This window comes from Streptopelia decaocto (assembly GCF_964273445.1).
Source record: "Streptopelia decaocto genome assembly, chromosome: 1".
NCBI lineage: Eukaryota > Metazoa > Chordata > Aves > Columbiformes > Columbidae > Streptopelia > Streptopelia decaocto.
Window position 1 is genome coordinate 15,603,021 of NC_138663.1, and position 72,089 is coordinate 15,675,109.

Consider the following 72,089-nt stretch of genomic DNA (forward strand, 5'->3'; position numbering starts at 1 on the left):
AGGGAAAATCATGAGCTCTTGGGAAAGACAAACGGGGAATAGGTATGCACTGCCTCTTGTAATACGAGACCTAGAAGGCATAAAATCAAGTTCTCAGGTAGCAAACCAAAGATACTTTTCTACACAGTGCATAATTACGCTGTAGAATTAATTGCAAGATGCCATGGCTTTCAAAAGCTTACATGATTCAAAGAATAATTAGACAAATTCAAAGAACAATTAGACAAATTAATAGCTGAAAATAATCTGCCAAGAACTATTAAATGGAATCATACCACAGGATCAGGCCCTGGTCTGGACGTCCAAGTGAGAGGCTTGGTTGCATGCCCAGGATTAACCCCAGACAATATCCTGGAGATGCTGATCCTCCTCCAGGTAGATAAGTGGCAGTTGCTGTACTGATGATGATGTAAATAATAATTAACATTACAGGGCTAGATAAAATTATAGTTCTGAAGGACACCACAACAGGGTGGACCTAAGTTGAAGGTGGGAAGCACGGCAGAGACAGAGGCCCAGGGTCCCTGTCTAGTATGTGAAAACTAAACCCTACAAGGAAACTTGTGATTTTTGTTTACAAATTTTGCACTTATTAATTTTAAAAGGAATAAATATTGCTAAAAGACATCTGTCATGAATGTGGTAACCCATAAGGACGCATCAAAGACTATAATTAGAAAGGGAAAAAAATAATGAAATTAGATTCTTAACCAGTTTTAACTGGTAATATGTTAAATACAAGGTGGTACCTGTTGAACAACATAATTTAACAAGACAGATAAAAATATCCAACTTGTCCTAATGCAGCAAGTGAAGGGTGTCATCACTCTAAGTTAGATGCTGAAATGCCCATGGAAATGTGTAATTCTTCAATTAAAGAAAAAAATGTGGTCTTCTAGTTTCAGATGCTCTGAATTTGTGTTTAAAATAGGCTAAGGTGGGTGGTGTGTGTGCTCAGGATGGCATTCTTGTATTTTTTCAGGTGCTCATGTACGATGTACATCTTCTAAGCATTAGCTGTAATGAGGTGATACGAGGGAATTCTTCTGGATTCACTACAAGTAGGAGAAGCATTAAAGGCCAACAACGAGACAGTCGTCACACTTCATCCAAGGCAAATGTACATCAGGATGAGCACAAAGCAATGGGAGAACCAGAGAGACACCACCCTGAAGAGACACTTTCCTGAAGACTTTTTGACAGAAAGGGGGCCAACAGGGCAGGTGTTACACAGCTAGTTGCTCTGGTTACCTATGGGAAGCACTGGAAAATCCTGGAATTGGGCATCCTGTGCTCTGGGACAGACAGATGTGTCCTGGGCCACCCAACAGTGCACAGTAGATCTCCCTACACTCAGCATTGCTCTGAAACTAAGGCCACCCTTAGGATACTGTGCTTCAGTTAATGCCAAACAGCTGCAACCCAGTTTTTAGTTCAGTATACACATCTGTAGCTAGCTGTTCCCAGCTGGCTAGCTGTCTGACTGCAAAGATTCCAAATAATACCAAGGTTATTTAATTAACACTGAATTTTTTAAAGAATGGATTTGGTTATGTGACACGTGGCTGTATGAGCACTTGCAAAAAAATGCAAGGCTTTGGATCCAAACCATAAAATAGCAACCTATCTTAAAGTATCATAAGACAAATGTCAGACAAGCAGTAATAAGACAACTGACTGAAAAGGAATGGGAATACACCATACTTCATTGCATAGCACTGTATTCCTCCACTTCAGTCTGAAATGTGCTCATCTGAGTTCTTGCAATTCAACGCCACAAGGCTGTGAGCACAAGACATTCCCTGTTTGTGTTACCATCCCTGTCCAGCCCATATGAGTCATTTACCTCCTAGCTGCCTGTTGTACATCACTGACGCCTTAACCTCACCTCTGTGCATTAACTTCTTCCTTCTCCTGAGAGGTACTTTGGAGGTCACTGCATGCAGCAGCAGTACAGATGGCATTGGCTTCACTAGTGTTGTGGTCAGAACCATCCTGCCTTTGGCCCAGCCACACGCTCTCCCGTCACTGCAGAGTGGCCGAGCATGGTCAGGCCTGTTCCCCCACGCAGGATGGCTCTCCTGTGTCTGGCAAGAACAAACTGAAGGCAGATGCGTGTCCATGGGGAAAGTCCCTCACTGAACACGTCAGCAAGCTACACCCACTCCAACCAACCCAAGGCAAAGGGCGGATATTTTCTCTTCTAGAGGAAAACAACAAGCATCTCTGCTTTCCCCTCTTTCTTTTATCTGGGAGAAAACAAACTTTACAGCAGGCTTTTATTCAGCTTAAGGCCAGCCAGTGAGTGTTCAAGAGCCACATCTCCCAGCAGTCCTTTGCACTGAGGCTCCCAATGAGTTCCAGCTCTCTTTGTTGGAAGTAGGTTGTTGTACCCTCACTTGAGCTGGCATTTGAGCTTTCTTCCTAACCAGTGAAGGGCCAAGACCAAATGCAAATATAGTCCCTCCCCCATGGCCAGTGACTGAGGCAGCGCCAACTCCAGATCCAAAGGGTCCATCCATGCTTCTACCCCCATGCAGAACTTCTGGAAAACATTTTAATCCAAGGAGGCTTTTTTGAGTTTTTTTTGTATTATTCTAAAAGTATTTAAAACTTATTATTGGAGGTCTAACTTTTTTTAATTTGTGATCTTTCAAGTTAAACTAGAGGTTTCTTAAAATGTTCAACTGGCTCCAGAAAAGCCAAGTGTGGAAGCTAACTAACACTGCTGACCGAATACTCTTCAACTTCATATTGTTCTCCAGAAACCATGACTTCTCCTTTTTAAAATATAATTTCCCATAAGTCAGAATGCAGTTCTACTGGTATGCTTTTCTTTCTCCATTTTTTTTTTTTTAATTCAATATAACTTGATCCCCATCTCATGTTACTGGAAAAGTATTTATGTTTCATAACCATTTGGCTCCTTTTACTGAACTTGATAATTTTTGCTGTATGCCTTTTGCTAATATCTTGACTAGGATCTTTACATCTGAATTTAATAATAACTTTGTCCTGTACTTCGCTTTCCCATGTTAGGGATAACTAATAGCTTATGAGCTTGAATAGCAGCTGGCTCATCGGCTCCCCATCAGATCTGCTGGTGCTGTGAGGGTGCGGAGTTTTACCACCCTCCAGGGCGATATTCTGGCAGATAATACCCTGTCATAGGTATCCCATTGTGTCTAATAATTAGAGTGTCAGTAGCTTTCACTTAAGAGTTTTTCAATATTTTTGTTCTGAGAAGCTGTGGAGAGAAGGTGGCTGCACACAGGAAGAGGGTTTGAGGAAAAAGGCTGGCTTGGGGGCCTGTGGGTGGATTTTAACACTTTCAGGTTGACGTCCAGCATCACACATGGCAGGCTTGTATCACTCACAGTATCACAGTATCACAGTATGTTTGGGATTGGAAGGGACCTCAAAAGATCATCTAGTCCAATCCCCCCGCTGGAGCAGGAACACCTAGGTGAGGTCGCACAGGAACATGTCCAGGCGGGTTTTGAATGTCTCCAGAGAAGGAGACTCCACCACTTCCCTGGGCAGCCTGTTCCAGTGCTCTGTCACCCTTACTGAGAAGAAGTTTCTTCTCAAATTTAAGTGGAACCTCTTGTGTTCCAGCTTGATCCCATTACCCCTTGTCCTATCATCGTTTGCCACCGAGAAGAGCCTGGCTCCATCCCCATGGCACTCACCCTTTATATATTTATAAACATTAATAAGGTCCCCCCTTAGTCTCCTCTTCTCCAAACTAAGGAGACCCAGCTCCCTCAGCCTTTCTTCATAAGGGAGGTGCTCCACTCCCTTAATCATCTTCGCTGCCCTGCACTGGACTCTCTCCAGCAGTTCCCTGTCCTTCTGGAACTGAGGGGCCCAGAACTGGACACAATATTCCAGATGTGGTCTCACCAGGGCGGAGTAGAGGGGAAGGAGGACCTCTCTCGATCTACTAACCACCCCCCTTCTAATACACCCCAGGATGCCATTGGCCTTCCTGGCCACAAGGGCACAGTGCTGGCTCATGGTCATCCTGTTGTCCACCAGGACCCCCAGGTCCCTTTCCCCTACACTGCTCTCTAATATGTAATCTCCCAACCTATACTGGAACCTGGGGTTGTTCCTGCCCAGGTGCAGGACTCTACACTTGCCCTTGTTAAATTTCATTAGGTTATTCCCCGCCCAACTCTCCAGCCTGTCCAGGTCCCGCTGGATGGCAGCACAGCCCTCCGGCGTGTCAGCCACTCCTCCCAGCTTGGTGTCATCAGCAAACTTGCTGATAGTACACTCAATTCCCTCGTCCAAATCGTTAATGAATATATTGAATAATATTGGCCCCAGCACTGACCCCTGAGGCACTCCACTAGATACTGGCCTCCAACTAGACTCCGCACCATTGACTACCACTCTCTGGCTTCTCTCCCTAAGCCAGTTTGCAACCCACCTCACTACTCTATTGTCTAGACCACACCTCCTCAACTTAGCTGTGAGGATGCTGTGGGAGACTGTATCAAAGGCTTTACTGAAGTCAAGGTAGACCACATCCACCGCTCTGCCATCATCCATCCACCTTGTTACATTCTCATAAAAGGCTATGAGGTTGGTCAAGCATGACCTACCCTTGGTAAAGCCATGCTGACTGCCCCTAATAACCCTCTTATCCTTGATATGCCTTGAGATGGCACCAAGGACAAGCTGTTCCATTACTTTCCCAGGGACAGAGGTGAGGCTGACCGGTCTATAATTACCCGGGTCCTCCTTCTTGCCCTTTTTGAAGACTGGAGTGACATTTGCTTTCCTCCAATCCTCGCAGAGCCCTTTGTGCTTTGTGTGGTTATCTGATTCAGATAGCGGGAGAAATAAAGTATGTAAGTCCCTCAAATCTAGCCAATGTACAGCTGAGAGAAGGGAGAGTGCAGGGCTGAAAGACAAGTTCAACAAACGCACGGGCAGTGCTTGTGCTTGTGCTCTTGAGTGCACGTATCTTGTAGGGAAACATTTTACGGAAAATGGAGTTGGGAAGGTGAAAAAAATGGAAATTAAAATGGATTCAGGATGATTCATATTTCTGGTAGATTACAGCAGCTAGAAGGCCTGAACCTGCCCCAGCATCAGCAGCCACCCTGTCAAGCAACGCATGTTCCTCAATGCTGATTTCAGACCAACCTCGCACGTGAGAGGGACCTGTATGGTTGCAGCCTTAAGATGTCAGCAGCCTCACTGGTCTGTGCAGCACCTCTGGATAAGTGGGTTTTGCCAAACATCCCCACCTGTAACCCCTGGCAGAGGCAAGCTGGAAAGTTGTTGGAGACTTGCCGGTCCACGTCTGAGATCCTTAACCAGAGCTGTCTGCTCAACTCTGGCACTGCCTTGGCTCAAGAGCTGGTGGGTGGCTGATTGGCAGCTGATTGGCAGCTCTGGCCCAGGCACCTCTGACAGACCAAACTCTGGCACAAAGCCTGTCCTCAGCAAGAGAAGTCACTTTCTTTCCTTTCTGCTCTTGTCTGTCATGTGCAGAACTGGACTTAGGTGCTTACGTGACACAGTTTACATTGTGACTTGGTGGGACAGTGTCAGGAGGATGGAGCCAGGCTCTCCTCTGTGACAACCAACGATAAGACAAGGGGCAATGGGTATAAACTGGAACACAGGAGGTTCCATTTAAATTTGAGAAGAAACTTCTTCACAGCGAAGGTGACAGACACTGGAACAGGCTGCCCAGGGAGGCAGTGGAGTCTCCTTCTCTGCAGACATTCAAACCCGCCTGGACACATTCCTGTGTAACCTCATCTGGGTGTTCCTGCTCCAGCGGGGGAATTGGACTGGATGATCTTTCAAGTTCCCTTCCAATCCCTGACATTCTGTGATTCTGTGGTTCTGTGACATGAAAGCTCTGCTAGTGCTCATTTTGAATGACACATGTAGTTGTAGCACAGATGTGCTGAAATTATGTCACCAACTCTCTTCCATAAACACACAAATACTTTGCATTTCCTTACCCTAAGGATCTTAAATTACCTCAGATATTAGTGAATGAAAACGTGCAAGATCCCTGTGGGTAACTTTGCAGAGTAACGTTGCTGTCCACATCCCCTGAATGTACGAGGGACAGGGAGGGGTAAGAAAGCCAAAAACCTTCCTTGTAACGACACTGGAAATGTGAGGAAGACCCAGATCCATCGGCTCCAAAGTCTCCTCATAACAATTCTCTGTCTTCCTGTTTTATTCATAGGGGACATGAAAATAAGAAGGAAGAGGAAACACTCTTTTAAACCCCCGGATAGGAGGCACAGCTTTCCCTTGAGACTATTTCCCTCACTCCCATCACCACAGCCGCTCCGGCTCGTTGAGGCGGCGACCCCAGTTGTGTCAGCAGCGCTGCGCTGTCACCCCCTCCTGCTGTCACCCACCAGCGAGGCCCTGTCCCGCCCGCTCGGTCCCTGCAGCGGGAGAAGAGCAGAGCCCCGCCCGTTCGGTCCCTGCAGCGGGACAAGGACAGAGCCCCGTCCGCCCGGGCGCGGACCTGGGGCCCCAGAGCGCCCCGTCCCCCGGCCTGGAGCTGGCGCGGAGCCGCCGCCGCGGAGATGTTCCCGCGGCCCAGCAGGTGTCACCACAGCACCAGGGTCGCCTCTGTCCCGGCGCCATGACGCAATACCGGCGCGGGACGGGCGGGTGGTGACGTCACCGCGGTGGCCGGTGACGCAACTGCAAAGGGCGCCTCCGGAGAACAAGAGTTCGTAGGCGCGGCTTTGTTTCGGCCGGGCCGCTGTTGCCACTGCTCATGGCGCGGCAGCCGGGCACTGGTGCCTGGGGAAGGGTGACGGGGGAACACAAGGCACGTGCCCAGGAAACATTACCTGCTACATGGCCCAGGCAGAGAACTGGGGCTGGGATGGCAGGTCAGAGAGGTTCGGTACCAAAGTCAAACCCGGTCAAGTCACAGAGGGTGTCTGTGGTCAGCAGCTCAACTGAGTGGCCGAGGTTCATGCCAGCCAATGCAATCATCACAGACAGACATACATGCACCTCCAAAGGCTGATTTAAATCCTTCTCCATGGGCCGAATCCATGGAGAATCCTTGTGTTCAATTTCCTGGCAAGTTACAGTGCCAGAAATTGCACGTGTATCTCCCCAAGCACATCAAACACGAGACCTTCCCTTCTCCCTGACTGCAAGACCTGTGACAGATTTGCTTATCTCGAAAATCCACAGTGTTTCAATATACATAATTTGTTCAAATGGGATTATCAGACTGACTCAAACAGCCGCTTTTCCCCCCAGTCACTAGCGAAGAGAATCCTTACTTTTTGTACTCCTCCTTTCATGGAATTCAGGCTGGATAACAGGGTAATGCCAAGTCCCTTTGAAACGCCTGCCAACGCAAGCACTGCCACCATTGCACATGCACCCTGTGTGCACAAAATCAGATCCTTTCTGCACCTCCAGGATTCTTGGCTCTGTGGTTTTCATCCCTTAACTACATGGAACCCTATATTTTTTTTTTTTCCCCATGCATTGACCAGGAATTACCTCAATCATGTTTTTGTTAATTAAGAATGGCTTGTATAGCCCATTGGCCTCCATACAACTTATCTGCCATAAGTTTCAGTGAGGTTAGTTCACGGTACTATCTGGTTCCAGCTTTTCTTAGCTTTTAATTTCTAGGAAGCAAGTACACAAAGATTCAGGTCTGAATCTGGCTTTTTACTCATTGTGGTTGTGCTGGTTGGTGTTCAAGGCTTTGATTTGTGGGTAGAGACAGACACTTTACATTTCAGTCTGAGGACAGGTGTTTATTTAGCAGAGCTACAACTATTATGAGGTGCTGTTTTCTGTGTGTGAAGGGCCGTCACAGGTGCAACCCTGTCACCCAAATGGGATCCTCAGCCTCCTCCCGAAAGGAAGACACCTGCCCACAGGCTCTTCATACAAGAGATCCATCACTTTGGAAAAAAAAATCTTCTTACTCAGCCCAAAAAGCCCCAAATATGGTGATCTTCTGGGCACTCTGCTAAGGCTACCTGTTAAAGGCCAACCTGTTAAAGCTATTGGAGAAGGTTAAGGTTATGTTTCCAGAAAAGATCAGGCTAGGAAAGAGCTTTCTTTGTAGTTGATTTTGTATTCAACTAAATTCTGTAGAGCAAATATATTCCTACTCAAATGTCTTTGTAGCACTACAAGTATTATGACAGCGTATCAATTAGCCTGCAGGGTGCCTGGAACTCTGGTAAGAAACACTTGTGTTTATAAAGAATATGTTACTTCAATATACAAAGAGGAAAGCATTTTACATTACTCATTTACAACAACAAAAATACAGAAATCCTCTGATAAAAGTCTACCCTTACATAACTCCTGTGCAACGCAAATATATAATAGTTACCTCCTCACAGACAGGAGGATGCACCAACAAATAAGCATACAGCTGAGAAAATTTTCAAAGATTAATAGATGTCAGGACAGGAAGATAACACAGCAACACAGTTCAGAGAGCTTGTCTAGAGAAACCTCATAACGTAGTCTCTGGGTGGCAAATTAGACTCACTACTTTTGGTGTCAGAAACTTTTAGAGACTGAGGAAATCCTTCCTGTATCTTATATTTAGGAGTACTTAATATAATGCTATTAGACTAGGGGCCTTGTAGGAAATGTGAACCCCTTTTCTTCACATTTCTATTTCTGACCTCTTTCTTTCCTTCTCTCCAGTCGCAGCACCACAAGATGATGAAATATTGCATCACCACCTAATCCTGAGACCTCTGACAGCAGCCACAAAAACTCACGAGTTTCCCCACCCCTTAAGAATAGCCAATGGTCTTAAAGATCTGCTCACACACACTCTGCTACCACAAGGAGTATGCCTCTGAAAAACTCAAACACATGTGAACAGACAAAAATAGGTATTCAAGCCAGTAAGAGGTATTACGTGAGTTTTACATCTCAGCTGATGTGTGTACGTACGTGGTATGGAGGAAACAGCTTGCACTCCCACCCCTGTGCTTTAAATACCTATTCTGAAGTTTAAGAGCCTAAATCAGTAAAATGGGAGAAAAAGCCTTCAGCAGATGTATCTCAGAAGCCTTCTGAACACCTGCTGTTTCCTGTTTTGAAAGCTTGAGATGTTTCAAGTGAGGGATTTTCTGTAAAATCTTGATCACCAGGAGCACCAACCTAGCAGGATACAAGGAAAGAGTGGGTATTTCTTGGAGAAGTGACTAGAGACAGGGAAGACTCCTCTTTTCCTTGTTTGAGCTTTCCTGACTCTGCTTTGCCTACAGAGGTTCACAGAGAACATTTTGGATCAGGCCACAAAACTACTTTCATGCCCAGCAGATCTTAAAAGATTCCACTGGATGTGTCTCCCTGGGAACCCAAGTTCACGTAGGAGACATCTGACAGAGGATCCATCTGCCCGCTGGTGTCCCTTCCGAGGGATAAAGCAAGAGCCCAGCTTTTATTTGCTCTTCTTCTGGATTCCCCTCAATCCCCCAGGGCCTCCTACTGCTTCCCCAAGCAATAATCCAGAACTGACCTAAAAAGAGACAGGCTGCCTTTCTCATGAAAAAAAAGCTGCGAACGGAGGACAGACCTGCAGGCAATGCTTAGTGAGCAGCTATATCCATTACACGAGCAGCCACCATACCTAGAACACGATGCAAAAGCTGAAATCCATTCAGCTCACTCCTCCTCTGCTTGTTACCAAGTTATAGCAAGAAGAAAAACTTACTTTTGATACCAAAGTTACCATATGATCGTGCATATGGACAAAGCAACTGCAATGACGTTAACACAACTGATCCCATATTTACACTATCAGTTTTCAGAGCAGAGCTGTAAAATACAGAGAATCTGTCAATTTAATTTAAATCCTGCACTGGATGCATCATAAAGTGCTTACAACTCAATAAGAAAATTCCAACTTATAAATTCTGCAAGAAAAGAGAAAGCTACCTACCACTCCATCAGGAAGCAAAATGTATCCCACACTGTTTTTTTCTTTTTAATTTTCATTACATAAGAAAGCAATTACAAAACTGAATGCAGCTATTGCTGAGATTAGGCAAGCAGGCTCTGGCTTTTTTGGCACAGGACCTACAAAGGTTCTCCATTTAACTTTTTTTCTCTGCTGGCAATACAGAAAATAAATAGATAGATAGATAGATAGATAGATAGATAGATAGATAGATAGATAGATAGATAGATAGATAACCCCCCAAACTACTAGATATTATTTCCTAAATTGCAATGAGCTCAGTCTGTCAATGACAACAGAACATTTACATCCAGTTCCAACATATGTCGGTATATAAAGTTGTTGCTGAGCATTTAATGTGGCTGTTACTCTTTATCTCTGTGCTCCATGAAACCAACATAAAAACTGATGTTTGACTGTGCAGAGGACACAAAAGATACCATCTTACATTCTTCCAACCTCCAGAACTCCCATTTAAGACCATGACAGCAATTCCTTGTCATATTTTTTTACAGCTGAAAGATAAAGGAAATAATTGCATTTTGACTGCACCCCACAAGATTATATTAGCAAAATGATTGCTTCTTTGCATGACTAATTTTGATTAAATCAGCTTCATTTAAATACCAAATTGTGTTCTTCACCTTCCTTCATTAAGCTATGGTATTCCTGACTCTTTTAAAGTTCCATTTTTATATGGTAAAATGTGCATTTCAATTTATTGTACAGGCTGTTCTTGACTGGAAAAAAAATAGACCAGCAGATAATTTGTGGGAACAGGTTTAAGTCATATTTGGAAAACAACAGGAATAAAATAATGCTAAAATGTGTATTTCCAAAGAATATATGACCTATAAAGAGTGTCTTTGGTGACAGGAAAGTTTACATTACTTGATTTGCCACAAAAGGCAATAAAGAAAGTTGTGCTGTTTATAGAGGAGCTGAAGATTGACTACAAAAAAATTAATATTTTATTAACTTACTACATCCTGAAAAGACACAGGTTTTCAGTTTACCTCCTCTTCTTAAATATAATACATGAAACAATTTATTCTTTCATTGAAAATAACATTATACTGATCTCTAGCTATTTTGAAAGTATTTTATACAGTTCTGGCTGAAGTCAACATGAAACGTGTCATTTGCTCCAGCTGTAAATTATTCCCTTTATAATTGTCTTTTGACAAATGACAGTCATTTTTATTCAGCTGTTCAAATCTCCATATGTTTGTGCATCCCCAAATAAAGTCCCTGGATTGTAACAGGATTAGTCGCCAAACTGGATACATTTGTGCTCCTGGAGTGATCCATCTGGGGATCCAGCCAACAACAACAAAAAGGCTTCTTATTTTGATAAGGTTTTTAATCTCTTTTAAAGCGTTCAGTGATACACGTGCTGTGCAAAGCTGTACTTCTTTGACTGATATTACTCATTATGTGAGGCAAAATCAAGCACAAAATGAGTCTTCACTGTGTTTCCCCTATGCTGCACACACATCAAGTGAAGGTTGTTAAAGGTTTTTACTCTGCTTTCACCTTTGTAAAAAGAGGAACTTGAGGCCAGCACAGGGTTACAATTTCTTACAGCCACAGCTCAGAGTAACGTATACTAATTATGAAACTCCCTGTTTACACAGTAGTTTCTCAGTTACTTTCTGCTTCAGGCTGGTATTATGATTCTTAATGTTGTTATGCAAACGATTTTTTAAGTCAAAGGAAATCCACTGCTATAATGACAATTATCTAACTTCTTATAATAGCATCTAGATGAGTAACATACTAGTTACTTCCTTCTGATATTTTCTTTTTATGGAAGTTAATACATGTACCTAGAAAAATGAAATTAATTTTTATAGTCGTTGTTGCAACTTATGGTCTTGTAAAGCACTGCCTGAAGATGTAAACTTTATGTCAGCATGGCTTTCAGGGCAAGTGTGCAGGCTCTGTGCCATACAGGGTTCACCTGTGAATCTCATTGTAAGATCAGGGTCAAAAAAGGTCTCAGCACTCACACGGGAAGAGTTTTGCTGTTAATTCCAAACAAAAGCTGTGGAGATACAAACCCTCAGCTCCGTTCAGAGCCAAAGAGCCAGCAGCCAGGGTGGGGAAAGCAGTGAGGGGAAATTGTTTGTTTATCTGAATTGGAAGTGAATGGTTATGCCTGAGCTGCATTTGAAGTCCTGGCACTGTAAGGCTGATGAGTTAATCCTCCTGCTGTGGGCAGCCTTGGCATGGCCTTAGCTGGAGTACGACTATGTCCAGTTTTGAGCAGTGCCTTCCAAACACAATGTGGCCCATTTGGCAGGAGCCCAGAGGCAAGCTACAGGAATCACAGGAGGTCCAAGGAACATGACCTTAAAGGAGAGAGCCAGGACGGCCCAGCCTGGAGATGGAAAAAGAGTGGGAAAACAAGATACAGCACCTTTGAACAAGTGGTTGCAAAAACAAAAACAAACAAACAAAAAAAAGCACAACAACAAACCAAACAAAAAACGGAATGAAGACAAGTAAGAAGCTAAACCTGTAGGTGCAGACATCTAATAAGACATAATGAAAATCCTTCCAAAGGAGAAGACCACTGTGTGGTAGAGCAGACTGCTGACTCCAGGAGTTTCTGAGGACAGCTTAGACAAAATAACTGTGTCCTGGCCTCAGCGTGAGGGGCCGCATGGGCCCCCGGCAGCGCCCGGCCCCGCAGCCCCGGCCCCGCAGCGGGCACCGCGGGGCAGTGTTTTGCTCCAAGCTGCCCGCCCGGGACCCCGGCCATGAGCGACTCTTCAAGCTGCGGCCAGAGAGGTTTTGCTGCCCGTACTGCTACCAGGACAGGTCCTGCGTGCCTTGTGCTGGAGATTAAACCACACCAGGCCTGTAGTGCTTCACCTCAGTGGCGGATGTATCCCCGCTCCGGCTGATGTGGCCGGACCGGGCCAGCGCGTCCCGGCCCACGGCAGGGCTGCCCGCTGCCTCCAGGCGGCAAGGCCGGGCAGCGCGCTCAAGAGACTCGCCAAAAACCCGCCGAGTGTCCCGGCCCAGCGCCGGCCCCTTCCCCGGGCCCCCGCCTCGCTCGGGGGAAGGGGCCGCGCCCCGGGCTCGTCGGGCCGCGGCAGGGGCCGAGCGCCCCGGGGCCGGGCGGCGGCGGCCGAGCGGGGCGGGGAGGCCCACAGCCGGTTCCCTCTTTGCCCGGCGTGTGATTGGCGGCGGCTCCGGAGCTGCCTACCGCCGGCCATGGAGCCTCCCCTCCGGCCGCCGGCCCGCTCCGCTTCCTGCTGAGGAAAACACCTGTGCGGAGCGGGAGCCGGGGCTGCGGCCGCGCCGCTGCGGTGAGTAGCGCCGTCCCGGGGGCCGGCGGGTTCGCCGGCCGCCTTGCCCGGGACCCGGTCTCGCAGGTGGCAGCGGGGGCGCAGGGCCGGGGCGGCGCGGCCCGGCTCCCCGCGGCGGCGGCGGGCAGAGCGCCCGGCGGGCGCGCCCCTGGCTGGGTGGCCGCGGTCCCCGGCTGCCCCGCCAGGCTAGGCAGGCGAGGTTTGCCCTCCTGCGGCGACGACTGGGCTGCGGCTCCCGCGGGCGCTGCGGCGAGGCCCCGGCCGCCATCTCGGGGCGGCGGGAAGCGGGGCGGCCGCGGCCCCGGGGCCCGGCCGGTGGGCAGGCTGGGGGAGGCAGCCCCGGCCCGCTGCTCCCGGGCCTTCCAGCGGGGCGTGTGTGCGGGACGGCAGGCAGCGCTGCGGGCGCCAGGCGAGGCTGAGCCCCGTTAGCTCCCCGGCCCTTCGCCCCTTGCACCCCTGGTACCGACTAACATCCCAACCCAAGCAAGGGTTACAGGTTTGATGCAAAACCTGCTGAGGACACTATTAGTATGTTGACTAAAACAGCGCAAAGTCAAGGATCACACTAGACAGGGGTAGCTGTTCCCTCTGGTCTTAAGATCTATGAGTCAGCTCTGCTACAACATAGCATTTAAGCAATAAACAACTGTATTTCCTCATCTAACAAATAATCACCTCCTGTGTCGGTCTGGTACATGTAGACCATAAAACCTTCACCTGCCACAAATTGTCTGAAATAATAGCTGAGGGCATTCAGGGGCTGGTTGTCTGTGGATCACGCTGCCAAAGAGCCGTGTTTGAAGAGTTGGCCACAAGTTGAATGATGGGCCGAATAGAAACTGTGTCCCTGCAGGAGCCACAGCTGCCATGTCCGTGTTTTTACACTCTGTGAAGTGTTGGTTTAAAGGCAGATCACTATCACTCTCATAACTACAGTTAAGTAGAACTTTGCCAAAATTGTTACCTACATTTTTTGAACCAGCTAGAAGTTATTGTTTGTTCCAGAAGCACCCCCAAATAGATACCTCATGTAGAAACCAAAATATGTAAAGGTCTGTTGTGAAAGGAGGGTAGTCCTAGAAATATTCCAGCCTTGAGAGCAGTCACATTCACTGTGCAACCTCCTGGCGGAGATGTTCAGCTGTACCTGCTGATCAGTACACTTTTTGATGGAGAATGTGACTATATTATCTCTGAAATTTGCTTGCTAATGGGAAGCTGCACTGATTTAATTCCCGTGAGAGCTTGTAGTTGCTGGAGGATTTGACAAGAGAACTTAGCAGTTTTTGTTGTGTTCATTCTTAACATGTTAGTGCTGTATCTTACCTGCATAGTTCAGCACTGGATCATTGTAGATGTAGCGAAGATATGTTGTACTTCTATCCAGCAAATGCAGAGTGGCCTTCTGATACAGGACAATGCAGCAGATGGAGTATGCTGCTTGGGAGACTTTGGTTCGTGTCATAGGTGGGTTTTTTTCATTTACCTTAAAGTGCGAATGTAAATAATTATATTTGCACAATGTGGGCACAAGGTGATTCTTACTCTGATAGAGAGTCCCTGTTTTCTTGCAGGTTACGTTGTCTGGGAAGGAGCTGACACAAAAGTGAAAAGAATAATTTAAAAATAAGTTTTTCACATGATGGATTAAGCCAGAAGCAGAAACTATTGTAAAATAAGCATGAGAATAACTGGTGGAGAATAAGTAACTGGTAAAACTCTAACAAAGCACTGACATTTGACAGCTATCTTCAGATTTTTTGTAGCAGACTATATGAAGTAATTCATGATCATATGACCTCTCAAACAGTGTTCGCAAAACCTTGAACAAGTTTACTGATTAATTGATCTTCTCATCCTGCTGTGAATTATGTTTCAGTTATCCTAAACAGTGCTGGCTTCATTCCCTTGTGTTCTCTTCCCTTCCTTACTATTCCTGCAAGTGATGAGTCAGATTAAGGAACTGATCCAGCTGAAAACTAACCAATTTTTGTTGTTGTTATGATCAGTTTGCTGACCTGCGTGATGAGGTAGTAACATGACTAGAAACAAAGGCAAGCCTGTTTGCTTTTCTCAGTTACCCTTTACAGGCCCGTCTCCTCCTGTTCCGTTGAACCTCATCAGGATTTGTGGACTAGTGGTAGGACATTTCTCCTAATACAGAGAAATTTGGGTTTAGAATTGAGTTAAATTACAATTAATAATAAAAAAGAGGTGTTTTTTTTTTTTTTTGTGATGGTGTTGCAGTAGGTGTATAGAAATGTCAGTACTGTAAGTAATGCTTAAACTTGACACAAGAGGTTTTAGGAAGTTATTTTAAATTATTTTCATTTATAAACATTCAAGTGTTCTGATGCATATGCATGAAGAAATATGGTTTTGCTATGCCTACACATGGGTTAGCAGGAAATAGATACAATTTGGTGTCATCCTAATAACAGGGACACTATTGTGTCTCTTTGCAGAGACAGATTAGAGACAGTCGTCATTCCAAGAATTGGCTTCTGAAGCTTATGAAGAGGGGTCAGAGCTGAAACAGAGATGGAGATTTCACTGGGCTAGACATGGCAGGTCACAGCCCAAATGAACATGGATCAGAGTGTCAAACAATTATATTCTCTGAGCAGTGTACAGAGTTGCTCGCTGCTGTATGAGTTAGAGATGCTGCTTTAGATTTTCTTGATGGCCTTGATCAATGGAGTAGAACTAGAATAGCTTAGAGGAGATGGAATACTTGTGTGTATATGTGTTTGAAAAATTAATCCTTAAGTGCATCTCACGTGGCAGCAAGATGAGGACATTTTAAATGGGCAAGCTTTCTTAGGACTGGAAAAACCCAATGAAACGGTGATGAGTTCAGGCTTACTTAATAGGGTCAGCACCACTTTTAGAACAAGGGATATTTGCACAAAACATTTGGAGCCTGTTGGCGTGAAAAAAGCCCCCACTGCTAGTTGCTTATGTTTAAATGAAGAAAAATATGTGACTGTATGACACGTTTTAGAAATTGTACTTCAAAATACAGGCTCTGCAAAAGCATTGTAAAGTCAAGCTCTCCAAAGTCAGGGAATTTCAAAGCATAGGTTTTGCAAAATCCATTTTCGCCTTCAGCATTGTTCTTTTTTCTTCCTTACAACTCCAGCTCCTTTTCCTTTTTAGGTGAAAGCGGCTGCTTCTTACTTCTCCGTCATCCTGGGCGCTACTGTTGAGGTTACAGGTGCTCAAGTTTTCCGAGTGCTTTTTTTGGCTGAGAGGAGCACCAGAGAGGAAAGCAGCGTGTAGTGCTGAGATGCCAGAGAGTGTAGCTGATGAATACTGACAGACTGCACATGGGCGAAGGATGAATGTTGGAGATGTGTTGGCCAAGAGGGGTAGATTTCATGGCAGGAACAAAATGTTTAGGGCAACTTCACCACTTCATTGAGAAATTTCCATTACTGGCTGTAAAAGGCAGAGGGAACTAGGACAGATGTGTTTTCCCCAAATTCACTTCCTGAGTAAAATAACCTCTAAAAAGAAATCAGTCTTTGCTGCCAAGCAAAATGATGCTCTGCAAAAGAAGAGCTATGTCAAGGGTATTTTTTTAACCATTAATTTCAGAGGTTGTGAGATCATTGGAGGCAGGTAAGAGACTTTCAGATTTTTTTTTTCCCAATACAGAAGGAGCTTTTTTTTCCCCCTTTTTAACAAGGAAGGTGTCTTACAAGATAGAAAGTGTGCATATGTTAAAAAACAACCAACACCACAACTTTGCTGTTGCTAAAAGACCTTCCAGTTGTTTCATAATTATTGTAGGATATATGCTGCTGTAGGATATGTACTGCTTATTGCTCTTCAAAATTGTCAGTATTTCACTGGAAAAGTCTTAAGGCAAAAGGATAAGACTAGAGGTTTTTCTGTATTTTCTTTCTGATTTGTACATGTTTTCCAAATATTTTCCTGTGGGGATTTTTTTTTTTTTTTTTTTAAAGGAGCAGCTCCTGAGGTTGTAGTTAACTACCAGAATTAGGCTTGAAAAGCCCATGGTTTAAACTCTTCCAGAATCATAAATCATCATAATTTTTAGTGGATTTCACTGTATGTTTGTAATTGTAAGTGGATGAGTTAAAAATACTAGGAGAAAGATTGCCTGGCAGTTCTGTTCCTGAGGTTAGCACACAATACCCTGGGCAGATACCATCTCCCTGTGCCACCTGTACGGAGACGGGCTCAAACAACGCTGACGAATTTAAGTTGGAAGTCCTCAAATGGCTATCACCATGAACACAAAAATAAGCAAACACTGCAGATTTATTTGTCTTTTATTTAGTATTTTTCTTTATCTCTTTTATAAAGTAGTTAGGCTCTCTAAAATACATTGGTTTAAAAATGTTTTATTAGGAGTCATTAGATTTATTTCCTGGCTTGCTCTTAGCTATTTTTAAAAGGCTTTAAGCATGTCTTCTATGCATGTGTGTTAAAATGACATTGGTGTACTGAAGGTGTATTTTTACTGTTGTAACAGGAAAAGCATTCTGACTTCTTTTAAAATGAGCAATCATATGTATAATCAACTTGGTTAAAACTTCCTTCCTGGTAAGTGCAGCACTTCCTTTGCATCTGGATATGAGGGTGAGCAAGAAAAGCAGAACAGCTTAAACAAAGATTTTTTTGTGTGTGAATGATCTTCCTTTAGAAAAATAGGAACTTCAGAAATTAAACAAATGAGTCGTCTTCAGCAATTCAGCCTTTACTTTATAAGCAGGTAATATTTCCTTGTATTTTGTCAATTTTAGAAGTGGGGTATCCGCAGTCGTCGCTTTCCGGAACTTGAAAAGAGAATTTTAGTTAGCGTGTTGTTTCAGTTTAACCTTTTGTATTCTGATTTTCTTGTTTTGTTATCTGCTAAGGCATCGTTACATTTGTTTTATTTTTTACAGCAGTTAAGAGGAAGATTTTATGTGTAAAAAGCATTGTCTGGAAAAGTTGTTCAGTACGTTGCTGTAGCTTAAACTGAGTATAAGAAAGCTCAAGGGGCAGCTTGTGTGAGCGCGCCCAGTCAGTGCTGCCTCTTCCAAGCTCTCGCTGAATCATTTCCACTTTAATATTGTTCAATGGAAATTAACTGTGAGCAACAATATTTTTTGTTTACTGAAAGCTGATAAGGTAGGCTGCTTGTGCTCAAAGTTGTTTTACAGGTGTTTGAGGAGAGAATTGATGTACAGGGTAATAAGTTGACATCAGCTTGGGAGTTTATTCTTCTGTAATAAACTAATACTTTGTGCTGGAAGTGCTTACTTTTAAAATGGATGGATGTTATCAGTCTGGTGAATTGATTTATTTCAAAGAAGCACATCTAAGGATACTAGGCTGGAATTTAGATGCATGCTAAATATATGTCTTCTGAAGTAGTCCATGACTTTTGAATCATAATGGCTTTTTTTGGTGTAAGTCCTCATTCATCACTAAAAAGGGACACAGAGGAAAATGGGAATAGGCTCAGCTTTGTCCAGTCTGAAAATAAATGGATTGGTTTGTTACTTTCTGTCATTCCTAGAGCTTGGTGGGATCACATTCTGCTCATACACAGTAGCGTGTCTTTTGATTTCTATGAAAATCCACTTATGTTAATATCAGCAGCATCAAAACAGATGAGGCAGCAGAAGGATCAGTGCTTGATCAAATAGAAGCAAGAACAAATCAGTATGGAGGAAATACAAATGCAGACTGCTTATCCTCAGTGAAATCTGGGAAGGCTGTTTAAAAGCTCTATTTTAATTATTTAATCATTGAGGGTTTATGTGTTTGTATTTGTTGTTGTTGTGGGTTTGGGTTTTTTGGTTGTGTTTATTTGTTTGGGGTTTTTCTTAATATTTGTTATTGAATATATTACATCTAAGTTGGCTTATATAAATCAAGCATTTATGACCAGAACTTAAAGGGAAATATAAAAGGCGTATACCTAGCAGGATTCTGACTGGACTGTGATTTTAATTGAGAGGAGTTATAAAGTAAGAGTAAAGAAAAATGTAAATGAGAAGGTAATCAAGTATTTTGTATGTTTTGCTAGATTTCTTCTGGCATGGAGTTGGGGGATTATGAACAGCCCGTTGTTATGAGAGAGGAAAACAAGCGAAGGAGAAGAAGGATGAAACCTCATTGTACATCGAGTAATTTGTCGTCAATGGAACTGATATCCATTGAGTTCATTTTACCTACAAGCAACAAACATACTAAAGTACCGGAAATGATGTTACTCGAAATAGCTGGCAACTGTACGGTTGAGCAAATGAAAGCACAGATTTGGATGCGTGCAATAGAGATGAGTCAAACCGCAGACTTCTACCATGCATTCACCCCAGATCAATTTATTCTGCAGTATCAGAAGAAAGGGCAGTGGTATGAGATTTATGATAAACATCAAGTATTACAGACATTAGACTGCATATTGTACTGGAAAGTATTACAGAAGAAGGTGGGCAAAATCTATGTTGTCCAGAAACAAAAACCATCAGAAGAAGTTCAGGAATTTCAGCGGCAGCTTAACGACTTAATTGGTTACGATGTCACTGATGTAAGCAACGTGCATGATGATGAGCTAGAATTTACCCGTCGCAGGTTAGTCACTCCACGAATGATAGAGGTAGCCTGTAGAGATCCCAAATTGTATGCAATGCACCCATGGACTACGTCTAAACCACTCCCAGAATATTTATTTAAAAAGATCACTAATAATAACATTTTCATAATCATACATAGAGGAACAACTAGCCAAAAAATTAAAGTGTCAATAGATGACACACCAGATATGATTCTCCATAGCTTTTTCACAAAAATGGCAAAGAAAAAGTCTTTGATGGACATTCCTGAAGATCATAGTGAACTGGATTTTGTTCTCAGGATTTGCGGCAGAGACGAGTACATTACTGGAGAGACACCAATCAAAGATTTTCACTGGATAAGACAATGCCTTAAGAATGGGGAAGAAATCCACCTTGTCTTAGACAATCCCCCTGACCCAAATGAGGATGAGGTTCAGAAGGAAGAGTGGCCCTTGGTGGATGACTGTACAGGAGTTACAGGGTATCATGAACAATTGACGATAGATGGAAAAGATCATGAGAGAGTTTTCACTATCTCATTGTGGGATTGTAATAGGAAATTTAGGGTGAAAATAATTGGCATTGATATCCCAGTTTTACCAAGAAATACTGATCTCACTGTGTTTGTGGAGGCTAACATTCAACATGGGCAGCAGCTCCTTTCACAGAGGAGGACTTCATCGAAGCCTTTTACTGAGGAGGTTCTGTGGAATATTTGGTTGGAGTTTGATATCAAAATCAAAGACTTGCCTAAAGGAGCACTCCTGAATCTTCAGATATACTGCGGCAAAGCACAGGGACTGTCCACAAAGACGAACCTTCAGTCACATGAGTCCCCCAACTCTGATTCAAAGTGCAAAACTCAGCTTCTCTATTACGTAAATCTTTTGTTGATAGATCACCGTTTCCTGCTACGCAGTGGGGAGTATGTGCTCCACATGTGGAAAATTCCAGGCAAGGGGGAAGAACAAGGGAGTATCAATGCAGACAAGCTCACATCAGCAACTAACCCAGATAAAGAGAACTCAATGGCCATCTCTATTGTGCTGGACAAATATTGTCACCCAATTGCCTTGCCCAAGCACAGGATAACGTCAGACCCCCAAGGGGACAGGACACGAGCCGAAATGCCCAACCAGCTTCGCAAGCAACTTGAAGAAATCATAGCAACTGACCCACTTAATCCACTTTCTCCTGAGGACAAAGAACTGTTGTGGCACTTTAGATATGAAAGCATAAAGCACCCCAAGGCGTATCCTAAGCTGCTTAGCTCCGTGAAATGGGGACAACAAGAAATAGTGGCCAAAACTTACCAGTTGCTAGCTAAGAAGGAGGCTTGGGATCAAAGCACTTTAGATGTTGGACTCACAATGCAGCTTCTGGACTGTAACTTTTCGGATGAAAATGTTCGAGCAATGGCAGTTCAAAAACTGGAAAGTTTAGAAGATGATGATGTTCTTCATTATCTTTTACAACTTGTGCAGGTGAGGTATATTTGCATTCTTGAAATCTGCCTGCCTGGAATATTGGCATTGCCCCATCATCATTCCAGTCTTGGTGGATCTAGTTAGTAAACCCTTTTTTTGAAGTCTTTTAGTCAAAGCAGTGGTAGTAACCAAATTAACCCAAAACACGCTTTCTACATTCTGCCTTTTGCCTATGTTGTTATTTTTCCATTACCACGGCCTAGCGTCTTACAATTTGTGTCTTGTGTTTACAGTAGTTTGTTTTTTCTAGAGATTGTCAACACTAGCACAGCTATGATGGAGCAAATCCAAACTGTGCTGTCTCTAATCCTGTCTGTCTCAGGTCTGAATCACATAGCACTGAAGAACTGTTGACCAGCTTCACCAACAGTTTAGAAAGAATGTAGACAGAAAGGAAGTGAAGGCAGATGTTGACCTGGGCAAGGCCTGAAGAAAAATCTGGGGTTGGCTTTTAGGTCCAGAATAACAGTGTAGTTACATAGCATACGGCAATGACTTCAGTCTTGTACTGTTAAGCGGGGACCAAATTTATCTAGAAAAATTTTTAAAAGTAAATGAAGAGTTTCTAGGACTCCATAAGATTAATTCGTTCTGGGTAGCTGGGTGAGAAATTGTGCTTTTAATGGCAATGAATCACCGCTGTATCAATTTGAAGCGCTTTGTATGTGAATCTTCCAGATGAAATGTTGAGGTTTATATCAGTTATACAAGAAAATTGGTTTGTTTGCTTTCTCACAACACGGTGCCAGAGCTGGGCCGGCTGCTGTCAGCGGCAGAGTGGTGTCTGCAGGCTGATGAAAAGGTGTAACCCTGCGGTTCTTCCTGGTAAATGCGTCCCCTGAAGCAAGGCAGCTCCGCAGGCTCCCCAGACCTGACAGGGCCCTGGTTTGTGCAGAAAGGCTGTCTCCCTGCAGAGCAGGAAGCACTTTTTTTGAAGAATCAGAGGACAGAATTGACGTTAATTTTTTTTTTCTTTTTTTAATAAAAGAACTGCTGCAGCCTGGGAACCTGCAGGATGGGGCTTTTAATTTCTGTGGGTTCTGATAGAGCCCAGGTTCCCAGGAAAATGATGTTAGTATTTCAGATTTTGCTGCACATCAGTAGTGCTTTAAACAAGGCGTTTTGAGCCTTGTCTTTGCTTGTCTGAAGATTAAGCTCCTCAGGCAGAATTTATGCACTTCTGCATTAACCAAAGGAGCTGCTACAGTTACCTCATTGGGCCTCCCACGTAGCTGCTGCTATATATGTGTTTGGTGTGTGAGCTTTTGCTGTCTACAGGTGGCTCAGCAATTTTATTCACTTTTGTATCCAAATTAGGGGCTTGGGGTGGCGATAGGTTGATATCAAAGTACCTGAGAGAACGAGGGAATTTTTTAAAATTTGTTTCTGAAATTATTTGGTTTTGAAATTATTTCTTTTCAGGAAGTACAAATCTGGAGTGTTTTAAAAATAATAAATCTAACAGTAAATTAAATTACTGTAGCATAAAATCAGAGTAACTTAACTTCATTGTCTCATTTTTAGTAAGAAACATAGTTAGAAATTAAAAGATTGCCATCCCCAAAAAGGAAAAACCTACTAAATCCCAGCATTTACCTCTCTGCTGCATCCTTGTCTTTCTTTCCTTGGCTAACAACGGAGTGTGAGCCATCAGCTCCCTGCAGCAGAGTATTGGTACCACAGAGCATTTGAAAATCCACGTTTTTCAGAGAATGGTGTCTGCCATTCCTTTGCTCTAACAGGCACAGCTGCGATGTCTCTATTGCAAACGGTCATCACTTTTCACATGCACGCCTTCATGTAAGCTTGATGCCTTATGTCACTCTGCACGGGATATTCACATTTTACCTCCCAGTAGAGTTAGAAGCCAAACAAACATTTTATTTTCCCCCAGGTTTATCCCAAATAGAAGCAGCTGTGCCATAAATAAACCTATTGAACTTCCTATAAAGGTCTGTTGTTCTCTGTGCACTTGATAAAACATGGATAGGATAGTTAAAATACAACAATATCCATTGTAAAGCAAACACTAGTTACTGTGGTCCTTGTATGTGACAGTGAGTAAAGCTCTCCTGGTGAACTGACAAGGCAAAGGTACGTGCAGGGACCTGCTGAAGTGCCAGCAGATGCTTTTTAATGGCTAGCTATTAAAATATTCATATTTGACTTTATGAAGAAAAAAGAAAACGGGGATTGAGTTTTAAAATATTAATTTCTAAAACTTAAGCATGTTCATGATACATTTTTCTAATATTCTTTTATGTTAACCTGTATTTGCAATCCTAATATAAGGAGGTTTCGTTTTGAAGTGATGGCCATTTGTTTGGCTGTATTTAATTCTTAAATTGTTTTTTAGGGCTATGTAAGCAAATCAGTTTTAATTTATGTGGTAATTATTGCTTTGGGGTGCCTTATTGCAGTGAAAATAAATTTTTATTAAAAACCCCTCATACCTTCATCATCTCTCACACAGAGTAAGAGGATCTATATATTTTAAAATCAATTTATGTTTGTGAATTCTCATTATCTTCTTAAATAAGATGGTGTTGCTTGAGGAAATAAAATAGTATTGCAGAGATGGTCAGGACTGTTCTTGCAGAATTATGATAGTGTACAAGGGCAAGTCTGGTGCTTGGCTTTCTCGTCTGTCTCTTAGACGGCAGCTGGAAAGAACAAGTAGCATTTTATAAGTTGGTTCATTCCAGAAGGTTGACTGAAAAAGCTGGATTTTTTTTTTTTTTTTCTGTTGAATAAACCCACAGGAAGTTTTACTTTTCACAAACAGTGTTGATATTTTAATAGTAAAAAATACAACTGTGTGCCACAGTACTTTTAAGAGTTTATAAAATAGAACATATGATTTGTTTGAGGAATTTAGTAGACCTCTGCTGATGGATTGGTTGCTTCTTTGCGAGGTGCAAACCACAGTGGTCTTGAAAGAGCCATTCTGTTCTGTTGAATAACTGTGGCTGAAGGTTTGCATACTTCATTGCTTCCGAAAGCTGAGCGTACGACATGCACCCAGCTCTCTGCACATCCCTTTGTTTTCCCTTCGTCTCCCTCCGTGCCGCTTCCTGGCACTCTGCTTCCAGAACCTGAAGCTGTTCACCAGCCCACTCAGTCCTCGACAGGGATTATGTGATCCTATTCCAGGGATTGTATGCTTATTTCTCTTTTCTTGCCATGGGGTATACATGCATACTTTTTTTCTTACACTAATCTTAATACAAACCTCCTATAAACTTGAGTCCCTCAAGCAACAGGAAAGAAGCTGCTGGAAAAAACACCCGAAGTGGACAAGTTCCCTGGCGTACCCTGGTACCTGGAAGTGGAAGGGTTTTCTGGTAGATCTATTCACTTGATTATTGGGATGGGGGAGAGAATAACAGCAAAAAAAATCCAATCCTGACACTTCAAAAAGAGTTGTTGACTTTTTGTTTCCACCTTTTTTTGGCAGTAGCTTGGAAATATCTGTGGGCTTGGGTGGAGCCAAGTGGCTCTTGGAGGAGAAAAAATACATCTGTGCTCATAGAGTCATTAAAAAAAAAAAAAGCCTGGTGAATTCTTCCTCTTAATTGTACTCCATTACTATAGGATGTGTATCAGAGCCTCCATTTGATTTTGTCATTCATGTAGGGGTTAAAAGCCAGATCAGGAGCTCCAGAAAGCTGCTCCTGTATCCCATGCTTGCTGGGAAACCTGGCAGTGAACCTGGTGCCCAAGTCCTGAATGGCAGATGTTGTCAAAAAACACTGCTTTATTATTGACAATTTTTATTAAAGAATGATGACAAATATGTCATTTCATTTGTCAGTAATCTTTCCAAGCCTTCCCAGTGTCAGTCAGACTGCAGAACGTTTTCTGACCTTGCTGGGTTTTGCTATGGCCTGAGAATTATGTTGCTTCATTCACCTATCTTCCTGTGCTTAGGTTGGCCTCACTGGTTAACTACTCCCTACATTGCTTTATTCGTAGCATTAATAGTACACCTGGAAAGAACCTGTTGCAAAGAAAAAGTGCTTCTTGAGTCAAACACAGAAAAGCCCTGCTTTGTTTTTTTCAACTTTGTTTCCTTGAAAGACCTTCTGTCTTGCTGTACATTTTCTACTCCTGCAGCCATGTGTTCACTACACGTCATTGGCAAAGTAAAAGTTCAATGCGATCTTAAGTAGGTTAATAACCTTTCTTCTGTGTTTGTGTTACTCAGGCTGTGAAATTTGAGCCATATCATGACAGCGCATTAGCCAGATTTCTGCTGAAACGTGGTTTGAGAGTAAGTACTTCAAAATACAGCCAATTTGTGCTAAAGGTACTGGCATTGTTAAAAGCTTTCATCAAGAAGTGCGTGCTGATTGTAGTGTTTCTCTTTACCTCTAGAACAAAAGAATTGGTCACTTCTTGTTTTGGTTCTTAAGAAGCGAGATTGCCCAGTCCATGCATTACCAGCAGAGGTTTGCGGTCATCCTGGAAGCCTATCTTAGGGGCTGTGGAAAAGCAATGCTACACGATTTCATGAAGCAGGTTCAAGTAATTGAATTGCTGCATAAAGTCACGATGGAGATAAAATCAGTTTCTGCAGAAAAGTATGATGTCACTTCTCAAGGTATTTGCTGACAGGCATTTCTTTCTTTGTAATAATACTGTTTTCTCTCTTTGGGTGTGAAAATCTAGGCATAAAATTGTGATGTTTATTTAGAAAATTCATGGATAATTTACTGTCAAAGGGCATCTTTATTACTTCTTTTAAAATGCCAGTGTAAATTAATATTGATTGAACCAATAATACATTTGTTTGCTCATTCCACCCCAAAAGGGGAAGAATATCAATGTTCTAGACACGCAGTACTTTCCCATGCTTTGGCTTATCTTCTTGAACCTCACGCCATGCAGCTGGGAGACAGCTAAGTTTGTGTATATAACCCTTAGCTGAATGCCAGCACTGAAGAAAGAAGCAATCCAGGACACAAATATTAACTGGAAATAAAGAGGAAAAGTGGGACTTGCCAAGAAACACAGCCTTACCCTAGGCAGTCACTGAAAGACTCTTGGCAGGAGGACTGGGGAGGAGCCCAGTACAGCCCCCGCTGTGCCACAAAAGTAGCTGATGGACCAGCGGTATCTATACAAACTATACATCTCTGGGGTTTTGCAATGTGCTGAACAGGGGTCCTGTGAGACACAGATGTGGTATTGCTGTTTCTAGTTCTTGTCAGCACTGCTTTGGAAGCCACAGTAGGGTTATGCAATGCCTGTTTACCTCTGGGTTTTGTCTGCATTTATTTATTTTTCTTTTTCCCAGCTTCCTTAAAAGCTTGTTTGTCATGATTCCTATTAGTTGCTTGGTGTTGGGAATAAGTGCAAGGATATATATGACAATATTCAGATTCAAAAAGCTGTGGAGCGACAAGCTCTTCCTGCATGTTCAGCCTGGTATATTCCAGGCCGGAAGCCCTTGGTTCGGAAAGCCTTTGCACTCTGGTTCTGCAGAAGTGGCTGCTGTGGTGGCGTTTCAAAAGGAAGTTGAAGGAAAAATGCATTTATGCTTCAACATATAATTTAATATGTTACCACATAGTGTGAGTTAGGGGGCTTACTGCACCCCTTTATAAAATCTTATTTCTAAACAACTTTCTAAAATTTATGTTAAAATGCTCTATAATTAAATATATTTGGTCATAACTCCATGGTTTGGGAAGAAACTTTACAGCCTTGCAGATGCACATGTCTGTAACAGCACTGGTTTCCATAATACATTATCTTTGAAGGATATGTGGGCAAAGAAGAAAAGTTTCAAGAAAAAGCAATCACATTAACACCCACCAGGTTTTGAAGTTAAAGAATCTCTGTATGTAATGTGCAGCAGAACATTGAAAGATGACTTATATAATTGACATTTTCACTGAATAAGGCTTCCTGAAACTAAGGAGTGTCCTAATAATGCTATATCTAATTTAATTTATTCTCAGATTATTGAGGATATGGTTTTTCCCACAGGCACTCTCTACTTCTTACATTTCTAAAAATGTATATCCTAACATTTCTTCTTAAGTTTATTGCTTCTTTTTTGCTCCATCATTTCTAATGTTCATAGCCGTTTATATTTTCAGTCTGAATGTTTCCGACTGTTTCCTTTTGTCATGCAGCCTCATCTAATTCCTGTATTTATTTTTCTTCTTCCAGTATTTGTGGATTTTTTTTAAAGAATAAATTCCTTCCTTTTAGATCCATATTAGTCCAGTAGCAGTCATGCTGTCATACTGTTTCTTTCACTTTTCATGTAGTCTCTGTGCTTATATTTGAACAGAACAAGTAATAATAAATAATTTCTGCAGATCATAGTGTTACAGCTTGCATAGGATTATCTGCTTTCATCACCATTCTGTGCTAGATGATTTGTCTCCCAAGAATGCGTCTATGCAGCTGTTTCTTCTCTCAAAATACATAGCACTTTGTTCTTAAGCCAGAACAACTTGAAAATTGTTTTAGCAAATGCCTTCACTTGCAATTTAAACTCAACTAATTCCTGATCTTTACTATCTTCAATTGGTCAGCATACAGTATTCAAATTACATTACAATGAGGAGACTTAATGAAATCAAGCTATATTTGTCTAGGAAATACATAGTTACATTTTAGAAAGCTGTTTCATGACCCAAATTATGACAGCCTGAGGGGTTTCGGGTTGGGTCTGGTTTTGGATTTGGTTTTGGTCTGTTTTTGAAAGATATCTAATTATAAAGCCCACTTATTAGCTCTGCTATATTGCTGTCAGATTTTTTTTTTCTACCAGAAGAGATACCACATTAGTCACCTGGCACTGCTAGGTAGTTCTTCTCTAAAAGCCTTTAGGATAGGTGTAGCAGTTGTGTTCTGTGAGTTCTCAGGTAATTCTTCTGGCTTGAATTACTTAATTTGATAGCAGCTTTAGAAACGTCTTCATTTTCTGGACGTGACCCAGCAATGTGCGCTTGCAGCCCAAAAAAACAACCATACCCTGGGCTGCATCAACAGGAGCATGGCCAGCAGGTCAGGAAGGTGATTCTGCCCCTCTGCTCTGCTCTGGTGAGACCCCAGCTGCAGTGCTGAGTCCAGCTCTGGATTCCTCAGTACAGGACAGACATGGACCTGTTGGAGAGGGGCCAGAGGAGGGACATCAAGATGATCAGAGGGCTGGAACAGCTCTGCTGTGAGGACAGGCTGAGAGAGTTGGGGTTGTTCTGCCTGGAGAAGAGAAGGCTCCAGGGAGACCTAATCGTGGCCTTTGAATACTTAAAAGGGGCCTATAAGAGAGATAGGGACAGACTTTTTAGCAGAGACTGTTGTGACAGGACAAGGGGTAATGGTCTTAAACTAAAAGAGGGGAGATTCGGGCTAGACATGAGGAAGAACTTTTTTTCAATGAAGGTGGTGAAACACAGGCCCAGGTTGCCCAGAGAGGTGGTAGTTGCCCCGTCTCTGGAAACATCCCAGGCCAGGCTGGACGGGGCTCTGAGCAACCTGATCTAGTTGAAGATGTTCCTGCTCATTGCAGGTAGGTTGGACTAGATGACCTTTGGTGATGGCTTCCAGCCCAAACCATTCTATGATTGCATGATGTTATGATTTTGTATATAAAGTATCCAGGCCTGTGTCTAGCTTTCTCATTACAATTTTTTGCTCTTTAATTTTTATCTCCAAAATTACTTGAACATGTATACACAGCCTCTGCTGTGATGCTGCAGTTTTTTATCTGACAGAGTTCAGGTCTTTGTCTTAACGTAGGGTAATACCCGGTATATTTCTTGTGCTGCTAACACCTGCTAGCTGAGATGAACAGAGTGCATCATATGTAGTATAATGCGTACCGTTCTAAGCTGAAGATTCAGAAGCTTGAGGTTTTATGAATGAAAAAAATCGGTTTATACGTGACTATTAAAATTCTTGTTCATATAAATATACAACAAATTTTCTTCTCACTGGAATGTGAGATTAACAAGGCCGCACTGTGAAACCAGTTTTAGAAGGACTGGAAACTCAGTATCTTTATACTTAGAGTTCTTATGTTTACAGTATAATTGACTCCAAGAATTCAAGAGCCATGAGTTTGCAAGAGCAATGCTTTTAAATGCCCCCATGGCATAAGGAAAAAATATTTTTAGGTGTGTTGTGCTGTGTTTTGGTTTTAAATGAAAGATGAGAATCTTCAGAAGAACGCCAAGCACTATGCAGTACTTCAAACACTGTAGCAGGAACATGACTTGTGAGGTTCTTAAAGACTTTAAGTATCTGAAACAGCCCTGACCATTAATAGTGCAAGTGAAAGAGTCTTCCTCTGTTCCTCAAATCAGGAGATCCTTGAGGAAAGCAACTTTAAAAGTAGCTAAATGGAGGAGGTTTTTGGCTAAATCATGATGCTTAACAAGTTTGATTACCTATAATATTTTTACCTTTCAACTTTAGATTTCATTGTGTTTTCTTACTTGTAATTGCAGTTATTGCACAGCTGAGACAAAAGCTTGAAAAACTACAGAGCAGCAAACTTCCAGAAAGTTTTAGAGTTCCATATGATCCTGGGCTCAGAGCAGGAGCCCTGGTTGTAAGTATATTCTGAGTTTCTACAAATTCTTTTTGAAAATAACCCCTTATATTTGCAAGTATGTGTCACTTGGTAAAAATTTTACTGTTTTCTCAAAAGTTCTTATTTCACTGTGAATATGATGACATTTTCATGGACTCAGTAAGTTTTTATTTCCGAAGCTATTAGCATTTTTCTAAATGTAATGACATGCCACCCTGCACTAAAAAAGTGCAACAACCCATAAAACCCTAATCATTAAATGGCAATTGCAATTATTCCATTACTTTAATCCAAGATTTAAGCAGGTAACTGACTTTTTTTTTACATTAAATACCTGTATAAAACTGTTTTATCTGACTTCAGGGGCTCTGGGATATTCAGTTCCTGTTCCTTCATTTACTTTCTCTGTCTTACCCAGACTCATATCTGTCATTAAGGTTTAGGTCCAGACCTTCATCTTACTGACAGAAATGTCTACCATAGCTATTTCTGTTTTTTTCAATGTGTCTATGTTTCTTTTGTTGCTTTTATTAGAAAATACATTAATATTTTGTTAGAAATACATTAGAAAAAACTTGGGTTTTTCTGTTTTGCTGCCTCCAGTTTTGTGGTGAGCTTGCAGTGGTTTATGTCGACTCAAAACCAAGATTAAGAAATCGGCAGATGTGTAGTGAAAGGGAATTGGCTCATGCATCTACTGTGCAATGTGAATTTTGGGTAAAGAAGCATTTTGAAGGTCTGTGGATTCACTTGATGAGCAGCAAGGAGCCTACAAGAAAAGAATCCCTTGATTTTTCTTTTAGCTAAGGACAGACAAACCATCCAACCTAAGGAATTGCCTAGTAGCAGGATACTCATTCGGGTAACTGATATTAGTTGTCTAAATGTGGCCATGTTTCTGTTGAATAAACCTGTGCCTTGGTAGACAGGTGATAACTCAGCTGTCTTCAAGCTGAGAGAGTGAAGCACCTCCTGGTTGGGCATGACTGAGGCACTGTCAGTACAGAAGTCAATTGAAACATGGTTTGCTCAGAAATACAGAATTTGTGGCTTCTTAAATATTATTTTCTCGATTGTATTTCTCTCTCTTTTGTGTACAAAAATCACCAACCGCTTGACAAAAAGTTTATTTCAAAATAAAAGAAAACGTCTTTCTGCATTTTTTAGTTTTTCTTCACATGGGAAGTATTCAGCCCTACCAGGACCTTCCTAGATGAAGAAAGCAATAGATTTAAAAAGGACAGTAGCTACGTCTAAAAATAGATGGGTTAGAGCCTTTTTTTTTCCCCCACAAACTATGTGAACAAAAATATTTGATAAACTGTATTGGTAAGCTTTCATTTCATCTTTTTTTTTTTTTTTCCTGATTTATAAGGTAAATCCAGTTTCAGAGATCAAGGAATATTTTTTCCTTTATCATGGACAGTGTTGGGCAAGTTCAGTGAGGCTTTATGTGGCAATTGAATACCATTCCTTACGTGTGCTTTCAGTGTGTTTCTTGTGGTACAACTGTTTGCAAGTTGGTAAAATACTCTGTAGCTGGTGTGTGAAAGGGTTGGTTGTGTTAATGTTTGAATACCTTGGCTAGCAAGCAATAACTGATGTGTATTTCACAGATAGAAAAATGTAAAGTAATGGCATCTAAGAAGAAACCCCTCTGGCTTGAGTTTAAATGTGCAGATCCAACAGCTCTATCAAATGAAACCATAGGCATAATCTTCAAACATGGAGATGACCTCCGTCAGGACATGCTTATTTTACAGGTATGATAGCTAAAACGTATAAAATTAGTAACATGAATGTTTTAAAATGGTTTGTCCTTTCAGAAGTGTGTATACCTTGTCTTTACTGTCCATATGAAATATGATATTGTCATTTCTTCTTTAAATAGTGTATGGTAAGGCTGCCATCAAAACTAGATCTTCTTTCTTGTCCTACAGTTTTTTATGTTAGTGCGTTGTTGGTTAACTCCAGTGGGATGGGGAAAGAGGAGAGGAAGAGTAAAAACAAAAAAACTTGTGGGCTGAGACAAAAATTGTTCAATAAGCAAAGGAGAAGTGGAAGAAGGGAGAAAACCAAGTGACATAAACTCCACACTCGCCACATCCCATGGGTAGACCAATGCTAAGCTAGTTCCTGCACAGGAAGGTGGCTAAGCTACCTAACCCCCTTCCTCTCTGTTTTATTGCTGAGCATGACATTATTTAGCATGGAATATTTATTTGATTGGTTTGGCTCACCTGCCTGCTTGTGTCCCCTCCCAGCCTCTTGTGCCCCCAATCTAGTCACAGCAGTGCAGAGTGAGAAACAGAGGCAGCCTTGGTGCTCTGCAAACACTGTATTGTATTATGTTGTATTGTGTTGGTCACACAGTGTTGTGTTGTTCACCAGCCCCAACCCCAGCACCATATGAGCTGCTCTGAAGAAAATTAACTTCATCCCAGCCAGAGCCAGTACACACTGTTACCCTGTTTTCTCCTGCTGTGTGCCATGCACACTTCACATTTTGGTATTCTAGAGAAGGAATCTTCCTTAGTGCAAGATGACCAGTTTTTCTAATGAAGCATTTTTAGCATTTATTTACGAAATAGGTGATGAATGAATGAATGAATGAATGAAAACCAAATCAGTAGGTAGCCTTGTTCTAGTAATATTTCAGTGCTTGTTCTGACAGAGTGCTTTGTTAAAACTTTTGGGGATATTTATGGGAAAAAAATGAACATACTTGCTAATGTATTCAATCTGAACTAAGGTAGAAATCATACAATATGTTTTTCAGCAAAACATATTGTATTATTTAATTAATAATATATTAATTAATACACTTTCTGAATACTTAAAATACTTTCTAAAACAGAAAAGATTGCCTGGGCACAAGATGGATGAGGAAATATAAACTCTGGTTCCATAACTGATAATCTCGAGTGGCTGCACACTTTCTGTATTTAGCACTTAGTCTGTAAAATAGACAAGTAAGTTTAGCCCCATCTCAGAAGTCTGAGTGGTGTTATTTGTGTGAGTAAAACGTGATGTCCAAATATTTTCAAATAGCTCAGCCTGTGCGTTTGTTTTTACTAGATTCTTCGAATTATGGAATCCATTTGGGAAGCAGAATCCTTGGACCTCTGTTTGTTACCGTATGGTTGTATTTCTACAGGAAACAAAATAGGTAAGTGGTCACACTTCCTGTGGTTAGAAATTCAAAATACCTTAGTTACAGAAGTTGTGTGCAGGAGAACTATTCTGGTGTGCACTGTGGTCCTGAGGTAAATAGCAGTTGATTAGACTTTCTCTGCACAACCTTCAGTTACTCTTAGCGATGGTTCCTGCCCTTCTGGCGGGTGTCCTTCAGCTGCTGCCCTGGCTGAACCCACTGTGGTTCCTGTGCAAGTCCAACGTTTGGCTCCTGCTGCGAGTTCTCTTTAATAACAGTATTTGGCATAAAAAAGCAGTGAAAGTGAGTGAGTTATACAAGAGGTGTTTTAATGAGAATGAGATAAAGAGTTGAAATAGCAGAACATTTATGGGTTTTTTCCATGTCCTAAAGCTTTGTACCCTATACTACACAGAAGCAACAGCATTACTCAACAGGATGCTCCAGTGATATTTCTCAGGGGGCATTAGTTCCTGCAGCACAGATGATATATTTTCCAGAATTCCTGGTGGGAAAAATGGAGTAGTCGCTTACAAAGCTTCTGGAGAACTGTGTGATGGTGTGTAGAGCAACCTGATCAGCTCTGGAAGAGTCCAATTACATCCAGAAATGCCAAACCGATGTATAATTTATACATCCTGATGGCTCTGAACTGACTCTTTGTGTTTGGATTTGCATATATTATGTACTCTAGCGCATCTACATTGCAGAGTTCCCTGGTATCCAGCTAATACAGAATTGACTGCAGAGTCAATTCTGCTGAGCAGTTCTTGAACGATTGGATGGAGGAAAAGACGAATCAGTGTAGAAAAATTGGCCATGCCCAAAGGAAGCTGTTGCGCTGAAAAAAGTGCTTTGGCCTCTATAAACAGTGCATCAGTGAGACAGATTAGCAAGTACAGCTCTGCCATTTACTTATAAAGCTTGAGCGTGTAAAAATTAGCAAGTTTGTTAATTCCTGTCATTGGTTTGGCTGGCAATGTGATAGTAACTGCATGGATTCATAAAACAATGATAATATAAATATTGCTCTTTGTCTCCCATGATCTCCAGCTTTTTAGTTCTATCCTTTTTCAGCAATATATTTTGATTTATGGATTGAAGAATAATGAACTGAGCCCAGTAAAATTAAGAACTCTTTTTAACATATATCTGTAATGTACTTCCTCTCTAAAATACATTGCCACATAAGTTTTTTATCATCCTTTCTTTTGGCTTCAAGATATCTCAGCAATGCAAAAAACCCAAACTCACTGATAAAATACATGGTAGAGTGACATGAGAGTTTTTTTTTCTCCTGATATAAGTGTTTTAAAATAAAATAAATTGTATTAAGGGATTTCTAATAATGAATGAAATGGAACATTACATCTCAAAATACTAACTGTAAATTTATAGAGGCTCGGGTTTTTTCCTGTCCTGTAGGTATGCTATAACAAACTTATTTTTTAGAGAGATTTTTAGGATTTAATTTAATTTTGTTTAAAATCATCTTAAGACAATGTCATGTATTGAAATAATGGAGGAAGGTGGAGTAATCCTGCCAGTGATCCTAGCATTCTTGTATTCAAGTTACAGACTTAATTATTCTTTCATAAATTCTCCCCATTTTTTATCTCAAGGAAATAATTGTTTATTTTCCTATACACAATATTCATATGTGGTCTTCTTCCAAGTTGCCTCTTCCCTCCATTTTAGTATTTCCGTAGAACTTGGGGTAGTTTCTGTGTGTTCACGTGAGGACAGCGCCCCATTCTACACCAAACACAGGGAGGCAGCCAGGAGTCTCACACCTGGGATGGCCATCCCTTCTCCTGTAGAGCTTCCTCTGTCTGTTGAAGACATCTGCGTTCAGTGCAGTTTGCAATTTTGGAACATCTGTCCCCTCTGCTACTGTTGCCAAGTAGACCTCTGTAGGAGGAACTTTCTCTTCTACGTATCACTGATAAAAGATCATACCCTACTCTCTCTCTCTTTGACATGGCCATATGTCCATGGCTCAGCAAGGCAATTATCATCACTTACTATGCTGCGTCACTGCCAAATTTAAGAAGTTCAAGCTGACACTCAATAGGAGGGTCCTCTGCTTTAGTACTGCAGGTCCCCAGAAGCCCAGAGCGTGGTGCGTTTGCTGCTGCGCTTCCTCCGATGGAATACAGCCCAGCTGAGACCAGTAGAGGGAGATTTGTGAGCACAGGCAGAAAAAGCCTTTTCAACAGCTGGAATGTGACCTGGAGCTCATTCCCAGGAAGAAAACAACAGCTTGACAAGCACAGACCAAAACACAGAGCTTTTTAATTTTATGGTGTTGGTAGCGGGTTTTGAAGGTTGTATTTCCATCATAGTTTTATTACAAACAAATTCAGGCCACTGTCAAGGCAGAAGAAATACCTTCATGAGTTATTCAGCCATGAATTCAGCTGTCTGTGGAAGGCGGGGGCAGGAAGAGATTGTAACCCTGTCACTGAAAAGTTTGCACATAATTCAGTAATTGAAGAAGGGTAGGACTGTTAATAGATAGAAATTCATCCATTTCAGAGAGATAGTCAAACTGAAACCAAATCAGAAACTGCTTTTAATCACTTTGTGGAGAAAGGGATGTATTTGTTTGCTTATTTATCTTTGAGCTGGAGCTGAAGCCACGCTTTTACCTAGAAGACACTGTTGAACTTGAACCAGAGCAAGAAAATACGTTCCCAGCTACCAAATAAGTCCAACTAAAATCTGGCTTTCCCCATGCAGACATGCCCAGTACGTGGGCAGACTGCATTTGCCAGCCTTGGCTACAGTGCAGAATTGTGTTGTATCCTCTGTTTCTGCTTTTCTTTCTACTTTCCTTTTCATCACATGCCATGTTGGTATGAACAGTACAAGTCTATTTCTGCATCATATTGCTGTGATGTGCTGATTTGCCTTTGTGAGGTTCTGTTCAGTTTAGGGACAAACCTCTGAGCCCCAACAGCCAGAGCTTTCCACCAGCAATCCTACTGCTATACATCACTGTGTACTGGTATTTCTGAACCTTTCTGTGCATATGCACACATAACTTTAAATTGGATTTACTGCAGGAGGGACAGCTCTGCTCCTGTGCCACAGCTCTGGCAACACTTGTGTCCCCAGGTTGCTGCAAAGCTGCAGCTTCTCTTCAGCTCCTCAAATCTGTGAAGTTGGAGAGAAGCTGGTGGGAATGTGAATGATACCTGGGCTTACGTAGGGGATGAGGATAGGAGGTAGTTCCTTTCCTTGGGAAAACCCTTATGCAGAGGGTCACCACTCGTTTTGTGATTCTTTCCATTTTAAAAGGTTTTACATTCTCACAGAGGAGTTTAGGATGCCGGGCTAGTTACGAGTGCTGGCTGGTTTCAGCTGGGAATGAACCAGAACCAATGTTGCTTGTAAAATAAATTTCTGCTAACAACCTGTGAAAAAACCCGCAGTATTACATGTAATTTGTTATGTTTGTATTTAAATTTAATAACTATTAATGTCTTCCTTGTTTTCTGTAGGAATGATCGAAATTGTGAAAGATGCTACAACAATTGCCAAAATTCAGCAGAGTACAGTTGGAAACACTGGTGCATTTAAGGATGAAATACTAAATCAGTGGCTCAAGGAAAGATGCATGATTGAAGAGAAGGTGAGTTCTTTGAATTTTTAAGTAGGATTTTGAAATGCCCTCTACTAATTTAGGAGCGCAGAGCCCATGCGGTTGTGTTTGTGTTATTTACGTGAGTTTAAAAAATCCATTCATTTTCCTTGTACTCAGCCACAGGTGTCTGTGAAAGAGCCTTTGGAATCCAGCTGGCAATCGAGTTTCCAAGAAACAAGATGCTTTAGAAATGACTCCTTTGTCAGTGATATTTAGAAGTGATATGTGAGGAGCAGATTGAAAGGATATATAGTAACAGTGAAAGGCAATGTAGTTTTAGAGGATTTAAATACAAGTTTGGATCTTACAACTCCTTTGCTTAGGTAGGTCCAGTGACCTACTGGAGCTTTCTGGCAGTTTTTTTTCTCAGTGTGGAAAACTCTATGGTTATTTTATTTGTCCTAATGGATAGAGCCTACTCGCACAATACAGCGAGCGCAATGCAGGGCTGTGATCTTAATCTCTGCTGTGCAATGGTGTATTTTATAAGACAGTTTGCCTAACTGTTGCTAGATGCGTGTCGACAGAAAGGCATATGACTTTGAGAATGACAGAATTTAGTTTCTAGCATTGAAGCATGTAACATCTCTAAGATTTATTTTTAGTTTCAGGCAGCTGTGGAAAGATTTGTTTATTCTTGTGCTGGATACTGTGTGGCAACCTTTGTGCTTGGAATAGGAGACAGGCACAATGACAACATTATGATTACAGAAACAGGTGAGTTATTTTTTGGGAATTTCATAGAAGAGGTGGGGACTGTCTGTACTTCACTACATTTAATTGTTGTTTCAATAAATAATGCATTTAACAATGAATGAAGAGACAATCCAGTTCTGTCGGCAGTGCTTAGAAGTTCAGGTCCTCCTGTGATGTTGAAATGTATTGTCAACCCTTTCGGCCTTCATATAGGCTCTAGATATTTATCATTAATAATGTCATTCTTTTTCAAGGCTGAGTTTGTTGCAAACTAAGTCATGAGGAATGTAAAACTATTTTGGGTCTAGATCTAAAAGCCAAAAAACTTTAAAAAGCGGACAGCTATTCACCTGTCTAGACAGTGGGTGTGGTTCTGACAGTGGTTAGTGGAACCATAACTGTGTCAGAATTCAGATGTTACTGGACTGTTTTCACTTCCAAGGAACATAAGTGCTTTATATACCTTTGTAGGAAATCCTAGAAAATAAGTGTACATGGATTGTATTGGTTTTGCTGCTGATGTCTGTGGGACGGTTACAATCCTCCTGAAAGAACCACATTTTTTTGGTATTACAAACTTTGGGAATTATTTCTGTAGCTGCTCATTGGTTCATCCCTAATTTCACTTGTCTGTGGAAGCCCCAGAAAGGACCCCAGAACAAACGCTACATATGGAGGGGTTTTATTTGGTCTAAGAAATTCACTTCCAGTTTCATGACTATCTTGCTTCATAATTAGTCTTTACATAATGCTAAAAGACAGAAAATACTTTTGGGCTCAATTAGAAGGCTGTATATTTAATATTAATCATATTGTAGTTAAAGTTTTACCAGTTGAAGGCTAGAGAGACAATATACCCTGAAGGCAGAAATGAGCTAATTGAAAACTACAGTAAAAAAGTTTGCCAGAGTCCTTGAGGAAAAAACAGACAAAGAAATGGTGTAGTTTCAACATTATATATCATATAACGCAATGTTAGTGCCCATAGGCAGAAAATGAGGGACAGGTCAGTAGGAAACAGGGAAAGGAAGGTTTCTCTGTTGTGGTGGGAGAAGGTTGGCCTTGGAGTCTTGAGCCAGAGCAGCCAGAAGGGTGTCAGTCCGAGAGGTCTGCAGAGGGTGTCAGGTTTGGGGTCAGTTGGGATGACTCAGAAACTGGCTGAAAGGCTGGAACATCTAAGGATGTTCCACCTAATGATCACTGTTCAGTATCATCTTGGCTCTGAGCAACCTGATCTAGTTAAAATGTCCCTGCTCATTGCAGGAGGGTTGGAGTAGATGACCTTTGAAGGTCCCTTCCAACCCAAACCATTTGTCGATTCTATGATTTTATCTTTCTGTATACATGTACATTACAAAGCTGTTTTTAAGTAACCATACTCTCTTCTCTGCTAGTGAAAGCAATAAAGTAATCTGAAGAACAGCAGCACACTCCAGTCCTGTAGGTGTAGTGATCCTTTTTCTTTGCTTTCTTGGGACTTGATACCCTATTACAATCTCGAAAGTTATGCAAAGGGTAACAATGCAAATTTCTGCACAGTACAGGGTGGTTTAAAAATCAGTAATGAAGGTCTGTGAGGAAGAAGCAGCATGGTTCTCGTGAATGACATTAGCCAAGGAGCTGGATAGCACCAGAATCCCTTGGCTGTTTGAAACACAACCCACAAGCCTTTTCCATGTAGTTCTGGGAGCTGATTGTTATAGATCTGAGGCACAAGCTTTCCTTGGTTGATTTTTGAAAAGCTGTGAGTGTATGTTTAGAAAATACAGCAGTTCTGCCTGTTTTATAACAACTGCCAAAGATAAATAAAAAGTAGCTTTGCCAAGAGGACATAACTATATATTTCAAAAAAGAAGAGTGAAAATAGACTCTTCTGATGAACTAAAAAGTGATCTTATATACTCTAAAAGAGAGGGCTTGTAATTATTGTGAAAACAAGTAAGTGTCCGTGACAGTTTCTTATATTTGAGCCTAACCGTGACTACTTCTCTTTATGAAGGTAACCTTTTCCATATTGATTTTGGCCATATTCTTGGGAATTATAAAAGCTTCCTTGGAATTAATAAGGAAAGAGTTCCTTTTGTGCTGACTCCAGATTTCCTGTTTGTCATGGGGACTTCCGGAAAGAAGACAAGTCTCCATTTCCATAAATTTCAGGTAAGGGTGAATATCTAGCTGCAAATCAAAGCAGTGGTTTTTACCCTCTGAAATGAATATCAGTGCTTTAGTTTTCAAAGATCTAGGCTCTTGGGTATTATGTTAATTAGATTTACTGAATCATAATGCAATTCTGGGATATTTTAGGCCCAACTAAGAGCAAAAATTATCTGTAGGATTATGGGAACTAGAATTCAAATGTCTACAAAGCCACATTGAAAAGCTTCAGTTAGCAGCAGACTGCGTAAGCAGTACTTTCTTTGTTTCTTGTCTTGATCGAAAATACCTTGTGGAGGGCTTCAGTGTTTGTGCCGTTAGAGGAGCCTGGGAGCACTAAGCAGAGCCTTGTGTGCAGTACGAGCAGGTGGGTGGCATTTCTTCGCGGGTTCTGCTGGTCTTATTCTCTCCTGATTCTGCCCTCGTGGGCTGGGGATTGGACTGCTGCATGGGAATGGAAATCTGCAGTGACCCTGAGCTGTGTCAGGTTCTGGTCTTGTGAAGTGAATGGGCTTAACGCTCTGAAAGAGAAGGAAATCTGTTCTATTGTAGCTTCTATTTGAAACTGAGCCCCTCTGAAGCAGTTGTGATTTTTCAAGCTTGTTTAGGAGCAACACAAAATGCTGTTTAGCATGTTTAATGAAATGGCTGAGCAGAAGTAAATGAATGTCTGGGGTGTTATTCCTTGGCTCATCTTTAGGGACTGCAGATAAGTGCTTGATTTAGAAAGCAGGTTCCCTGTCATGTGAAAAGTCTCCTCCAGAGTGTGAGTCAAAGGAAAAGCCAAACTTAGATGTTCAGGATTCCCTGTGAACGAACCAGTCTCTCTGTCCTGAGTCTAGTTTTTCAACCTGAGTACCCGATTAAGGTTCTTATTGTTGGATAGTGAGTATGTTGCTTTGAACATACACATGACTGTACAGCAAATAACGGGGCAACTGTCGCCCTTGAGCCCAGACTTCTGAAAATAACTAAAGAACCAGGTGCGATTTTTGAGTCTTTGTTTTGCACAAGGACTGTCTGTACCATGGCACGGGTGTTTTGAAGGAGGCTTGTAGCTCAGAAGGTTTCAGGGCAGGTGGGTTTTGCAGTGGGAGGGCAGTGCTGAGCCCACGCTCTCCAGGAGCCGGTGAGCGGTGCTGCGTGCGGGAAGGCTGTGTGAGCCATGAGTGTGTGTGAGGCTGGAACACCACTGGGGGTGTGTCGCTTCATAGAAGACCTCTGTTCTGGAAGTAGAAAATAGTTGAAAAAGTGAAGGTGCCTAAGTGGAGAGCTGGAAGACAAGCAACCTGTCAGTGTAATAAGGTAATGTTGTGTTTGTGTATATGGATCATCCAGCGTTTTAGAGAATACATGACCTTTCCTTCAGCAACCCAAATACCAAAAGCACTAGGAGGTGACTTCGGTCTTGGCCTCTCTTCAGTAGGCTGTGCCTTCAGTCCTGCGTTTGACTGAACATACATTCTGTCACTCTGGTATGAGTTACCAAGTACTGCTGCCATGCAGAGGGTTTAGGAGCCGTGACAGTGCCAGAGTCATTTCCGCTGGTGTCGTTAACCAGCTGAGAGGTGATTAATGTGCTTTACCTTTGTGAACTGTGACTGTGATGTGTGAGTTGGTCAGTTTAAATGGAATGATTTAGACACAGGCAACAGTAATACTGACCCAAAAATGCGCCTTAGTGTACAGTTGCTGCAGTAGTTACTGTTTATAAACTGCTATTCTGGTAGTACATTAAAATGCTTTCCTGCTTCAAAGACTAATAAAATACTTCCATAAAAGTAAAATAGTAACACAGAGCAAGATCTGCATCACATATTTTGCTGTAAAATATGGGGGTTTTTAATTACATGGTCAGAGTAAAAAAATACACAAAATTATAGCTTCACTTTTCAACTGGCTGGATTAATCATGTTTCCTAATATTGAGGGATTCATTCAGTGTGCCTGCTGACTCATTCATATATTAATGGAAAAGTCTCAGCATTTGTCCTTTATTAATTTTTGAGAGCATATCCCATTAATTTGTACTTTCAACTACATTAAAATACCTTGTAGTTGAGAGGAGTCTTTTTTTTAAATTTTATTTCTCTGTCACGTATTAGATACAGTCCATACAGATAGATGTGTTAGCCGTAGCTCATATTTCAGGTGTCAGAGGAGGTTAATTAGACAAATAATTTTGACCAAAGTTCACTGCAACAGAGTATAATTCAGTATTAGTAAACTCCTAAAGCTGTCAGTGGCCTGGCAACTTTTCTGGAACTAGCAATAAAGCGCGTTCCTATTAGCTCTTAATCTAAATTTTGCTTCCCTTTTTGTTAGCATTCCTTACGATGGTGTAATGAAAGTTAGATGCCAGATGTTATTAATGACATTACAGAAACACTGAGTAGGAAGCAGTATTTGATGGTTATTTGTCCTAATCACAAATATGTATTTAAGCATAACTTAATCTGATAAGAAGAGTATTTTTCTGTTCCATCCATGGATTTTTCAGCTGCCTTAGTACTGCCCAGATTTCTCTTGCTGCAGGTGTCAGATGTGGTGGCTTTTCCTTTCGAGCCTTTGCCTGAAACCCGTGTAACTCTCTTACTTCTGTGTGCACACAACTTTTTCCCTTCTTACTTGTAGAAACCCTTGAGGGAGCCTCATCTGGTTTTTGTAGTCTTTTGAGCTTTGTCTATCGTTTGCCTAAAATTGTCATTGCTAGTTTAGCATGTGTTTATTTCATTATATGTTTATTTTACTTAAATAACAATCTTTCATTACTTTGCTGATTTGATAATATAGAGGTCTGTCTTTTCAGTACTTATCAGCTTCTTCTGTACCATTTGTTTACAAATGCTCGTGTATCTGATTGTCAAATAAAGGTGACAGAAAGCAAGAGGGTGTACAATTCATCATGGAAAAATATTAATAGTACATTGTACAGAGAAGGGATGGCCTGTGTAACAAAACTTGGACACTTCATATTATAAAAATGCCTGATCTTTTCGATACTAAGGAGAGTTTCAAGTTCTCAAAATAATTATTCTTTATTCTGTCTATTGGACAACAGGAGGTTGGTTTCTCCTCAGCTCCTCTCTTTTTGCCTATGGCTTTAGATCAGTTAGCAGCTTTCTTTTTGATCCCATGGCAAACATCTACGTATCCTTGACACATACGTATGTGTTATTTTTGGTTCTCGCTGCCTCTCTCCGGAGTGTAAAAATTAATTTTCTTGGAAGATGTTAATTAAAAACTCCACTCAGTTTCTGTCTGAATAAATAACAGTAACAGGCAGATACAGATTTTTTTAAATCTTCTGAATTCTGGAAGGACTTTTGAGATGCAGTGATGCCAGGTTCTTGACTGCATAATTGTTGTTCTTTCTCAGATACCGGCAGTAGTGAGATGCATCATCCTTAGAGAAATGTAAATGTAAAACCTTCTTTGATATAACTATAAAGAGCTTTCATCTCTTTCAAGCAGAACAAAACACACACGCACTCTCGTGACAAGATTTCCCTGTTTGAAGTTTATAATACATAAGTAGAATTATTTTTTTTTTCTCTTATGTCATGGAGAGAAACTAATCCCTGTGATAAGATGATGGTATTTTCTGCTGTAAATTGTGCTTTGACCATTGCAACTTATCTTTTGCTTCTCTAGAGCTAAACTAACATTAGAGTCATAAGTATGATCTTACTTCAGGACAGAATTTATTTGGAAACAGAGCAAAAGATTGAAGGGCCCAGGCAATAGGGAAGAAGAAACCCTGCAGACAGATCTTCAACATATCATCTTGCTTCCTTAGCATCTTCTGACCTGTCTGGTTGGTTCTCCTGGTGTTGCTGATGTGAACAGTGATAAATGTTAAGGTTATTCATGCAATTCTAGCTGTTTCTAAGGAAGAAAAAAGCATACACCTTGTCAAAAACAAATGGTGTTCTAGAGGGCTGATGAGATTTGGTGGAACTTATAAAATACTTGGATTTCTTAAGAATTCTTTAAAAAATTCATATGCATTTGTGGAAAGGTTAATTAGCATTGCTTCAGCTTTGGTTTTAATAGCAACAATCTTCTTGGAAATATTTTTCATCTTTTTACATTACTGCATTGCAGGCCCAATTTCACTTTCTGATATATGATATCTTCATTGCGTTGTCTTCCTTAAGATGTTATTTCTAAAAGTAAATGAGTAATAAATTCAATATAAGAAATAATCATTTCAGTTTATGTATTAGTCACTTAGCATTAAATATTCTTTTCAAAAGCATTGCGTGTTTTTCCAAGCTGCCTCAATTTTCTTCTTCTAAATATTATGTTTTTAAGCACAAATTACTTCTATATGGAAGTTAAAAGGCTATTAAAAAATTTATGGAATCCAATATATATAAGCATGGAAGTCCTACAGCCAGGCAGTGTGCCTGGAAACTAGAGCTGTCAGCTGGAAACATTTCTCAGAACACCAAGCCTGAAAAATCTCCATTAAATAAGCCAGCACCTCTGCAAAGTAGATAGATAGATAGATCCATAGATAGACAGACAGATAGATATGGGTATCTATAAAATGAAGAGCAGTCCCCTGGAGGTGCTGCTTTATTCAGTATCACTTGCCATCCCATGGTTTTTAAAGGGAATGTACCAACTGGAAAGGAAGACAGTGAATTGTTTCCATGTCTTTTAACAGCCACAGAAAGACATCATATGACAGGGAAACTGGAAATTTTGGTGAAGCTAAGGTTTTATGCTTTAGTAATTGATATAATATTATTAAAGAGAGCCTTTAGTTTGTGCAACAGTGACTGTTGCCCCAAGGTGTGGGGGTGAATTGAAGTAATAGCGAGTGACGGAGGCAGAAGTTCACGTCACGTTCCTGCTCAGGTGAATGGCTCTGTTGGGTCTCCTCTGATGTCCTCGAGTCATTGAATAGTGTTGGTGATTGAGAGCCCTGTGAAAATCCTACCCTGTCCCTCTCAGTTCACCTCAATTAACTGAAAATTCTTCTCTCTTGTAGGACGTATGCGTGAAGGCTTATTTAGCTCTTCGACATCACACAAACCTGCTGATCATCCTGTTCTCCATGATGCTAATGACTGGAATGCCCCAGTTAACCAGCAAAGAGGATATTGAATATATCCGGGACGCGCTGACAGTTGGGAAAAGCGAAGACGATGCCAAAAAGCATTTTCTCGATCAGATAGAGGTTTGCAGAGATAAGGGCTGGACTGTGCAATTTAACTGGTTTTTACATCTTGTGCTTGGAATCAAACAAGGAGTAGAAAAGCATTCTGCTTAACATTTTATGTAAATGAACTGTGGGTGTAAATAGGAGGTTAGTGAATCTACATGTTATTTATGCATTCCGAATAAATGAGCAGTCAAAATTGCCTTTACTTTGCTGGCAGCTTAAATGGATCTTCTAAAAAGGCAAAGGACTTTTGCTCTGCCCCTCCAGAAGATCTTCCTGCAGTTAAGACTATGTTTTCTTCTGTAATGTCTAATGACACTTCATTTTTCTGGATTCTTTTAACTAGTTGCTTTGCTGATGTGGCCTGCATTTTTCTTGTTTTCTTTAGTAATAATTTCAGATAAATATGAAAGAAGAGCTTGAGTAAGATGATAACCTGCAAATCCAAGTAGAAATCCTCTATGACATTAGCTTAATTGTTCATGAGGGTCAAGCCCTTCAAAAGCGGAAGAATCTATTTAGAAATCTATTCTATTGAAATGTCTGTAAGCAATTCACTTCTTTCTCAGGGTGCCTTACACTCAAGTGTTCTTCACCCGCATCTTTCTGGTTTGTCCCTTCCTTAACACTTTGTCCTTTTTGGATTTTTAATATGTTGTTGGTGAAAAACAGCTTTGACTCCACCACTAGAGAAAATTACCTTACTATTAGTGTCGCCCGACACACACAACGGAGCTTGACTGTCCCGCCAGAAGAATTTCAGAGTTACCTGGAAGTTCCTCAGGTTTGAACCTGACATTCTGAAGGTTTAATTTTGAAAGGTTTTCTACTGTATTTTTTAATGGGGAACATCCATATTGTATTACAGATTATATTCCTACTGTAAAGTTACTATAATTCCACCTGCGTAGTAAAAGCTTTGTAGAAAAAGCGATGGTACTTCCTTGCTCCTTGGAGAAGACTTCTTATGTAAGAGAGTAATTGACATTTTACCAAATACTCAAGAAACCCAAAGTTATTTATTCTTTGGTAATATATTTTCAGGATATACCTAGAAGGAATTAAATGTAATCTTTAAAATTGTGTATATTTTGCTATTTATTTTTAAATTCCTTTAAAAGACTATACTACTGAAAAGCTATTTATGAAAGAAAAAAATCCTTATCTTTAATTTCAATATTTAAACTTAAAAGAGGAAAAAATGGGCAGTGTTAAGTAGAATTTTAACTTCTCTACTCTAGGATGCTGGCAAATCATCAAGTTTGCCTGTGGTAGGAAAGGAAAAAAATACATAGCATGAATTATTAGTCTTTGACTTGAATTGTTATGGTATCTTTCCTGCTAGTTGATTTTTACCAAAGACAGAAGATGGCTTACGATGTTGCTTTTTTGCACTTGTGCCCATGTAATTCCTTCTTTCATTGTAGTTTTACGTGGGTTTTACATTACGTATAAATGACTAACTGAATTTTTAAATTCTGTTATCATTTGCTTCGATCATTTCACAGAACTGTTAAGATTTTAACTACTGTTACCAGTGTTACTACTGAGTGTATTCTTGAAGGATTTTTAATAACTGTACTGTAATTGGTGTCTCAGTTATGAGACATGGCCAATCTGTTCTTGAAATGTAGATGTTTAATTGGTTACTGTGCACAACGATATTTTTACCGTATATGGCAGATTCTAGTTAGGGAAATCTGACAAGTTAAAGTGTCGAATATTTTGTTGTTCTGTTACATTATTATTCTGAACAAGATAGGCTTAAGACCGTACTAAAATATAAACTAAATGATGAATATTGTCTGTAAAATGATATTTTTAGAATTGTATTTTGTAGATCTGAAATAAATGAACATGTTCTATTCACTTGATTATCATTCATGAATATGCACTTTTGCCCAAAATACACATAAATATTTTTTACCCAGTTACTTAAAGACTATGTAATCTCAGTAAGAAATCATATTCACAGCCACACTCATAGGACTTGTTTTAGTTCCATATTAATAACTCTGCACAATGTCAGATACCTAAAATTTTAATAGTCTATAGTATTAGAATTGCAGTTATTATAATTGTAAAATGTGAATAGAGTATTACCATTTTGTAAGAGTGCTTGATTCATTCCTTGCTTGTTCTATAAAGAAAAATCTGAGGATTTAGTAAGTCCCTAGTTTTGAAAAATAAGTAAAACTACTGTTAAGTGTAACTCCGGAACAGGGAAATAAATGCCAATCACATTGGCAAAAAAAAATTAGAAGGGCCAAAGCCCAAGTAGAGCAGAGCCAGCTACTGCTGTAAAAGGCAACAAGAAATGTTTCTATAAATGTATCAGCTACAAGAGGAGGGCTAAGGAGAATCTCCATCCCCTGATGGTGTGGGAAGAAACGTAGTGACAGAGGATGAGGGAAAGGCTGAGGTATTAAATGCCTTCTTTGCCTCAGTCTTTAACAGTCGGAACAGTTGTGTGCCAGGTACCCAGCCCCCTGAGCCAGTTTAGTTTTGAGCCCCTCATCATAAGAAGGGCATTGGGGCACTGGAGAGAGTGCAGAGGAGGCGACGAGGCTGGTGAAGTGTCTGGAGCACAATTCTGATGAGGAGCAGCTGAGGGAACTGGGGCTGTTCATCCTGGAGAACAGGAGGCTGAGGGGAGACCTTATCACTGTCTACAGCTACCTGAAAGGAGGGTGTAGTGAGGTGGGGTGTTGGTCTCTTCTCCCAAGTAGCAAGTGGTAGGATGAGAGGAAATGGTCTCAGGTTGCACCAGGGGAGGTTTATGTTGGATATTAGGAAAAATTCCTTCAGTGAAAGGGTCATCATGCATTGGAACAGGCTGTCCAGGGAAATGGTGGAGTCACCATCCCTGGAAGTGTTTAAAAGGCATTTAGATGAGGTTCTTAGGGACATGGTTTAGTGCTAGAGTTAGGTGATGGTTGGACTCGATGATCCTGAGGGTCTCTTCCAACCAAAATGATTCTATGATTCTTCTTCCAGGGAAGCTGCCCTCCTGCAGCGGCCTCCGTCCACAGGAGAAGCTCTGCCGAGATCTGTACCCGCAGGAAGGCTCTTTGGTCTTGCACATCATCTTCATCAGCAGTTCACAGTGTGCCAGACTGAATTGTATGCGATGTTTCTTATAGCCAGCAAATGCACCTCTGTGCTGAGTTCATTAGCAGACTTAATCACTTTCCATGCCCGTGACACCTGCAGTGGGGCTGCCCAGGGGGTGCCACACTGGCCCCTCTGCGTCAGGTGCTGGGCATTCATCAACCCCTCTTCTGCCCATCAAAAGCAGCTGCCAGATCTCCTTTTAACCCACAGAACAAGCTATTTGGCAGCTTGCTGCCACTTCATTGATAAATAGCCGTGCATTCGTCGGACCGATTATCTGTTGGCTTTTGGGTGCCTCCGGAAGCCTCCACCCACAACTGACTTTGTTTTCTGGCGAGGGAATATGCCCCAGGGATGTGGTTTGAGGCAGTCTGGCTGGAGTGGAATGGCCTTTCAGGGGAGGAGGTGGCCCCAGCACCGCTCTGCCCGTCCCAGAGCAGGACACGGCTGTCACTTTCTGCGGCATCGGCCACGTACCCAAAGCCCTGAAAGCCGGAGCTTTGGCACAGCTACCACCACCGGAGCAAGGAGCCGCAGCACCGTTTCCTGAGGTTGGGCCTCATGTCTTCCAGGGCACAAACACACTGGCCCCTCAGGGGAGCTGTAAGGTTTGTAAGGGCTATAAAACAGGACATGCAAATTAGTCACTAACAGCGTTTTTCACAGGCTCCAATGCAGCATGCAGAGGAGAAAATTACTGCATTTTCTGAGTATGTCTCAATTATCATGCTTGTCTCCTATTAGCATTCTAAGATTCTTTCTGAAAATTATTTCTAAGGGCTACTTCTTCTTTCAGTTGTATTATATTTTCTGGGTAGTCTAAATTCACGTTATTACTGCAATTAACAGTGGAAATTTGAATCTATTCTTAGAGTCAGTGCCTGAGACTTGGTTTTGATTTGACATATACTTTGGCTCCAGCAAGATCATAAAGATGTTGGTTAGTGATGAGTGTGTCCCCAAGGTTCCAGCCTAATTATGTTCCAGGATGGGAAGAAAAGTTGAAAGGGAGCTGAGGTGTACAGCATGGTTATATTTAGATCTCCATTGAATACACCAGTTGCGCTTGTTAGAGGTATTTAATCTATCATTAGCAGAATATTTTACCTTATTTAACACATATTTAGCAGAATTTCTTCTAAAATGTGACCGATAATAAAGAAATACGGATATGAGAAGCTAACTCAAGAAGAATATCAATGGAAATTATAACTCTTTGACAGTATTTTTCACGATGGACTTTTTTTGCTGTCTGCTGGCAATGTTCCAGAAATCCACATGAGTAGTCTCAAGGATTATGCAGGCTACAAATTCTGTGCTGATGACTTTCTAACTCAGTTTGTGTAAAGTAGTCTTGAAAATAAGAAATAATAATTAAGAAATTAAAATCTGGAATACCAAGCTGTCTGCAGGGTCCGGTGGGCCCTTTGAGTATGCCAGTAATACTTAGGTATCTGAAAAACACTGATGTGTTTTCATGAATCTTCTAATTGCAACTTAAGCAATATATGTTGTGAAGAGCACTACAGAAATCACAGGCTCTCTGGACAGAAATCTGCAGGAAGAGGTTCCTGCCACGCTCACCCCACTTCACATTTTGGAGGCAGAATTGCCCAGAAAAAGCAGAAAAATATTTTTAAATTTTGTGGCACATTTGCTGAAAATACAAATCATGCTGTGGAAGAGAAAGCAGTTTGTCTGCAGTTGCACCATTAACAATAAGGACTAATAAAGAGATACAAAGACAACCCCAGGTTCCAGTATAAGTTGGGGAATGACCTATTAGAGAGCAGTGTAGGGGAAAGGGACCTGGGGGTCCTGGTGGACAGCAGGATGACCATGAGCCAGCACTGGGCCCTTGTGGCCAGGAAGGCCAATGGCATCCTGGGGTGTATTAGAAGGGGGGTGGTTAGTAGGTCAGAGAGGTTCTCCTTCCCCTCTACTCTGCCCTGGTGAGACCACACCTGGAATATTGTGTCCAGTTCTGGGCCCCTCAGTTCCAGAAGGACAGGGAACTGCTGGAGAGAGTCCAGTGCAGGGCAACAAAGATGCTGAAGGGAGTGGAGCATCTCCCGTGTGAGGAAAGGCTGAGGGAGCTGGGGCTCTTTAGCTTGGAGGAGACTGAGGGGTGACCTCATTAATGTTCACAAATATATAAAGGGTGAGCGTCACGAGGATGGAGCCAGGCTCTTCTCAGTGACAACAAATGGTAGGACAAGGGGTAATGGGTTCAAACTGGAACACAGGAGGTTCCACTTAAAATTGAGAAGAAACATCATCTCAGTGAGGGTGACAGAGCCTGGAACAGGCTGCCCAGGGAGGTGCCTTCCTGTGTAACCTCATCTGGGTGTTCCTGCTCCAGCAGGGGGATTGGACTGGATGACCTTTCGAGGTTCCTTCCAATCCCTGACATTCTGTGATTCTGTGTGAGGTTCATATATCATTACATCATTAGCAAAGGAGGCACAGGTGGTGGTTCTAGCACGATACAGGAAGATGGGCAGAAGGACGTGGCTTTTCCTGGCTTTTTGAGCACCAGTGGGTCTCTTTTACACAGCAAGAGAGTGGCTGGGGTCCTGCCTGCTGATAATGAGCAAGTGGGCGCTTGCGAGGAAGAATCCTTTCCTTCCTACCCCTGGGAAAGTGGGTTCATCGTTTCTGAGGGTGCACGGCAGCACTTGAAACAGCGAGCGCCTCGGCAGGCTGGGGAGGACGAGGCAGCAGCGCTCAGAAAAGGGGGTACCGCTGCTCAGGTGATCTCCTGGGGATGCAAAAGAAGAGGCTGTCACTTTGGAAACCGCAGCAGCACGGTGCCAGAAGCACACACCAGTTAAATTTAGCTAACAAAGAGCCCTGTGTGTGGCAGGAGTGCTGTATCTGGTAAGTACGAGCACGTCCCACACTCGGGTGCAATCTCTCCAGTGTTCAGCACTGGGAGTCACAGTCTGCAAGTGCTGGTCGTGCTCTCAAAGCTGTAGTGTCTATGGTCGGGGTTTAGCACCAATCCGTTTATTAAGTGCATAAAGAAACAAATGGAAATTAATAATCTGTAGATAGCAGCATCTTTTGAAATGATAAACATTGAGTAGATAAACAACAAAAGAAGGTAAAATCTAATGTAATGAAGAGTAAGCAGGCAAGATTCCTGAAAGGAGAAAAAAAAATAGAAATATTAAAGGCCTGTAGTACAAAACAGTCTTAAAACTACAGCTCAGGCTTTGTACCAGATCCTCTTTTGCCTTTGAACGTATTTTCCTTTAGTTAGACTAATTATCCTAAAAAGGCTATGAGGGCTTTGACTGTTTAATAACCCAAGAAATCTGCTGCCAATTCAAGATACGTCCAGAGCTGAATTTTGCTCAGAATGTTTACTGTTAAATTACCTGAGATTAAAGAAAAATGCAAAGAAATGGTGTGTACCTGTGCCCCAAATCAACCAGCAAGTGTCTGGGGTTGGCATTAAACTCATCCCATAGGCAAGTTACTTCCCATCACGATGGAAATGGCTTTTTCTCTGAAGCATTGGAACTGCCCCTGTCAGGGACAGGATACCGGCCTGGACTGACTCTGGCTGTGATGCAGGATGGCAGCTCTTCTGCTCAGCTGTCAAATGTCTCTGCACAAAAGAATCTCGGTGAGATAAACAGGTCTCCTCAGGAAACACGCTCCCTCCAGCCAAAGTTATCCTTCATTTTGATGAAATTCATGACAGCATCTCTGTTTTACAAACCTGCTTCTTTCCCACAGAAATATGATGTGTTTTCCAAACCTTATAAAACATTCTGCCTGCCTGCGGAGAAAAATACCCAGAGATGTCAGTAACTTTAAGCAAGTCTGAAACTGAAACACTCTAGACAGCGACCATTCGATTCAAGATGATGCCTCACACAAAGGCAGGTAACTATTCCTCATGCCTCCACAGACCTTGTGGTCGAGGGAGGCGCTAAACATGTTCACTTTTCAGAAAAGCATCTCTGGGGAATCCGTCACTGCAATGGCACACCAAAGAGAGGGTTTCTAACAAGACCAGAGACTTGAAGGTCCTGTGTAAGGCTGACACCAGCTCCATGGGGAGTAGGTGGCCACTGGGCACAGCTACATCTTTTCCAGGGCAACAGGCACCCGGTGGCAGCAGCAGCCCTGGCAAAACCAGGTGCAGAAGTCGGGGTTCAAGTAGTTGGGCTTTACATGCCAGGACGAGCTCTGGGGCTTCGAGGCCAGGTAAAGCTTGTTGTGCTGAAGGCCAGACCAAGGGTTCTGCCCCCGTCACTCAGCTTTTCTGAAAAGGGAAAGGCAGAGCCCTGGCCCTCCACCCGAGGAGGGAATGGGGCACAGCCAGCACCACCAGCAGGGTTTAGGCATCAGCAGATAAGGTACAGGACTGAAAGGACCCTTTCACAAGATTCATGCAACTGCTGTGCACAACTGTAGTTCGTTAACTCAATGTTAGCTGAGTATCCCTCTGAGGGATTTGAGGAATGCATCTCTTAGAAAACATTTTCCTAAAGTCTCATTCCCTCTGTTCTCCTTTTCTTATTCTCCCCATGCTTTCTTCTGTAAATACTAACATGAGCTCTTCAGAGATTAATGTGTGCTTAAAAAGCCATATTTATCCTTATATAAAAACTTGTTTAGTTTACCCTGTCCTCTAGAGATCGGTATTCCCACAAGCCATCTAAACACAAACAACAATGTAGACCATTTGGGAAAAAAAGCAAGAGGACTGTTTTCACAGTGTTTTAGCACCAGAAGAAGGGAACCAATTGTCTTCAAGGGGGCTGGAACACAAGAACCTTCACCCCAACCTGGAGATGAAGAAAAAATCCTAACTCATCAAGTATATTTGTAGAGTGTTGACTTTTTAAACTCCCTTCTCTTCCTCTGTCACCATGTGTACACACAGTCATTCTGCAAAGCCAGCTGTGGATGTGCACACCAACACACGCCTCTCCATGGCTGCTCCGATGGTGTCTCCTTTAACCCTCCATCGCCCCTCCAAAAAGCTGACCACCGTGCAGTCACGGCTCTCTCTTCGTTCGACTTCTTTCCCACAGGAGCCCATGCTCCTTTTCTGTACCAGGCCTACAAAGTGCATCTGGAAAAAGAGCAATAAACATCCAAGAAAAATGAAGTATTGTTCTACCTCATGTTTCTCAATAAAGATTTACATGAGCTGCAATAAAGATTTACATGAGCTGCAGAGATCTGTATGTGAAGGAATATTTTTATTACATCAGCCACCCACATAAACGCTAGAAAACCCCAACCTATGCAGAGTGGTCTTTACTGCAAAACTTATCCTCACTATCCTTAAGAACTGGTATTACCAGTACTATCCAATGAGAATAAATACATTTTATAGAATATAAACCTGCCTTTTTTTTTAATGTGAATGATTATTCCCTGCTGCTGCTGCTCAGCATCTTTGCCCCAGTTTCTCATTTCTATTCTCTTGTTGCTGATGCTTGAACCTCAAAATCTAAAACCAGACTAGACTGGCCACATCTTATAGCCAGGAAATGCACAATTTCATGTTCTCAAAAGAACCAGGTGTCAAAAAATAGAAGTAAATGGATGCTGTCAACACCTGCACTGGAAGAAACTTGCTAAAAATTCTCCTGACTGTGAATCCCTTCAGCAAAGGAATCTAACAGCGAAAGAACTCGGAAAAGCTGTGTGTATACGCTTCAAGGTGCAAAGCAGTGGAAGAGCAAGCTTTCCCCAGGTGTCAGGCCATGCACTCGCCCTCCTGACTACGCTTATCAGGCTCAAGGTGAAAAAGGAACTTTATAGTGAATACACATTTGATTAGAAAAATGGAGAAATCTTATTGCAGTTAGTGCATTAGCAACAGAAATGCAGGCTGACCAAGGCTCAAAAAACCCAACAATGTGGGACCACCACAGCCTAGTTATCCCAGCTGGTATAATACGTGCAGCCTGTCCAAAGCTGTGCTCAAATCCAGCTAAAAGCATCAGCCACTGGACCTGCTGAGAAGCAAGTTAACTACTTTCAGTGCTCATCGTAAAGCAACACTTCAGAGAGCACCCTTTTGTGTATCCTCTTCACAAGAGTTAGGCCAATAAGAAAGATGCATGGGAGAGTACCATAATCACAATATGCTAATTTACAACAGCATCAAAATGGAATAAAAAGCACTGGTTTGTCAAAACACTACAGATGGGAACAACCTGCCAGGATTTATGTACAGTGGATATCACATAGTTCCCAGTGAGACCTCCCAAAAACTTAAAGGATACCACAACCCCTGAAGCATAATTCAACCAACACTAGAAGTAGACAAGTCGCTGGCATCAGTGAGAACAGCACCGTTACAGGAGAAGCTCCATGAGTACAGACAAGAGCACAGACATCCATATAGCAACATTTCCATTCAAAGAGGGAAAGGAAATATTTGTAGAAATTTCACAAATCCACAAAAGGCACGATTTAAAGATATAAAAGTATGGCATGAAAACATATAGAAGTCCAGAAGAAAAAATATCATTGGAGAAGTCTGAAAAACACCCCAACGTTTGTAGAAACTCAGACAGATAATTCCCCCAAACTGCTCAGTGCCTACTAGAAATGAAGATGTAATTAGACTAATGAGACAATGAATCTTTTAGGACAATCAGTCCTTTGGGATAATTTAGGAAATCTGCTTAACTTGCAGAATGACAAGGTATTCTTGGCTACCAAAGACCTGTGGAAGGAATAAACAGTTGCCTCTTGAGTATGGACTGCAGAAACAGAGCAGCTAGTCATTACAACTAAAACACCTCAATGGCTCCGAAAAAGATACTCGAGAGATCTCTCAGAATGATATGCACAGGGAAAGATGGACTGTGCGCTTCCCCATCGAGAATGATCAGAAAAAGTTAGCGACTGTTTCCTTTGTTCAAAACACAAGAACACAAACCGAACGGGCTCAATGGCAGTGCCTGGTGTACCCAACGGAGCACAGCAGGAGCTGGTGGCTGCTCATTCTCCACTCAGAGGAAACCATCACCTGCTGAGAATTGATTACTATGGTAATTTTCCAAACTCAATCAAACAACATGGGAGCCAACAGTACAGCAAAACAGGCTGTGACGGAGCCCTACGAGTCCCCCGGGCTGTGAGGGGAGAGGTATACAATGCAAGAAACTTCCATCTTCAATACATTTTCACATTTATGTATCCCATTTAGTCTCTACAAATTGATGGTAGCAAGATATTTCTCATTAATTTGCTGAGTACTTTTTCCTAAAATCTACGGTTTACAAAGCCTTATACCAGGATAAAACGACCGTCTGGTGAAGAACGGGTCAGTGTAGGAAGCCTAACGTTAGTACCAAGCCCAGTGGAGGAATCCATCCCCTGCACACGGGCTGTATTGGCATCACTTGAACCCTGGCTGCCTGATTGATAAACCAACCTGCAAAATGCTTTTCTGGCACTTTTACCAACACCTGACATTAACACACAGTGATTTGTTGAACTGAGTATGAGTAAGTGCAAGAAATAAAAGGAAGGTGCTATTTGCCACTAGCCTCAAAATTTTGCAGCAGGATCTAGTCCAGGAATAGAACTGTGCTCAGTGGTTTCCTTGATTAAAAAGGATTGTAAAGAAGGGACAACTGGCAGTGGATATGCAATAGGACAGGTTCTTGCTGGAGTCTGCTTTCAGTCCAAATGACAGCAAGGCCCTGAAAGCTGAGAGCTGGGTTGAAAGTTCCTTGCTGTCACTTCATTTCTTCACTGTTTTTCCCAAATAAAAGCTGCTTTTCCTTAATTCTGGCCAAGAAGTCTGTGAGGAAAACAACAGAACTATTCCTGTAAAGGCAGGGGTGTGCATTAGCTTGCTCTTGAGTGCCTACGCTGCAACAACTGGTTTGTATCTTTGAATCACAGAACGGGTGGGGTTGGAAGGGGCCTCTGGAGATCACCCAGTCCAACCCACCTGCTAAAGCAGGTTCACCCAGAGCAGATCTCACAGGAATCTTGCACTTTTCTTAACGCTGCATTATTCATGGAAAAAGGGCTCCTTTGGAAGATACAAGCAAATACCTTCCTGTCAGATAAGAGAACTAGAGACAGCTTATGACTTGGAGAGTGTCCATGCCCATGAGTCACCATGTGATAGTGCTTGCTAGATAACAGTTCTGCAGTGGATTTATTCAAGTAACAGTCAACAACAAACTTCCGAGGGATTCAGCAGATCTGTACAGGATGGATGTTTCAGACATACACTACCCAATCTCCATATTCTCCATATTATTCTTTGCCCAATGAACAGAAAGCTGGGAAAGATACAAAAACAGCCAATCAGCTACTAATAAAAGCAAATGAAGGTTGTCAAGACCTTCCCTCAGTTTACTGGACTACTGAAAACAAGCAAAAGCTGTGAGTTGTTTCTGATGCCAAGAGTTATTAATCAACATTCATTCACTGGAAGAAGAGGTAGAAATTGTGCTATGATAAAAAGTGTCAACTCACTTAAAAATTCCACAAGAAATGTCAGTATTTTGACAAGAAGCCTAGAAAGATGATATGTCCTCAAAAAAATTAAATCAGCAAAACAACCTAATTTTTATGCACACAGAATGGACATACAAGGAAGAAGGGAACTCCTTGCTCTTCATTGCACAATATGCTGCCAGCAACACTGAAACTGCAAATGAGGAGAAAATACATGCAAAATTAGCAAGTTCAGGGAACCTCCTGCTTAGCATACAGAAGAGAAAACCCAAGCACAGCTGATTTTTCATGGTTTGGCTATAGCTGCAAGAACCAAAAGCAACGCTTGCTTCAGATGAAAGAGAAGTTTTAAATGCCCAAGCAAAGGATTACGGTACAACTTTTTTGACAACCTTTTTAAGAATATCTCAAAAATTGTTTTGCATATGAGAATGTGTGGCAAGACACAAGCAAGTCACGTCATGTATGGGTTTTTTTAAGTAAGAAGAGGAGTAAATTAGAGTCATCCTTAATCTTTTTTTTCATGTGCTTTGAGGTGAGACACTGTGAGCAGAGCACCTGCTTGAAAAGTTTTGTTAATAACCACCTGTTTGGTATAGCTAATCCCATATCGACATCCATTCCTACACACAGGCTAAACAAAGGCAATAAAATCATGTTTACATTGGGATATTTGCCTTTTTATTTCCTCAAGAGGTGATTTCTTTCACACCCTTACTAACACAGAGTAAATTTCCAGTTGGAAATGTAGATAGCAAAGATCATGATGCCCATAGGCATGACCTTCTGGGAAGAGGAAACTTGGATGCTCTTGTTGAACAGTGGATATCCCTGTGGCAAACTCAAGGTGGACACAAGATAAATAAGAAATAAGATAAACCCACGGTATCACTCCACATCTTTGGGAGGTTCCTGCTGTCACTTTTTCACATGGGAAAAGAACAGAGGAGGTAAGATTCCCACAGTGAGTGTCAGGGCTCATATTGCCTTCCATCTCGGGAGATTTTTGAATGGTATTTAGGCCAGGTGCCCACTGCAGATTAGAGGCAAAGAGGGTTTTGATGGGAACAATCGCTGCTACTCGCTGGATCTCTGCTCTCAGCGCATCTGGGAGCGTATGTGTAGCCAGGACAGCACGTGTCACCAGGGGAGCAGGAAAGGAGGCAGCTGCAGCCAGGGCTCAGCAGAACAAGGAGAGCGAATTGCTGGGTACCAAGCTGTACATCCAAAGAGCCAGCTTCAGAGGAATCTCGCCAATGCCAAATCGCAGTGAATAAGCTCTAGTTCGAGCTGCAGCACTGCAGGCCTGGGCTTGGGAGCAGGATGTACTGAAAACAGGAACAAGATTCAGAGCTGGAAATTCAAAGCCCACTTCAGCCGTGTCTTCTTCAGCTCTTGGAAAACAGCCTCAGTAAATCTCTAGTCGCATCATCATGACAATTTTCCCAGCTTGTTGGCTAAACAGTACCAGCACTAAATATAGGCCTCTTTGGCATGCCAGCAGGAGCTTGCCAAACGTGAAGGAGAGCAATTTGTCCTTCCTGAGAAGACACATGCCACCATCAGGCGCATGGTACTGAGCCAGAAACAATTCACCCCAGAATGGCAAACAGCCCACTACTGGCCTCAGCCTGATGTATTCCCACACTGACATCTTATCACAGTTACAACATGGAGAATAATTAGGACATTTCAGGGCAGTACTTTTTTCCAGGTAAGAGTCACTCTCGTAAGAGAACTCTCTGAAGTACAAAGTTAAAAAGCATTGTCACTGTTTAAAAAAACAGGGTGAAATCTGGTGAGTCTTCACATCGTGTTTTAAGGTCCTAAACCCACAGATGAGACTGCTCCACCTCCAGCTACTTTTAATATGTAAATTGGTATGCACTAAGCCCTGTGACAGCTGTCACAGCTGTCAGAGTGGGTAATAGAGAAATGAGCTGCATTCGAGAAGGAATTGGCTTACTTATTCTTTAAAGTACAGGCCTTTAAATAAACAATAAACTGTGGAAGACCTATTTAATGTAATATATGGGTTTACTTTGCTCAGAAAATGAGCTAACCCTGGGATAAAAACCAAACCAAACCAAACCACTTTGTGAATCTCTTCTGATGGATTATGTCCTTGTAAACTCAGACAGACTGGTCCAGTTTTTAGTAGCTTTGTCATCAACAAAGTCCAAGAACAGACTTTAAACTAACACAAACACAAGACATCTCCATTTTTTCAAGACCTCTGATCTTTCCCCCAAGAAAACACATCCATTGCAGTCTTACACTGGAAATGGATTAGTTACAAAAATGCTTCTGAGAAATAAAATGTTAGACTTCCATCCAACAGTGAAAGCTGAGCAGGCACAAAGGTCCGTAGGCACACATATACTTACAGGATCGTGACCTAGAACAACAGAGAAAACCACTGAGATCTCGAGAAGCTAAATTGCTCTGTTATTCCGAATACAACAAATATGTTCAGAGATAACCAGAAGTAAGAAAGGAAATCAGCACTGATTAAAAGTACGTCTATACATACATAAGCAGAAGACTCTATGGAGTTTCTTGTGTAAGGAGGTTTACTAGATATGTTCAGAGATCTGGGTTTTTTTTCTATTTGAAAAGGTTGAGGATGAGAATCAAGTACACTGGAACAATAGAAAGGACTTTTGTATTGCCTGTTAACTTGTCCATGAGTGAACCTCCAAGCTGTGCTAAGCAAAGACCTTTGCACTGGAGACTTTTTTTCATTTCCAGCCTACAGCCAGGGAGTATCTGCCATACACAAAACCCCCAAAACCCCAAAAAATCCCCAACAAACAACCCCCACAAAAACAAAATGAAAGCCAAACAAAGAAACCCACACAAAAAACCCTAAACCAAACCAAACCACCAACCCCCCCAAACAAGCAAACAAAAACAGAGAACAAGCAAGTTAGGAAGTTAGTTAACCTCTCATGGAATCATGTCTTTAAGAGGGAAAATCAATCAGAAGTGTCACAAAAGAAGTGAAAGGCAATGGGAGCAGCAATTCAAAAGTTTAGACACACTTTTGCAGGCTGAAAACTACTAATTGCAGCTACATTAGCTCTGATGTTTTGAAGGATTCAGAATTATGGACCTTCCTCTGTGCTAAATGTCTTTTGCTACAAATGGCTTTGAAACTGGCCAGGTGTGGCAGAGTCCTCGAGCAGGGTATGGTCACACCAACTGGAGTGTCCTCGAATCCTAGAAGTGAGGTGCTGCCTCTTCCAGCAAACTTAAGCTGGAGATCAGCAGAGAGGTGCTCAGAATCAGACAAGGCCGTGCTCCAGGTACTAAAGGGCCAGAGAAGATTTATGGGTTTGGGGGATTTTTTCCTCGTTCACTTGGAGTAGTGAAAGAAGATATAGAGTTCTGTAGCCTATTTTAGTATTCTTTAATCACTGTTGAGCTGTAAGTAATGTTCTGCTTTAAAACCTCATTGACACGTACCCTGCTCCTTAGCTGAGTGCTCTTTGTCTGGAAAACAGCTATTAGGCACTCACCCTTATCTCAAGAGTCAGGCAATCAGTGTTGTGCGGTGGTGATGTGCTCGTTTTCTTTAGATTTTGTATGTACGAACTGGATTGCTTGGAATAACAGCAGCTTTTCTGCCCTACTGTGTCAGGAAATAAATATATTTCTGTTGTAAAGTCTTTTTTTTTTCAAGGATAAGGTCATCTTACTGTGCCAAGGAACCTCCTTCTAAGGCCACAGAATGAAGTAATTCCAAAAATGCACTGGTTTTTATTTATGTTAATACATAGTTTTCAAGCTTTCTGTCTAGCCCAAGGCATTGTTAATATTGACATGAACACATACTTGGCTTCCAAAAAGGCCTGCAATCACTGTAGCTCATCTATATTAGATACAAAAACCCCCAAACAACCCTAAAAATCAATTGTTCAGACATCACTGCAGTCTAACCACTTAGCAGGAGGTTCTCATCTGTTTCCGAAACAGATTTCCAGTGGGTTTCAGCTGTGGTCACTTCTTTAAAAATCACTGTTTTGTATACTCCAGCTTGTCCTGTTTTATCAGAGAATGAATAATCTTTTCCATGTTTGAGTTATTACCATTTTAGTAGAGGAGCTCAGACTCATTTTATAATTTCTGCTGGGTGATTCCTCCTCACCCGAGCAGTCCCATTGAGTTTCCATTAGAGCAATAACTTAGAAGATCAGGACCTTTCAACCTCAGCACTGCCCCTTTTTAGAGTGTAACTATTTTTATTCTCCTGCTTCCAGGCATAGAAATGCTGACATCTAAACTGAGGAATGCCAGTGGTTGGGAAAACAAAAGAAAATAAAAGCCATCAATTAAATGTTGTTGAATTTCTGCAAGACACCCTATTTTTAGTCAAGAATTTGTTTACACAATAGAGTAATTTTAAAATATCTGCATGTTTTAAAAGTTAATATCTTAAATACTGTACATATTTAAAATGAACTAATGTTTAATGCTTTACTAAGTAGTACATATTTTAAAAGAATAGATATTTTACTAGTTGTGCTGGTATTAGCTGGGGTAGAGTTAATTTTCTGCATAGGAGCTCGCATGGGGCTATATGTTGGATTTGTGCTGGAAACAGTGTTGATAACAGGGATGTTTTAGTTATGGCTGAGCAGCGCTAACACAGGGTCAAGGCCTTTTCTGCTGCTCACACCACCCACCAGCGAATGGGCTGGGGGTGCACAAGGGCTGGGAGGGAACACAGCTGGGACAGGTGACCCCAGCAACCAAAGGGACATCTGATGTCATGCTCAGCATATAAAGCTGGCAGAAGAAGAAGAAGGAGGGGGGTTAACATTTGGAGTGATGGTGTTTGTCTTCCCAAGCAACCGTTACACACGATGGAGCCCTGCTGTCCTGGGGATGGCTGAACACCTGCCTGCCCATTGGAAATAGTGAATGAATTCCTTGTTTCGCTTTCCTTGTGTACATGGCTTTTGCTTTACCTATTAAACCGTCTTTACCTCAATTCACAAGTTTTCTCACTTTTGCCCTTCTGTTTCTCTTCCCCATCCCACCAGGGGAGAGTGAGGGAGCGGCTGTGTGGTGCTTTGTTGCTGGCTGGGGTTAAAGCACGGCAGTAGCAGATATTCCAAAATAAATTCTAGCACTCAGTCTGTCTCAAATAAAATATGCTCTTTCAAAAGCATTTAGAAGAACTCCATATATATTACTCTTCATATATTTACAAGCAGAAATTAAACTCTTCCAGGGACAAAATCCCTACATGCTCCTGCAAACAACTTGGGTGGATGTTAGGATGTTAACCCGTACTTACCTATAATGGAAATATGGAGGCCAGTCACTAGTGACATATCCCAGGGGTCACCCTGTACTAGGCTGCATCTGTGTTAGTGACCCGGATGATCTGACAGCAAGTTTGCAGAAGGTACAAAACTGGGAGAAGTGATGGATACACCAGATGCCAGTGCTGCCATTCAGTGGGACCTCGACCAGGTGAAGGCTCTCCAGTACTTACACTGAGACTCCCCAGTACAATAGAGACATGGAGATACCAGAATGAACCCAGCCAAGGGCCACTGCCATTGATTAAGGGCTTGTTCACTGCACTTTCTTTGACAATCAAACATGGAAAATCTCAGTTGCTAAGATCCCCGAATTTACTTGGCAACTGGGCACATTAAAGCCCCGGATATGATTAGTTGCCATTCTCCAGGGTGACCTGTTAGTATATGATGGACCTTTTAGTCCCAGGAAAGGCAGTATGCTGCTGCCTGCCTGCCCTGGTCTGCCCTCCCTCCCCATTCCTTCCTCCTGTCTTGCACCCAGCTGGGCCAATGTTGAGCAGGGAGCGGTGCTGCCCACACCAGATATATAACAACACACAGAGGTGCAGGTGGAGGAAAGTTCTGCAAGGAATCAGCCCTTCCTCCTGGTCTCTTGTGGTACTCCCTTCTCTTTACATCTGTGTTGAAAGGGCAAGAAAGAGGGGTAAGAAATGGTGGAGACTCACAGAGAACTGTCTCACTTTTGGGAAAACGCACTGGATTTTCACATGTGCCTGATCTGGACCTTCCCAGGACAAGTGACACCAGTGCAATCCCAGCCCATTCTCCTTCACTTCCAGTCATGACTGGTATCTCCAGAATCCATGCTAAACTGATTCCATGAGGAGGACCATAAAACCAGGTTAGCACTTCCTGGATGTCAGCCTGGTGTGTATCACACTGGAAGCTGGCCAAGGCAGCAGTGTGGCACTGATCACATACTGAGAATCTCTCTGTGCTCTCCATAATCATTATCCTATTCTATAATAAGGATAAGACCAGTTGGACCTTGCTGCCAGCTCCCACAGGACAATCTGGCTGCCTAATGTTAGTAAAACAGGATATCCACTCCCTGCATCTTCCTCTTCTATTCCTGTTCAGGGAATCTGTGAAACATCCATATTGCAGTCTTTTCAGCATCACCCTGACATTTTTGAGAAGGATAAAATGCCAAGGACTTACTTTGAAACTGGTCCTGCCAGGGCTATGGTTGGTCAAGGGGAATTTTCTCACCCAAAGATCCCCACACTATTGTGTCTCTATTCCTGCTGCATTCTTTCTTCATCACCTTCAGAAAAAGAACACCAAAACAGGCATCTAATTATTGCAGGCCATCAAAGACAGGCAGATGCGCCATGAGTGATTCTTACCTTTCAAAGCGACTGTTCTGGGGCACTTCCATTCCCCTGTCTTTCTTACAGAAAAGGCAGCCAGGCTATGTTTTGAAGTCTCGGCTAGTGTTTCCACCTCAGTGGCCAGCTCTAGGGTCCTTAAGAGTGGAGCTACCAGGAGAGATTTGGATCTTTCAAACACAAGCACACAGAAGCAGGGGTTATGATTTTGAGAAGCATGCACATCCACATGGACTTCGGAAGCTGTGTTATCTGCCCAGACCCATTGGAGCTTAGAGGTCCTAGGATGCCTTAGCTGATTGCTCATGGCAGTCTGCATAAACTGTGTGAAAAAAAGACTTGTCTCATTCTCAGACACATGTGTCTTAATAGGCACTATCCTTTGAGGTGTTCAGAGCCCGAAAGTTAGAAATAGCTGACAGGCCAGAGATGTTACCAGGGACAAGTCTACAGCCCTTGCAGCTCTTTATTATAATGATTTTTAAATTTTCTTTCCTTTTGTTTTTTGGTGGGGCAGAGAAGAAGGAGGTATTCTGCAGCACATGCTTAATGTAGGTTGCTTTTGGTGAACTGACTTGGTGGACCATCTTTTGAAACAGTTATTTTGAAGGCTTACTGGAAGAACAGCCGTGTCCCTTTCCTTTGTGGAAATTCTTGGCTTTTCAGGGAAAGATACTTATGGTGCAATGGATTCTGTGAGATGACCTGGCCTGCAAGGCTTGTCTTGATGTTGCCAGTTTGAGAGGCTCCACTTCATTGCCACTTCATGGAGATCTAGCTCTCCATAGGTGCCAGGTTTCAAAATCTTCCTCCTCTTTCCTTTATGAGTTATATGGCTTTAGAAGACTGAGGTTATCAGGCCTTTAGAGGGCTACTTTTTGCCTATGTCAATTGAAGGGGCTAGACAATAATATTAGTTGAGGAGACTTGCTATAAAAAATGTGTGTTTCATTTGCAACCTTGCAGCCTTGCCTCCTGAATAATTGCTACAACAATGGATCACAGTTTTGAGATGCGGTCATTAATTCAGACCCAGAGAGAACCTTCTCACCTTCCCACATCTGAGCAGTCCATGTGCCTTGCCAGCTGCTGCTGAACCCAGCTGCTTGTGGTCCAAGTCCCTATGGGACAAGGAAGCTGTGCCACCATTTAGATGGCAGAAGGATGATGGGGAAATCCACAGGGCAAGGGGAGAACCCTGGCCCCAGATCTTTGCTATATGTGTTGTGGGAAGAAGTATATAACATTCAGATAGACTTTCAGCAATAAGACCACATTTGAGATACCAGGTATAAATCAAGGCAGGTAGAAAAAGCAGGAAGGCCTACTGACCTAAACATCTGGCTTCAAGAAAACATTCATTCCTTTCCATACTTGTTTGAAGGCTTTGCTAGATAATGCTGTGAGATACAGGTAGGGCATTTATGCAGGATCTCATGGTCTGAGTTCTGTGGTGTATGTGCCACAGATAAGTTTGGTTTGGGACAAGTGGTAAAATGGTTTTTACACAGCATGCTGCAAGGGAGTTTGGGAGAGATCTTCTCCAGTGGTGCCCCAGTTATATGCAGTCTGGACATATCTAGGGCACTTTGTAAAGGACTGTGCTGGGACTGCAACTGTGTGTCTGAAAACAGGAGACCTTGACTAGGCTACATGGTAATAATATAAAAGGATGGCTTGTAAGGACATAAGGATATTGTTAAGTTGACTTTAACACATAAACAAGCCCTTAAGGTAAACAAGATAAAAAGCCCACTGAGTGGAAGCGGCCTAGGGTGGAAAATTATGTTGACCTGAAAAGTACCATGCAAACCTGAGTTTGTTGACTAAGGACCATGTCCTTATTTAAGTAAATCTTCCTTCTGGGGCAGGTTCCACAGCCAAATCTAGTCTCTTGTACAACAGGTGCATTATCAGCTTCAACCTCTCCATAACTCCTTATGCAACTATGCTGTAAATTGGTCTGAAGCCTGATGTGTTTTGGCTAGCCCCAGCTCACAGATCTTTCCTGCAGATTAATCTGCTACGAATTTGGGCAGCCTCCAAATTGTCCTGCAATGTACGCCCAGAGGGAGGGATTTCAGCAACACATCACCATCTCCCCAACAACCGCTGGACTCTGGAACAAACACTCAGCAGAATCTGAACAAAGCAAAGGTTCTGCCCCATTGGCTCCAGACACAGCTATGTCCACGCAGCCTTTAGGTAGAGTGAGCGTGAATAACAGCAGACTCTGAAAAAGGAAGAAAAACCAACTTAAAACCAGTGTGGGAGACTTTCACTAACTTACATGGCCGCCCTTTCAGCTCCACTTACGTAACCGTTGTCCTCAGCAAATGGGTTCAGTATGAGCAAGGATTACTTACACGACAAAATATGAAAATGTGCTGTTGCAAAAGTACTTGAATCTGAAAAAATGTACACTTGGAAATAAATAGAGGGCATTGGGAAATAAAATTCTGGCAACTGCACAAAGTGTGTGCATTTCCCATAGAATTGAATAAAAATAGATTTTGCCGAAAACAATGATAAAAAACTTATGGGAATGCATGTCTGGCACTGTTTATATTCCACTCCTGGGGCTAAAGTTGGAATATTGGAAGGGTGGTGCAATTATGAATTTTACTTTAAAAATGTAAATATTTCTGCTTCTTAGAAAAGTATAAAAAATAATCAAATACTTTATTCAATGATGCATAAGTCTACATTGAACAGTCAGTCTTAACTCACTGCAAGTCAACTAAGTTAAGATACTTACTTTGCCTTTGTAGAGTGATTAATGTGATGGGGTCTCTAGGTTCTGCCAAAATAGAAAGAGTAATTTCATATACAGACATATATGTATCTGTGTGTTTTTATTTATACATGTGCACACATACTTATATGAGCGAGAGATAGAAAGACAGTCTTTCTGTTCCAGAATCTGTAAAGGTCATTACATTTAGATTACATTTTAATCAAATGCACATTTATGATTCTTATAAACAAACCATCCTGAGACAAACTGGAGACCTGGCACTCCAGTGCACAGCTATGAAGCATCCATGTTTGTCCTTTAAGGTCTGCTGCTTTGAATTAAGGTTCTTGTCTCAAACGTAGCTCTTCCAACTCAAGTCACACGTCTTCCCTCACAGAGCAGGCAATACCTGAACGCCTCGTCTGATGCTTTTAACACACAAAAAGGTCTGTCATACAGCCCGGCATGTCTTCCTACCCAACCCAAGCTGTATGTAGCTCTGCAAAGACACTCAAATTGAGAAAGAAACACATCCTTCATTAGGGTCAGAATGCCGGTTTTACTCACTAACGCTATTCTCTGCTTTCACCAGGATGAAAGTCTGCAGGAACATTACCACTGCACTAAGGTTCAAACCCAGGAAAATATTTCAGCTGGTGCTTCTGTGTCCTCTTTAACCACTACTTATGCAGATGCTTTATTCCTCATTCCATGAATAAATACTAATTTGTTCAAGAAAACAATGAGCAGCAATTACACCTATCAGGAAAAAGACAGCAAGCAAACAAACAAACCAAAACAAAAAATATAAACCAAAAACCCAACAATTAATGTCCAATGAAAAAGTTACCTCTTGCCTCAGAGAAGACATCACTTAGAACCACATACTCCACTCTCTGAATAACCCTCACAATAGGTTGCTTTGGAGGAACACTGGCAGTTAATGACCAATGCCAGGCATGGAACTGTGGGGCTGATCTCTGTCCAACAGCTATTTCTACTCCTTTGATCCTTGTTTTTGCCACAGAGTAGATGATCTGAAGATTTCAGATCTAAGCTCAGGGCTATTAAGAGGAGAAGAAGGTTTGCAGGGAGAAAGTTCCTGTTTCAAAAATCATCAGATTCCCCAGCTCCCTCAAGGAAAACGACAAGCAAAACTATCCTTTCACTACAGCTCTTTTTTTTTTTTTTCATTTAAATAATACCCAAGCATGCACAGTGGTGACTGTAGGTTTTAAAAAGCATATTTTTACTATGTTTTTCTCACTGTTACTTCATATTTCATCAGGTCTAAGAACTACTGAATCTTTTGGGATATTTGTGTGTTCCTCTAGAGACACAAAAGAGTTTGACTTTTCACGAGAATATGTTGAGCCATTTCTGACAAGGCAGATCAATACTATTATTTGCCTTAAAGGGGTTAGAAGGAACCACTAGACTATCTAGACCGATATCCTTCATCACTTAGATCATTCAGTATAAGCCTCTTCTACTGAGCTTAATGACAACTGCTTAGATAAAGTCTCCTATCTCTTCCACTCTTTTCACCTCCAGGCATTTCCTTCAGCTTATGAATAATTCCCGTGTCTCTTTTCTGCACATCTCCTATTTTTACATATTCTTTTGAACACACGAACACCCAAACTGTAGGCCATATACTTACTGGTCTCAAGAGTGCTTTACAAGAGGAAGATCCCTCATTCCTGTTTTTGGGGTCCCTCTTGAAACAACCCAGAATCTCATTAGTCTCTTTCTCTACAAAATTATACTGGGAATTCAAGTCAAGCTGTTTTTTCATTTTGATCCCTAAACCCCTTTAGAAGCACTGCTTTCCAAGATAAAGTCCTCCATGCACTCTTCCTTCTGAAGACTATGACAGTGTGTAGCTGTGTAAAGAAAGATTTTATTTAAATGGAGAAGCTATCCAGACAACTCTGCACTTTCCTGAGCTCATTGATATCACTGTTCTGACTCGGTTTTGTGTCATCTGGAAATTATATCACCAACATTTATACTTACTCCCAAGTGACTGCAGGAGGTGTTGAATAGAAGCAGCCTACTGTCAGTTCCTGGGGAACTTCTCCATCTGATGATGATTTTCTGTTGTCAGCTACTTGGAGAGCTGTGTCTGTTAGCCATTTAACAGGTTGTGTTGACAGTGTACAATGCCATTTTTATGTAGGACGCCATACAAAATAAGATCCTCAAAATAGCCAGAATCTACTACAGCTACACTGTCATTTTATCTCATTATTTTTAAAATGAGAAGGTTTACTTTTAATGACGAATTCAGCAATCACTATATTGACTTTAAAAATCCTAGGGTTTTTTTTTTGTTTGTTTGTTTGTTTTACTGAAATTACAGGTGATTGTGAGTGCTCAAATTGAGGCACATAAAGAGGACAAATTGTCTAAAAGAGGGTATCCAATAGTTTCTGAATATCAATGATCACAAACAACAGATTTCAATGGAAATCAACAGCTGTTCATTACCGGATAATAACAGTTACATAAGTCATGAAGCTCATACTTACTGCACAGCCCAGTTTTGGGTTAAGAAGGACTAGGGTGAGGGGAAAAGTAAGGGACTTGAGGTCGGAAGACATGATATTCTACAATTCTTCTGACCATATTATGTCAGTAGATGAGGTTGTTTGAACACTCGGTTTCATGCCCAGCGTAAGCCAACCTAAATTTGAATTGCTGATTAAAGGATGGTTTGACACTACTCTTCCTGAGCCGTGATTTCCACTCTCTCCTCTCTTTCAGCATGATGATTCATTCATCTCACCTCTATCAGGCATTTTGTTTGACCGACCACATAGCCCTACAAGTGCTAAAGGGTGATAGAAGGGAGAGGACAGAAACACTTGTTCAAGGGATAGCAGGGTGCCATTTTGGTGGGGGGAAACTCCTCAAACCTTAGATCGGGTTAAATTGATCATGAATTGGTACTGAAAACAGCAGGGGCTATTTAATTTATAATGCTTCATCAATATTCTGTTTTGTGAGTTGGATTCCTTCCATGCCAAGTTTTAAACTTGGCCTTTCTGCTTGCCCAGGGAAAACCCTCGTCAACATAAGTAAGAATTTTATGTGAGCATGTAAACAGCTACTTGGTCCTTACCATTCTAGATTTACATCAGGCAAGGGATGAATTAAGTGTTTTGAATCCACAGAACAATTAGCACGGGCAGAGCAAAGAGTATGAGAACAGGAGATTCAAGTAAAGGGAGAGTCATGAGGAACATGTTAAAATTTGATCCATTAATTACAGACACTAGTTTGTTATATTGTTGATAGAACTGAACATTTTTCTGATAAATAGATTTGGGTCTGGTAATAGATTTGGTAAAATAATAATAGTGACAAATCATTCTAATGAGTAAAATAGAAAAGCAGGAAACTATGGATCTGCACAGCTGCAAGTTTTGTAAATGCTGAAAAAATCTATGGCTGAATGATTGCCATTAAAAACTGTAAGAAAAATCTGTGAGCAAGATTTGCCTAGTAAGCTGGCATGAGCTGGTTTGAAAACGGAGAAGAGAAAAAAAAGTCAATACATGTGACATTTGAAAGGTATTTTGGAACATGATTATTCCTACTCAAAGTGGTTGTTCAAAACTCGCAAACCAGCTATTGCTTGATCAAAAGCCAGCAAGGATAAACATTGCCATGCAGCTAAAGACATTTTGAAGTAAACATAAAACATGACGGGATTTCCAGGTTGCTTGTCAACAGCAGCTTTTAATCATGCAGCATGCAAAGTGTGTCTGCATTCAAAATTTCAAAAGACGTGACAAAAGATTTAAGCTAACACAAACAAAAATTTGTTAAAACGCAGGAAATGCAGCGAGTAACATCTGCCACACCCAAACGTCAGCCTTTTCCTACTACACTGCAATAGATATAGGGCTAGGTTTTGTCCTGTGTTTTCTCCAGTACAACATGAACTCTCTTTCCATTGAAAGCCACCTTTGGGAGTCGCTCGTTTGCCAGCTTAGGAGAGAGACTACTACAGAGACCAGAGTCTGACAGTCCTTCTTGCCTCCAAGAAGGTAATTAAGAGGTTTTTTTACAAACTTGTGCTCCACTAGTGCGCTTGCTAAAGTTACTTTCCACTCCAGAGAAAGGGCTTTACCCAGTCTTTCACTCAGGATGTTAAGTGCCTGCTCTGCCCCCTCTGCATTGCAGAGCTTAGTCAGGGTTAATTAGAAGATGGGTGTTCGAGAGAACATGTTTGGAAGGACTGGAGAAGGATGTTCCTACCAGGCAAGAAGTTGAAAGCTGGCAGAAAAAACGGCTGTATTTGGCTGTTGGCTGGACTTTCTTGGCTCAAGTTTACTAAATTTATTAAATTTGCATTTACTCTGATGAAAAGAAGACTTGAAGGTCTGTTGCCCCTTCCTTCTGCACTCTCTTCATTGTCCTCTACGTGATCAGAAAAGATGTGATTCTCTAATCTCTGACAGAAGCAGTCCCAGTCACTGTCTGAAGTGTGCTGTCTGGAATTGTCGTGTAGGAGACACAGTGCTTGCTATTTCTCAGTTCCTAGCTGCAGTCTCCTCCTTTTTCACAGCCTTAAAGCAGGTGAGGGCACAGATTGACAGGCAAAGCTGGTGAGCAGTGTGTTATGGAGCGTGCATCTTCTGCCTGGGAGGAACGGAAACAACACAAGTCTTCACATCACTTTCTTGGTAATTGTGAGGGAAATGTTCTGCTTAATCCCTTTTCAGTGTAGCAGGACTTTTGTAGCTTTTATACTCCTTCATTTCAAGATTATGTTGACCGCTGAACTAGAATGACACACAAAAATTAGTAGCAACTAATAAAACTTATCGGAGAGTTGTCTGATGTTCTCATTACCTAACTGTTCACTCCGCTAGACATAACACATTTTGGGACAGCTGTCCTTCATGGATTTAAAAGCATTTTAAATGTCAATGCAAGCTCCTTGGAACAGAAAGTAAGGAAACAAGATGACACACCAACTTGAACTACAAAGTTCACTGCCATCCTTTGAGACACACCAAAACTCAAGATGAGTCTCGCTAGACACAAACATGTTGGGCTGTTTTGAAAATTTTAAAAAAGAATCATTCTTTAGAGTGCCACCACTTAAGAATCTCTTATTCAAATTATCCCAATTTTGCCTACAAACATCAAAGACGGATTTTTGCAGATGTCCTCAAAGAAGCAATCTCCTTTCATATCTGGGAGGATGGGAGGTTCTGGCAAGGTAAGTCCTTGATTAGATGGCAAAAGACACTATACTGATGGTAAATTCCTAGAATAATAGAGTGTCTTGTCTAGCTAAGAGAAAACCTCAGGGATGACAATTCTGTTAGTTCTGGAAGACTCCAGAAAATAGAATATCGTATGCTCATAGAACACCTAGTGCCTGGAAGGCAACAATTACCAACACTTCCCTTCCTGGAGGTTTTGTCAGAACTTAGGTACCCCTCAAGCCCATCACAAAGAGATCCACCCTCTCAGTGGTGTGAGAGGGCTTTTAAGCTCCTGAACTTTTAAATGAGTCAATCTGGCATTTCTAGCTGAACCACGCTCTAGAGTGACTAAGGTACGCACCTGCCCATAACGTACAGATGTCAGCTTTCCTACTGCACTCGATTCTTGGCCATCACAAGGTCTGTGGCTACATGGTACACAAGCAGTGCTTTGTAAAGGCAGCTGTGGTCAGGGCAGGCCAGCACCGGGGCATAACATGGAGTGTGGGTGTGCTGGCCAGGCTGCCAGGCCCCCAGGACACTGCAGCAATTCGTAGAGCCCGCTGGTGGAACAATCCTCTGCAGCCCCGAGAGCTCTGGTGGCCTGCCCCCCGAGGACTTACCTTGACCTTGATGATGTTCCTCAGGAGGGACAGTGCTAAATGTCAGTGAATTTCACTTCAAATAAGCACTTCACAATGGCGAGGTGTAGGCTTTTCCTGCTGAGAGAAATTAAGCCACAAGATGTTGCTCAAAGGTATTCCACAGCTCCATTGGTGGAAGTTTCTCTCGCCCGCTGCAGGGCAGCAATATCACCAGCGCATGCACGGATCACTCACTTCACTAATTTGCCTGGTCTGTAACACTTTGAAGATCCAATTTGTGAATAAGCTCATCCTGAAAATGCTTCCATGGCAAGCATTTGGTTTCACTTGGAAACTAATTCAATTAAAAATGGTTTGAGATCCAGATCCATGTGAAAAGCATCATAGGGATTGCTGTATTTTGTTGTCACATATTACTTTCTTGAAGTCAGGTCTTACAGTCTTTCTTGCTAGTACGAACTTGAATTTTGACGGCTTATCTTACCCTAAGCCCTGATGAAGTATATTTCAAGGCAATTTGAGTGATCCTAAATGT

The 72,089-nt window shown here is 41.8% G+C and overlaps 1 protein-coding gene across 3 annotated transcripts; it reads left to right on the forward strand.

Moving 5' to 3' along the window:
* Nucleotides 1–13,062: 13,062 nt before the first annotated feature.
* On the forward strand, nt 13,063–46,609 carry PIK3CG (phosphatidylinositol-4,5-bisphosphate 3-kinase catalytic subunit gamma). Of its 3 annotated transcripts, none has more exons than XM_082076318.1 (11): nt 13,063–13,287; nt 19,337–21,352; nt 25,563–25,628; nt 25,733–25,958; nt 29,827–29,930; nt 31,529–31,675; nt 32,991–33,081; nt 36,573–36,703; nt 37,321–37,432; nt 39,411–39,568; nt 44,567–46,609. In XM_082076318.1, the coding sequence occupies exons 2-11, from the start codon at nt 19,349–19,351 to the stop codon at nt 44,846–44,848; spliced, it is 3,321 nt and encodes a 1,106-aa protein (XP_081932444.1). In that variant the 5' UTR covers nt 13,063–13,287; nt 19,337–19,348; the 3' UTR covers nt 44,849–46,609. The 3 variants fall into 3 exon arrangements, with proteins under 3 accessions (XP_081932444.1, XP_081932446.1, XP_081932445.1); XM_082076319.1 differs by lacking the exon at nt 13,063–13,287 and adding an exon at nt 17,382–18,031; XM_082076320.1 differs by lacking the exons at nt 37,321–37,432; nt 39,411–39,568.
* The last annotated feature ends 25,480 nt before the right edge of the window (nt 46,610–72,089 follow it).

What these genes read in the sequence shown, in the direction of transcription:
- PIK3CG (XM_082076318.1), top strand. Translation starts at nt 19,349, where the DNA reads ATGGAGTTGGGGGATTATGAACAGCCCGTTGTTATGAGAGAGGAAAAC. An exon ending in GTATGATGTCACTTCTCAAG is followed by an intron (nt 25,959 to 29,826) that starts GTATTTGCTGAC and finishes TTGTAATTGCAG; the next exon opens with TTATTGCACAGCTGAGACAA. An exon ending in TCAGAGCAGGAGCCCTGGTT is followed by an intron (nt 29,931 to 31,528) that starts GTAAGTATATTC and finishes TGTATTTCACAG; the next exon opens with ATAGAAAAATGTAAAGTAAT.